This window comes from Chiloscyllium punctatum, chromosome 19 (genome assembly GCF_047496795.1).
Source record: "Chiloscyllium punctatum isolate Juve2018m chromosome 19, sChiPun1.3, whole genome shotgun sequence".
NCBI lineage: Eukaryota > Metazoa > Chordata > Chondrichthyes > Orectolobiformes > Hemiscylliidae > Chiloscyllium > Chiloscyllium punctatum.
The window spans coordinates 22,471,491-22,543,579 of NC_092757.1; positions in this window are offsets into that span (position 1 = coordinate 22,471,491).

Sequence of the window (72,089 nt, forward strand, 5' to 3'; positions counted from 1 at the left end):
AATCTTATCAGCCAATGATACAATCCAATGGTTTGGCAGTACAAGACCATGGAAAATTGAACAGTTGAGAGGAGAACTGCCAAACTACGAGCATGCAAAGACTGCCTGAAAAATAGGTCTCCTATAGATACCTTTATTGATTAGTAACTGGTGAAGCAGAGTCCCCAAGAAGAAAAGAAGACAGGAATATGGAGAAGAACCGACAGCTTCCTGGTTTTGAGATAAGAATTTTTTTTTTCGTAAAGCTTAATTCGGAGTCTTATCAGGCTAGTATTGTGGAGAGGGAAGGTAAAAGACAGATCAGAGGAAGAAGTTGCAATAGTCGTTCATTTATGATTCTGTTACAATTTAAGAAATAAAGTTGTTATTTTTTACTTTATTTAGAATTGGACTCTAGAATTATCACAGATTACTGCATTGGATAAATCTTTTCTCTGTAACTGGTTTTAATTAAGTAGGTAGATTTATCCTGTGTTGTAACACTATAAAAACACAGCTATGCGTTTCACTCTTTATGGTCCTGTGGAACCTCTGAACCAGTCACTCAGTTCAAGATCTGCATAACATGCTACCCTGACCAGGGCTGCATACATCCTGTGAGAGAAGAACAAAGGTAAAGATAGCTCCCTTTCTCTGCCTGGTTTCTGTATTGCTACATCTCATTTCCATTCAGGTACGTGACCATCCCCTATTTTAGGTGTATTCAATCTCATTGAAATTCTCCCCGAGAGTGATGCACATCTCTGGTGCTGGCTTTACTGATGCTGACGTACAGACATAAGGGACTTATACATTCCATGTCAGTCGTAGTGAAGAGAGTAGGAATGGCTTTTTGTGGCACAGGAAAGAAATGGCGATTTCTAATTGAGAGAAAAGATGTTTTTTTGACAATCCCTGAGAGTGCTGTTGAGGCAGTATTTGGGGTAGTGTGGATAGACATTCTCCCAAGTTTCACTAGACTAATCACTTGGATGATGGCACCTTGAGCAGTGAGTGAAGCTCAGTGAGAGAATAAGAGGTGATTGCATTGAACCTTCAGGGGGATGGACAATCACTCATGATGTTCTAAACAGTCACTGATATGGAGATGAATTCCATGGCATTTTTTCACTCTTGTTCTATGATTCTCGATAGTTTAAGACCCTCTGCGAACGTTCCACGCAACCGGACGCACTCCTTATTTTGATTGACACACAGCGAGAGAAAGAGAGAGATTCAGGCTTTTGAATAAACTCTCCAAACATTAGTACAGTTCAATTGGTGTGTGATCCTGCAACGAACGTCGTGTTATCCGTAATCCCGACAGCAGCCACAAGACCTTCATTATAAAAGAGTTAACTCTTCCCAGCAACATCTGTCTCATGGGACTGAATAGCTTCCTCCTGGTCTCATGGAACAGGTTTAAGGGTCTGACTAGGCTCTGCCTGTTCCTGTTTAACAGCTCGATGAACTGACAGACCCCTTCACTTTCTGTGCAATAGGCAGGAGGATTGATTGGGCTGTCCCTCTTCTTGTTCAGTAGTTTGCTGAATGGCTTCCACATATGCGTTTATAAGCAGCTTGAGATGGTGACAGACCTCCTCCTTTAACTGTAGCAATGTGCAGTGTCTGGCCGTGCTGTTACATTAATGTTACCGACGCTTTAACAGCACAACCCGGAATGCTGTCTGGTTCTTGCTGCACATGGACACAGAATGGTTCAGGAGCTGATGAGGACAAAAAGTTCTGAACATTGTCTGATCTTCAATAATCAGACCCACTTCAGATCTTATGATGGGGAAAGACGTTGATGGAGCAGCTGAAGATGTTTATGCTGAGGACGTTAACCAGAGGATCTCCTGCAGAGATGTCCCGGAACTGACAGGACTGTTGGCCACTGACCACAAGCATCTTTCTTTGTGCTCTGAAAGACCCAGATAATTGGGAGGTTACACCTGATTCCCATTCAGCTCAAGTAAGTTGGTGGTTCCGATGCCATCCTCAGTCAAATACTGCCTTGATTTCAAAGCCATTCACTCTTTACTGAGCCCCTGTGTTCACCTCTTGTTCATATCAATAGGTGACTGTGTATGTGTGGGGAGTGCTTTCCTCTCACAGAGGGTAATCACTGTCAGAAATTATCTAGGCTAGAGAGTTATTGGAGCTACATCACGGAGGATGTACATTAAGGAGGATGTGGAGGGATTTTTGACAACAGAGAGATAAGTGGTGTGACGAATTCGGCATGAAAGAGGAGTTAATGTCAACAGTAGATCAGCCATAATTGTATACAATGTCTTGATCATCCGAATTACCGATCCTGTTCCTTATGTCCTCATATTCTGTTAATACAAAGTTAATGGTTGTAATATTCCTGAACGTTCTGTTATTGAATGTTACAATTGGAGAGAGTAACGTATTTTGTGAGTCATCTCTGGGTGAGGTATGGGGACTGTATTCACAGGGAATTTGGGCCTAGAACATGACCAACAAATAAAGCACAATTTGCAGAGAGGGGACACTGTGTAAAGGGACCAGCAGCGTCTTTCGAACTGAACCTCTATTTCCCAATAACATTTTCCAACCCACACCAAACCGTACGTGATAGTCTGGAGGGAACGAATGATATCCTGTATTACTGTGGATCAGGTATTTGGAGGAAGTGGCCTCGATCTGCTCCTTGCAGGAACGGTGAGGGGTTAAATGTAACATAGGAACATAGGTCTGAGCAGCAGGAGTGGGCCATGAGACAGTTTGTCATTGTTCCACCACGTACAAAGGTCATGGGTGATGTGATTGTGGTATCAGCAGCACGCTTCTGTCTGTATACCATTTTCTTAAATTGACTTGTCTGTCAAGTTTCACCAAATACAACTTTGAATAAATGTAAACATCCAGGCACCACAAACGTCTGGGGAAGGGAATTACACTTGAATAGCCCTTTGAGAATTTCTCATTTGTGTTCCAGCCAAAGTTGGAGGGCCACTGTTTCCTTTTTCAGTCCCACTCCTCCACTGGTTACACTAATCTTAAATGTAACCAGTTTAGTGATGTGGCAAATGATATAGGTCTCAGAGTAGTTCATTTTTGAGAGAAATGTGAGACACAGAAAGTTGAACTCATAACAAATGTTAAGATGATAGAGTGCCCCTCATGTTATTCTGCATTTGAAGTTATCCTGCACTCACAATGTACTGGTAGTGGGATGTCTTTCTAGAACAGTTTGATTTGGCTGAATTCCCCTTTGTTTCAGTCAGTGGAGAGATTCCAATGAATCCTCACCGTGAATCCTTTACAAGTGGTAAAGATAACTCAGGGATTTTCTGGTCTCACACTTTGCTATTGGTTGGAACAATTCTCAGACAGGGAACATTTTTCTCCCTCTCTGTGTTGGAACATTCAATAATGTGAACTAAATACCAAACTGGACCATGTGTGAACTACTGTAAAATTATTTGGAAAACTTGATTATAGATTATATGCAAGTGCGTCATTACTTTCAATTGCAAAAAAGTGTCCCCACTTTTTAATTTAAAGATATGTGTGGGTGTAAGTTTTAAATATTGGAAGGTGTCGTCATAGTATGTGTGTTAATATCAATACATCTTTTTCTTAAAATTTATTCAGGAGATATTATGCATCCAGCTGATACACTTATCAGAAAGTCATGGATGATTCAATACCAATTCTCAGCTAAGATCGAAACTGATCACCTCCTACAACAAAAGGCCGGCATTCCAGGAATGAGTAAAGGGAAACCTCTTTGAAATGAATTATATCCTTTCATTTTCTTTCAGTGGATCAAAACTGACACAGTACATCAGGTGTGGTCTCTGCAATGTCCTGTACAGATGCAGTTAAATATTCCTGCGATTGAAACTGATACCTTTTGCCAAAAACAGCATCATTTCATTTACCTCCCAAATCACTTGCTGCATCTGCAGATAGACTTCATATGATTCATGAACCAAGAACATGGAAACCGCTTGTATCACAGATTCTGCAATCTGTCTGCATTTAAATTGATTACCATCCTTCATCCTTCATGGCAACATTGATAACTTACCTTATGTTATTTCTGCTGAAGGTTTGCTCACTAACCTTCCCTGTCTAAATCACATTGCAGACTCACTAACTCCATTTGACGAAACATTGAATGGCCATCTTGGTGTACAAGCTAACTAAGCTCCAAGCCATTCCCTCCTCTTCCTCCAGATCTTTGATACAGATTATTTTCATTAGTGATCTCTGAGGTATTCCATCAGTTACAGCTTTGCAGCCTGAAAATAAATGTTTACGTCTATTCTCTATTCCCTGTTCCTGTGTACCCATTCAGGCAGTTTGAATGGCCTCCTCCTGGGCTGTGTAATGCACGAAACGAGCTGAATTATTTCATTCAATATTCCTGTGCAATTCCTTAGAGGGGCAGAATGGTCTCCTCAAGTCACATTGTAACGATCCTGTCTGATTGAATGGGGTGGTCCCCAACCCTGTAACAGCATCGAGGGCTGGAATGAGGGAACAACACATTGGGTAGGGGCAGCAGTGTATCACTATAACAGCCTCGGGGGGGGGGGGGGTGGATTGAGGGAGCAAGACATGGGGTCGGGGCAGAATTTGTCCATTTGGCTGCACCATTCAGAATGCTCATTGCTGATTCGATTGTGTCTGACCATCCATTTCCTGTCTGTTCCCTATAAACACTGACCCTTCTGTCCAGCAAAGATCAGTCGAGCTGAGCCTTGAAAATTCTTTAATAACCAATGCTTCACTGCTCCCTGAGGATGAGGACACCACAGGTAGCACAACACTAAAGTGAAAGGGACGTCCTTATTTCATTGTGGGACTGTTATTTTAAAACTGTCTTAACTGAACAACAAATCACCACCTCTTTTCAGACAGAAGGACAGAATAATTAGGAATAAAGATTAACCATTCCGGACACCAAACCTGTCCCACATTCCCACTGACCCTTTCCAATCAAATATGTATCACACCAGCCTCTGCTGATGGATCAGGAAGAGAATGCCTGATAGCATAATACGGCATGTGCATTAAAGAAATAAGCAGATTGAGGCCATTCAGCCTATCGAGTCTAAAATTCCGTTGAATAATTTCTTATATATGCCTCGACCTCATTTTTCTGCCTTCTCCCTAGAATCCTTGATCCCCTTACAAATGAAAAACATATCGATTTGTGTCTTAACGTGCTTCTGTGTCTCTATGTGTGTGCGTGCGTGTGTGCCTGCATGTGAGTGTATATATATATATATATATATATATATATATATGTGTGTGTGTGTGTGTCCATTGCTTATTATCTGCGTATTTGCGTGTCTTCATCAGTCTGTCTGTGTTTCAGTCTGTGCTTCTATCTATGTTTGTGTCTATTTGTATGTAACTGTATATGTCTCTGTGTGTTTCTACGTGTGTCTATGCCTATCTCCTTGGAAGTATTGTGTGTGTTCGTATATTGGGATGTTTAGCAAAACCTCTGTGTAATTCTGTGTCTGCATCTCTGTGCAGTGAGGAATCTGTGGGTTTTTTTGGAAGTGAATGGACTGTTGTTGGAGCTGCCAGTGGGTTTAAAGTGAGAATTGCCCTTCACTGAACATTGCTCCTTACTCAGTCGGTGGGACGTGGATGTTTCAGAATCTCCACACGAGACGTCCAGGTCCTGTCCAGCTCGTACCAGGTTCCTCCCCACATGGCAGGGGGAAGGGGTGAGGGAATGGATATTCGGCACTCCACCACCCGGCTTGGCCCTTTCTGTCCTATTCCAGGCTGTTTCTCCTGGAACGGGAGAAAGGAAGGGTGGGAGGGAGAGTGGGAATGGGTGACCCTGTTGTTAGTGCTGGTGTAGTTGTGGGGAATTGTGTGTTGTCTGGAATGAGTCAGTCGACAGTTTTGAATCCATATAGTATTATTCGTGTGGGGGGTAATGCGTAGGTGACAGAGAAAGTGAGGAAGAAAGTTGCTGAATTCAATAGTGAGTGTGGTCGTGCCTGAGCCTTATCTGGAGATAGAGCATGGACCATGTTCGGGGTTCGGTGCTATAACAGATATACAGTGATTGTGAGCGAGCAGAGAGTATACGGTAACTCTTATCCTGACAGAGCAAGGAGGATGTTGTTGCTTGTGCTGTATTGCAGGACATTTCTTCAGATCATCTCAGCGTCGAGGTGCGCCTCCTCGAATGTCCTGTCCAGGTCTATCACTAATAACGACACAGACCTGTCCCTCAGCTTCCACAGAATCAGTTTAGGTAGAGCTTACAAATAGCAAGGAGAAGAAAATATTGGCGTGTTATTTATCAAAACTAAAACGCTAGCAAAAAATCTGAGCATCATATGCTGGAAATTAGATAGGCAAGTATTGTGGATACCGGAGTCATATTGTTTGGTCTCAGTGTTGTGAAACTTGAAAGGGTTCAGAAAAGATTTGCAAGGATGTTGCCAGAGTTGGAGGATCTGAGCTACAGGGATAGGCTGAACAGGCTGGAGCTGTTTTCCCTGGAGCGTCAGAGGCTGAGGTGTGATGTTATAGAGGTTAACAAAATTTTGAGGGGCATAGATAGAATAAATAGGCTAAGACGTTTCCCTGCGTTCGGGGAGTCCAGAACTGGAGGGCATAGGTTTACGGTGAGAGGGGAAAGATATAAAAGAGACATAAGGGGCAACTTTTTCACGCAGTGTAAGTGTATGGAATGAGCTGCCAGAGAATGTGGTGGAGGCTGGTACAATTGCAACACTTAAGAGGAATTTGGATGGGTATATGAATAGGAAGGGTTTGGAGGGATATGGGCCGGGTGCTGGCAGGTGGGACTAGATTGGGATGGGATACCTGGTCCTCATGGACGGGTTGGACCGACGGGTCTGCTTCCATGCTAACATCCCTATGACTCTATGACTCTAAGTTGCATCTAAACTGCATTAACTAAGTGACTGCTCAAGCTGTCAAAAGTAAGTTCTGTAAGTGGTGATGAGGTAGGTTGAAGAGTATGTTGTGAAGCAAACTAGAGAGCAGATTATTTCGGATTTGATGCTGTGTGGTCAGAAGGACGAATTATTAACCTTGGTCTGAAACAGCTTTTAACGAACAATGATATTACTAAGGTGCATTTTACATGGTGTCTACATACAATACAGAATGCTTGACAATTCTGGTCAAACATCATGGAAGACGATAGGCTCGAGTGGCAAGATACCTTCAGTGAATTTGGAAAGTACAATATAACATTCAGTGGGAGACAAGCAAGTTAGAGTCATAGAGTCTGATAGCACAGTGACAGGCCCTCCATTCCGAACAAAATGTCCATCCACGCTAACCCCATTTCCTTGCCATTGTCCCGTATTCTTCTAATCCTTTCCTATCCATGTATTTGTCCAATGCCTTTTAAATGTTGGTAATGTATCCGCCTCAACCACTTCCCCTGTTATCTCATTCCATATGCATACCATCCCCTGTGTTAAAAAGTTGTTCCTCAGGATTTCTTTTATTCTTTCCCCTCTGCCCTCTAGTCTGTGATTGCTGAACCCTGGGAAAAAAGACTGGGTACATTCATTCTGTCCATGCCTGTCATGTTCTTATCGACTTCAATATGATCCTCCCTCAGTCTCATACACGCAAAAGTAAAAGGTCCTAGCTTGTCGGAACTCTCCCTATAACCCAGATAATTGAGACCTTGGCAACAGCCTTGTAAATTTCTTCTGCACTCTTTCCAGTTTAATAACATCCTTTCGAAAGCAACGTGAACAGAACTGAACTTTATGCTACCAGTATGGCATCACCAGCATCCTGTATAACTGCAACGTAACTCCCTAATTTCGATACTCAGTGAAATGCACTGATTAAGGCCAGTATGCCGAAAGCTTTCTTCACTGCCCTGTCTACCTCTGAATCAACTTTCAGAGAAACATGCACCTGAATTCCAACGTCCCTCTGTTCCACTACAATCCTTAGGACCCAACCATTCACCATGAAACTCCAAACTTGATTTGACTTTCTAAAATGCAAAACTTACACTGATCTATATTAAAAACCATTTGTCATTTCTCAGTCCATTTCCCCAGCTGATCAAAATACTGCTGTAATTTCTGAAATTTCTGAATCACTTCCCCACTCGCCATGATGCCGCCTATTTTAATGTCGTCTTCAAACTTAAAAATCATGCCTGTACATTCTCATCTAAATCATAGATAAATGCAAAATGTAGTGGTCCCAGAACCAATCCCTAAGGCATTCCACTAGTCATATGCCTCCAATCTGAACAGCATTTTTTCTCTGCTTCCGACCATCAAGACAATTTTGTACCTAATTTGCCAGCTCCCCCTAATGTCCATGCAACCTAAACTTCCAGACCAGCATACAATGTGGAATCTTATTGAAGGTTTTACTGGAATCCATCTGAACTATGTATAGCACACGGACCTCCTCAAAGTTGCTGGTCACTTCATCAAAGAACTCCAACAAAATTGTGAGTCATGATCTCCCTTTCACAAACTCCCGTGCTGACTTTGATGAAGGGCTTTTGCCCGAAACATCGATTTTCTGCTCCTCGGATGCTGCATGCCCTGCTCTGCTTTTCCAGAACCATTCTTATCTTACTCCGAATCACACCCTGTCTTTCCAATTGCAGGTATACCCAATCTCTCTGAATCTTCTCAGGTAACCTACCCACTGGATTTTAGGTTTGCTGGTCTTTAGATCCCAGGTTTATCTTTGTAGCCTTTCCTGAATATGGGCTCAGCATGTTGGCCAGTGATGATGAAAAAGAGCCAAGCAGGGCTCCCGCAATTTCTCTTCTATCCTCCTATTCTCCTGCAGTGATCCTGAACATATGTGGTCAGGACCAGGCGGTTTTAGAAATACTACAACGCCTGAAAAATATGTCTATTTATTTCAGGTACAAACACCAAAGAGTGAGAAAGTGACTCAATGGTGGTTAACATAACAAATTAGAAAATTTATTAATCATAGGAAATGACTTCGGAAGAATTCCAGATATTGAGGAAACATGAGAATTCTGAGAAATTAACGACCCAGAAAAGGAAGGCCATGAAGCAGATTAGGAAATCAAAAAGCGAACATGCATGCTAACAAACAGGAACACGAAGACTGCATAAGTCTACGATCTATATTCCAAAGGAAACAAAATAAAAACAAGATCAAATGTGGACATGTGTAATCGGGAGAGGAGAGGTCATTGTGGAGAATTGGGAAATGGTCAAGAAAATAACCAATAACTTTGCATCTGTCTTCATGGTGGAAGATCCAGAAAATCCCCCAGTAATACCAAGTGATCATATCGGACTTCTGCAGCTAAAGACATAAAGTCAATTCATATCAGTAACAAGGTAGTACTTGAACATGTAGCTGGATTGAACATTGCTAAGTCTGACGAAACAGATGTACTTCCTATCAGAATGTCAGAAATAAATCACCAATAGTAGTATTGATTGCACTGTCGATGACTTTGTTTTATTTTCCTGTACATTCTGCAGAGACCGGAAACTATTGTCGATAAACGTGATCCAAGCACAATCGATGAATAGAAGGGATCCAAACACCTACAAAGGGAAAACTGCAGACATAGTGTGGAGAACTGCAGACCAATTAACTTGACATCTGTAGGAAAACTGTTAGAATCTATTTCACAGGATGACATTTTTGATATTTAAAAATTAACAGCAACTATGGAGAGAATCTGCAAGAATTTCTGATAGAGAAATCATACTTGATTGTTCGAAGTTGTTTCTCTCAGCATAGTTACTGTACAACCAGTAAGAGTGGTATATATTAGATTTTCAGAAGGGTTTCTATAAGAACTCAGTGAGTTCGTAAATGCAATGAATGTGAAAGGTATTTGGAGGAATATATGTAAGTGGAAAGTTACAGTTTGGTTCGCCTTCATTTAAGAGAGTCAGAACATTGATGTAAAGACATGTTGAAGCAGTTTCACAGTGTGTTGGTGGGACTGTACCTGGAGTATTGAGTACAGTTTTGGTGACTGTAGGCAGTGCAATGGACATTCTCCGGATTAATCCCTCAGATGGTGAGATTGCCTGATGAGGAAATTCGGCCTGTGTTCTCGAGAGATTAAAAAATGAGAGGTGGGTCACAGTGAAATTTAGAAAATTCACAAAACATCTGACAAGTTGGGAATTAACAGACGCTTCCCTCACTGTCTATTCCACATTCAAGGCAAATAATGACATGATCTGGGACATGATAAGACTACAATAAGGAGGAAATTCATCACTTGGAAGGGACGAATTAACACAGGGGCATGGAAACCTACTGACAGGCAAAATTAGGGAGAACCTCCAGGTATTCTGCAAGTGTCTCCAGTGGAACTGAACAACCAGGAACAGGTAGGACTCATTAGTGACTTGCCAAGTTGCATCCAAATCGACTTTAGTCGTAGGAGACAGAGGGTGGTGATAAAAGGCCGTTTGTGTCATTGCAGGCTAGTGTCCAATGGTGTACCACAGGGATCAGTGCTGTGTCTCTTATTATTTATGATACAGAAGTGTTGGTGTTGGACTGGGGAGGACAAAGCTAAAAATTGCAGAACACCAGGTTATAGTCCAAAAGGTTTATTTGGCGTCACTAGCTTTCGAAGCGCTCCATCAAAGCGCACAACCATCTGATGAAAAAGCTTCGAAAGCTCGTGCTTCCGAATAAACCTGTTTGACTCTAAGCTGATGCTTTGTGATTTTAAACCTTACCATAGATGATGAAGCTGTGAATATTGACGAGGGGTGGGGGGTGTCATAGACAATAGACAATAGACAATAGGCGCAGGAGTAGGCCATTCTGCTTTTCGAGCCTGAACCACCATTCAATATGATCATGGCTGATCATCCTTAATCAGTATCCTGATCCTGCCTTATCTCCATAACCCTTGATTCCACTATCCTTGAGAGCTCTATCCAACTCTTTCTTAAATGAAACCAGAGACTGGGCCTCCACTGCCCACTGGTGCAGAGCATTCCACACAACCAGCAATCTCTGGGTGAAGACGTTTCTCCTCATCTCTGTCCTAAATGGTCTACCCCATATTTTTAAGCTGTGTCCTCTGGTTCGGCACTACCCATCAGCGGAAAGATGTTTCCTGCCTCCAGAGTGTCCAATCATTTAATAATCTGAAAAGTCTCAATCAGATCCCCTCTCAGTATTCCAAACTCAAGGGTACACAAGCCCAGTCGCTCCAGTCTTTCAGCGTAAGGTAGTCCTGCCATTCCAGGAATTGACCTCGTGAACCTATGCTGCACTCGCTCAATAGCCAGAATGCCTCTTCTCAAATTTGGAGACCGAAACTGCACAGAATACTCCAGGTGTGGTCTCACCAGGGCTCTGTACAGTTGCAGAAGTACCTCTTTGCTTCTCTACTCAATCCCTCTTGTTATGAATGCCAGCATGCTATTAGCCTATTTCACTACCTGCTGTACCTGCATGCTTACCTTCATTGACTGGTGTACAAGAACACCCAGATCTCTTTGTACTGCCTCTTTACCGAAATTGATTCCATTTATGTAGTAATCTGCCTTCCAGGTCTTGCCACCAAAGTGGATAACCATACATTTATCCACATTAAACTGCATCTGCCATGCATCTGACCACTCACTAACCTGTCAAGGTCACCCTTTAATCTCCTAACATCCTCCTCACATTTCACCCTGCCACTCAGCTTAGTATTATCAGCAAATTTGCTAATGTTATTCCTAATACCAGCTTCTATATCATTAATATATATTGTAAAAAGCTGCGCTCCCAGCACTGATCCCTGCGTTACCCCACTGGTCACTGCCTGCCATTCCGAAATTCAGCCATTTATCACTACTCTTTGTTTCCTGTCAGCCAACCAACTTTCAAACCAAGTCAGTACTTTGCCCCCAATGCCATGTGCCCTAATTTTGGTCACTATCCTCCTATGTGGGACTTCATCAAAAGATTTCTGAAAAACCAGTTACACCACATCTAGTGGATCTCCCTCGTCCATCTTCAGAGTTACATCCTCAAAAGGTTCCAGAAGACTAGTCAAGCATGATTTCCCCTTCATAAATCCATGCTGCCAGCATTTTCCCCACCACTGAGGTCAGACTAACTGTTCTATAATAGCCTGCTTTCTCTCTCCCACCTTTCGTAATGAATGGTACAATATTAGGCGCCCTCCAATCTGCAGCAATTGATCCCGAATGTATTGAACTCTGAAATACAATCACCAATGCATTCACCATTTCTCGAGCCACCTCCTTCAATATCCTGGGATGTAGACCATCAGGCTCCGGGGACTTATCAAACTTCAGAGCTAACAGTCTCTCCAACAGCAATTCCCGGAAAATATAAATTTCCATTAGTTCAAGTCCTTCAGCCACTGTTACCTCATGTCATAAGTAAGTTTGTGTTTGATACAAAGATTGGCTGGGTGGTTGACAGTGAGGAGGAAGGCCTTTTGTTTCATGAAGATACAGAGGAAATGGTAAGATGGGTGGATCAATGGCAGATGGAATGTAACCATAATAAATATGAGATGGAAGAAGGAACCAGACAGGGGAGGACTGAATGAATGACAGCACATTAGGAAGCTCAGAGGGTGATTCTCCACACATTCCTGATTGTGTCTGGACATGTTATTGCACAATTTGGGAAAGCATAGGGGAGTGCAAACACAGCCTTTACACATTGAAGCATAGATTATAAGAACTATGCGGAACATTGGTTAGGCCAGGTTGGAATACTATATATAGTTATGGGAGCCACATTACAGGAAGGTTGTGATTGTATTGGAGGGGTGCAGAGGAGATTCATCAGGCTGTTCCCTGGGATGGAGTATATCAGCTATGGAGAGAGGCTGGGTAAGCTAGGGTGGTTTACTTTGGAACATAGAAGGCTGAGCGGCATCGGAATCAAAAGGATAAGATTACGAGGGACATGGACATGGTGTATAGACAGCAGCTGTTCCTTTTAGTCAAAGGCCCACACCTTTAAAGTGAAGGGTTTGGGGTTTTATGAGGATTTGAGGAGTGTTTCTCACCCAGGACTTTGTTGGGATGTGGAATGCACTTCTTGAGAGGGGGGTTGTCATGGTAACCTCAAAACCATTAGAAAATACATGGTTGTGCACTTGAAATGCCATAAGATTCACAGCTACGGGCCTTGTGTCAGAAAATGGGCCTAATGTAGACCGTGCTGTATTTCTGATGGTACAGAAACTGTGATTCTGTTATTGAATGGATGCGAGAGGTCAATCATTGAGTAGCATAAGATCGGAATTGATGTGTTTCTGAAGTATATCTTATCAAAGTGTATAAGACAGAACTTGTAATATCTTCTGAAAACATGTCAATGGCAAAATTAACAGAAAAAGGTGCAGATTTCTTACAGTCCGTTGCCAGATAATTGAGGACAGGGAAACAGCAGAACTATGGAGAAAATTCTTCAGTTATGCCTTCACAGAAGAAGAAGAAAAAAGAACACTTCCTAGAAATACTATGGAACTTTAGTCTGGAGAGAAAAAGGGAATAGCAACTAAATTAGCAATTAAACAGTTTTAGAGAAAAATATTTGACTGAAATTAATGGACATAGTCAAAGTGAACAGAGATTTATGAATTGGGAAAAAGTGAGGACTGCAGATGCTGGAGATCTGAGCTGAAAATGTGTTGCTGGAAAAGCGCAGCAGGTCAGGCAGCATCCAAGGAACAGGAGAATCGAAGTACAGGCATAAGCCCGAAGAAGCCCGATTCCTGAAGAAGGACCTATGCCTGAAACATCGATTCTTCTGTTCCTTGGATGCTGCCTGACCTGCTGCGCTTTTCCAGCAACACATTTTCAGCATTTATGAAATTGGAATCATGTTGGGGAAAGTGGCTTTTAGCAAAATTATGGAGAAGTTATCAATGCAATACGATTGGAATCTCAGAAAGATTTTTGATAAAGTCTTTTGTGCAAATTCGAATCCTGTGGGACTGGGGCTAATATATGGTCATGGTTTTAGAATGGGAGAGTTGGCAGGAAACAGTGAGTAGGAATAAAACTATGTTTTGTTTTGAATGGAAAGCTTGGAGGATATAACAAGGATCGAGATTTGGCATTCAACTATTCCCAATACACATCATATCTTTGGTTGAGGGGCTCAAAAACATTCTTCCCAACTCTGCTGACGGTACTAAACAATGTCAGCTTGTGAGTGGATGAGAAGGATGCAAAGAAGGCTCCAAAGTGATTGAGACAAGCAGAGAGACTGGGCAAATACATGGTAGATAGAGAGCAATGGGAGAGATGAGATGTTGTGCACTTTGATGGGAACAATAGAATGTCAGACTGTAATTTGAAAAGGGAGTGGTTGAAAATTGTTGCTGTCTAAATTAACTTAAGCTGAATTTTTGGTTTATTTCTGCACACCCCTCCGAGTCCATGTAGGGCAGTGAGTTCTGAAGCCAGAAGTCAACACTGGGAATGGCATTGGCACAATGACCAGTGTATATCGACACAGCAAGTGGGGACTTGTAACATTGAAAATAATCTGGATCTCCCAGTGCATCAGTCACTGAAAGCAACACTGCAGGAGCAGAAAGCAGGTAGGCTGGTAAATCGTGTATTAACCTTCATTTCATGGTTATTTGAATACAGAAATAAGGGTCATTTACTGCAGCTGTACAGGGCCTGAGTGGAACCCCATCTCGGACATTGTGTAGTATTGTGTGCAGTTTTGGTCTCCTTGCCTAGCAAAGGACAAATCTGACATTGAGGGAGAGCAGTGAAGATGACCAGACTGATCCTTGGGATTACAGGCTTGTTTTGGGAGCAGGGTCTGGGCCTATATTTCATGTGGATTAGGAAAATGAGTGGAGATCTCATTGAAACATATCAAACTCTGACAGTGTGAGACAGACTGGAAGCAGGGATGATAGTTCACTTTATAGAAAACAGTCAAATCGTATTGAATAAACAAACGTTATCGGAGAACCTCAAGTATATTGAATAGAGGAGCAAACTTGATGTGCCGAAAGCATTACATCAGTTCTCGTTTTCTATTTCACAATGTTTAAACATATTTTGGGATATGAACATTGTATGGGGGAAACTGTATTGAGGAGATATTCGACCTTGAACTAGCATGGGGAAAGCTCAATGGGTTGAATGACCTCCTCCTTTCCCAATGTTTCTGTGCAGTCTGTGGGAATGCTCTGTAAATGTTGTCACAAGCTCTCAAATGTCCGAAAGGATGTCTCTGCAGGGTCAACAGGACTGTGTTTCCCGTTCCCTTTTCTGATAATGAGGCTGGTGCCAGGTGTTCTGTCTGGTTTTATTCTTTAAGACCTCAGAGCAGTGTGATACAATTGAGTGTTTTATTTGGCCGATTCAGAGACCATCTGTGCATTTAGAGTCACTTTAAGGCCATACCAGGAAAGCACAGGAGATTCACTTCCTGAAAGTACATTGGGGAAGGAGATCGATGTTAACAATCAACATTGGACGCAATATCACGATTAAATACACCAGATTTTGGTCTTGATATTTTATTAATTATTTTTAACTTCCACCTGCTGCCAGAGCATTATCCTGGTCTGGATTAGTAATCCAATGATATTTCAACAACAGCACCATCTCCACATGTGGACCTATCGGAAACCACACTGACCTGATTATTTCGGTGCTATTGACAGCTCTGTCAAAAAGAATTCCCAATATATTGAATATCATGATGAGACTGAGGGGGTGGTAATTCGTCAGATTGTAATTATTCATGTTTTTGGGGACTGGAGAAAGCTGAGTAATTTTCCACATTGCCAGGGAGGTGTCAGAGTTGGAGCTGGAATGAAGCAGCTTCCCCAGCGATCGGCTTGCTGTGCAGCAGAAGTGTTCAGTCCTATTGCATGAATGATGTCAGGGCCCACTGCCTTTGTCGTATCTACTATGTTCAGGTATTTCTTCATATCATGTACACCAAATCAAATTGCTGGAAGACTGGCATCTGTGATTCTGTGGGCATCATGATGAGTGTGAATTGGATCATCCACTCAACACTTATGGCTGAGGATAGTGCAGACACCACAACCTTGACTTTTTCTCACTGATGTACAGAGTTGTTCCGATATTTAGGAGTAGGATATTTAAGAAACAGTTGGATAGAGCTCTCAAGGATTGTGGAATCAAGGGTTATGGAGATAAGGCAGGAACAGGATACGGATTAAGGATGATCAGCCATGATCATATTGAATGGTGGTGCAGGTTCGAAGGGCAGAATGGCCTACTACTGCACCCATTGTCTATTTGTGGAGTCCTCTCCTCCATTAAATTGTTTAATAGTCCATCGACATTTATGCTTGGATTTAGCAGGATGACAGATCTTAGATCCGATCTGTCTTGGGATCATTGCTCCCTCTCCACTGAAAGTTAATTCTGCTATTTGGAATGCAACCAGTCGCATGTGGCAGCTTTAATGAGTTGTCAACAGGTTTAGCTGCACGTGATTCCGACCTTAGCATCCGCCCTGTATTCAGTGACCTAACCTGGTTTCTGATGCGATAACACTTCCAATTTCATATTCTCATTCTGCAGAGAGCATCTCCCTGGTGTCACACCTCCAATTTGTTACTTTAACTGAATCCATTTAAGGTAATAATCTAAATCTTTTCTTTTCCACAATGTCATCTTCTGTATTTGAATTGAATGTGTTTCACTCTGTTTTTCTCCCTGACCATGACTAAAAGCTCTGTAGTGTCAGTGATGCCAGACTTATGCACTTTCATAGTCAAGGCACTTGTGCACCATGCATTACTGTTCAGTTCCCAGTGTCCGGCACTCCATGTTGGACAGGATGTTTGAGCATCTTTGACATCCTTCTTTGGAAATTGTCCAAAACAGAAATTGCTGAAGAAATTACTGAAAATGTTGCAACATCTTCTGGAGTGAATGCACATTTAAGCTTTCAGGTCCAGAGACCCTTTACAAAGCTCACAGTTTCTCCAGCATTTTTTGTATTTTTGTTTCCAGTATCCACAGTTTTTGTTTTAGTAAAAATTTGTTCTGTGCCTCTTCATTTCTGGAGAAACTCAACATGTCTGAGAGCATCTGCAGAGACAGAGGAACAGAGTTAGCATTTCAAGCCCCGTGTGATACTTCTTCAGAACTGAAAACGATTGGAAAACTGTTTTTTTAATCCCTTGTCAAAGGTGGGGGATGGGTGACAGGGAAAAGAGGGTGTGGCAAAGATAAACGGGCTTTTAGCACTGGTGAACGAGTAGATGATGCAAAATGGGTTTAAATTAAAGTGTGAATGGGGAAAAGGGGTTCTCTGTATTGAGTGCAAGATAAAGAAGACACAACCACACAATGTCATAGGAGGCCAGGAGGGAGAATGTTTACTATGTGGCAGTATATAGATCTGTCCATAGATACGTTTTTACTGTTGAGATCATCGCCCCATTTAGACAAAGCAAACCATGTGCTTGACTTCTTATTGGCACTAGTAAGCATTTCATGCTGCCTAAGTATTGTAATATGGAGAAAAAAAATCACCTTATGAAGTTTGGGCTGAGTATTGTATACCTGTCATGTTTAATATTGTTTCAAGTTTACAGTGCTTATCTTTAAGTGTTTGTACTTGAAATTAGTATCAGATGGAGTGTAGGACGTTGGGTGGTGACATTGTAAAAGTTTCTAAAATCATGAGAGATATGGACAGAGTGAATAGCCAAGATCTTTCGAACGGCATGGGGGAGTTCAGCCATAGAGGTTTAAGGTGAAAGAGGGAAGATTTAAAAGGAACAGAGGGTGGTTGGGTTTGGAATGAGTGACAGAGGAAGAGTGGTAGATGCCAGTACAGCTGCAACATTTAAAACTCATTTGGATAAACGTATGAATGGGAAACATTTCGAGGCATACGGGCCAAATGAAAGCAGGTGGGATGAGCTTAATTTGGAAAACTTGACCAGCATGGACATTTAGAAAAGCTTCACGCAGGGTCAGAGTGGTATTGTGAAAGGGAAATTATACTTTGCCCTGTAAAATTATGCAAAGTATTTCTGGAGATGCCTGAGATTGTAACAAGTGGATTTGATAAAGTGTATCTGGTAGACATGAGGCTTTCCCGAGATTTTCCACAAGATATTACAAAATAATAGTTCTTACACAAGACAGAAGTTCATAGAATGATGGATAATGTATTAACATGGGATGATGATTGGTTATGACATAGAAACCGGAGAGTCAGGATTAATGAATCTTCATGATAAAGGTGTACCTGCTGGAGTACCACAGGTATGAGTCCAATGGCATCAGTTATTTACAATCAATACTGATAGCCGGATGGCGGCTTCTGAGTGCAATATACATCCGAATACGTGGATGACACTGAGAACCAAAAGGTAGGCTGTTATTTAATGGAAAAGACTTTCAGAAAAGGAGCAGTACAAAGGGATTGGAGTCTTCTTGTGCATGAAGCATAAAGTCAGCATGCTGGTGCAGCAAGTAACTGAGTTGGTTCATTAGACGGGTTCCTGGGATGAAAGGTTTGATTTATTGAGAGTCTCTAAAATGGTGAGGCGATTATTCATTGGGGCTTAAATGAATGAGGAGTGATACTGCTGAAAAATACAAGACACAGAGAGGGGTTGACACGGTAGATGTTGAGAAGTTGTTACCATTCCTGGGTGGAGTCTCGAACTCGTGGACATAGACACCGAATATGGAACATGAATTTCAGTCTGAGATGCAAAGTGATGTCTTCTCTCAGAAGGTAGTGAATGTCTGGAATTCCCTAACCCGGAGAGGTTTGGAGGGACAATACATTTGGACTATACAAACACCCAGTGGGTATATACCTAATCCACTCTCTTCAAGGAGTCGGCAAGAAAGTGGAGTCGAGCCCTGGAGTAGATCAGCAATGCTCGTATTAAATGACAGGGCAAGCTTCAGGGGCCAAATAGCCTACTGTTGTTCCTATTTATTAATTTCACATGTTATGCTTTTGGAAAGTAACTGGTTATTTTCCTGGAAGTTGTGTTGTGTAATGTGACATTCACATGAGCAGTGGGTTTCTTTGAGTTAACCCAGGGTGGGGTATTGGGGATGTAATCACAGCGAATCTGGGTCTGGGACATGACTTACATCTGGAGCGGAAGTTACAGAGAGGAGAAGCCTTGAAACAGGGATTGGGGGTGAGGGTCACTTCCTGATCCAGCCTGGATTTTCCAAGTACATTTCCAAAACTACAACTAACCATCAGAGTGGCCTTGATCTGCCCCTGTGTCGCAGGTCCGAAGGGCTGAATGGAACAAGAGAACGGAGGGCTGCGGAACACGAGGAGGCCATTCGGACCTTTGACTCTTCCCAATCAGTAAATAAAGTTGTAGCTCATCTCATTGTGGTCCCAGCTGCACTTTTCCCTCCATGCACCATTATCCCCGATTCACCTGTCTATGGAAAATCAGACGAAGCCAGCCTTGATATAATATAAAGATTCAGCCATCCCAAACTTCTGGGAAAGAGGATTTCCACTTGACTAAATTCCCACTTTGTGAATTTCTTCTCACTCCATTTGTGACTGAGGATGGAGGGTGTCACTATTTCCTTTTCTCGTCCCACTCCTCCACTACTCACAACAAATTTTAATTGTAACCAAGTTGGTGATATCGCCGATGATAAAGGTCTCAGACTGGGTCAGGCTCAGTGATAAGAACAAGTCAGGCAGATTTCTTTAGTCAGCCACAAGTTACTAACAGACCTAACGGAGGAGTATGGCGTATCTGTGGGTGGCACTGCTTCCTCACATCACCAAGGAGCTGAGTTCAATTACAACCTCAGGCGACCCTCTATGTGGAGTTTGAACATTCTCCCCATGCCTGTGTGGGTTTCCTCCCAGTGATCCCGTTTCCTGCCACAGTCCAAAGATGTGCAGTTTAAAGTGGATTGCCAAGAGTGCCCAGCGATGCGTAGGTTAGGTTGGTTTGTTAAGGGAAATGCAGGGTTTCATGGATACGATTGAGGTGGCATGTCCGGGAGGGATGCTGTTTGGTGGATCAGGGTGGACTTAATGGATGGACTATCCTGCCTCCACACTGTAGATTTTCTATGACAATGACAACAAACTTGGAATATACAAACAACCAGCAGGTACATACCTAATCCACTCTTATCAAGGACTTTTATGTTTCATTCTCATTCCAAGAGTAACCTGTTAAAGTCTTCATAATATAAGCCCTTCACTCCAGGAATACGTAAAATGAAACATCCTTGAATTGCTTTCAATGTAAGTATATCCTTTCTCAGATAAGGAGACACACACAAAAAAAAACAAAATCTCACACTCAGATCATAAGGTTTATATTTGTTTTCTCAATGTGCTGTGAGTCTTTGGAACACTCTTCCCCACACACCATTGGAGGCAGAAATATTGAATATTTTTGAGACAACGACAGAGGGTTCATGAATAACAACAGAGTCGAGGATTATGGAGGAATGGGCAGCAATTTGCAGCGTAGGGGAAAAGTGGTATCAAATTACACGGGTCCAGAATATCCAGGAATATGATGCAAAATGAAATGATAATATCGATAAAACATTAAGGAGAATCCAAGATGGCAGCGTTTCGGAAGGTCTGCTTTGCTGGGCTCTGCCTCACAGCACGGGCAAAGTGGTTCTCTAACCCATCCCATCCCACCCATTTACGTAAAAGTCAACACTAAAAGAGCGATAGAGTCTTTACCAATCCCATTTTATCAAGTGGAAATGACAAAACATGGGAAAGGATCGAGTAAGTCCCAACATACGGTGCACCCATCAGAAGCATCAGGCATGCCTGAGGCTGTAGCTGCAACCCACTCTGCTCGTTCCACGGACCCAGTTACTCACCTGGCTTTGGTCACCGAGTTCACCAAGTTATGTGAAATGATTGAAGCCATGATTGAATAAGGGTTCAGCAGTGGCTAGAGCCGCTCTCAGCCGTGCTCCAAAAACATGAGCAGCAAATTGACAGCCTTGGAAACAGAACAGACGATGTCAAGCGCTGAACTGCAGTGGCAGAGACCGCGATCAATTCCTTTCAGGAGAGGATCCTCGCCTTCAAGCAAACAGGCCCATACCTTAACTGAATATGACGACAACCTCGAGAACAGGGGTAGGAGGAAGAATGTTCACATCGTCGGTTTGCTGGACCAGACGGAAGGTGGTCAGCCAGTGAGTTTATTGAGAACTGGCAGCAGTGATTCCTTCACTTCAAAACAGAAAAGGGACCAATGAAGACTGAGACACTTCATCGGGTTACGGTGCGGAGGTCAGACTCAGACCAACGTCTTCGCCCTGTCCTTGTGCGGTTACATAATTATGGGGACAAACAAAGACTGATGGAATCTTCCAGAACCCAGGGGAAAGATCCAATGGCTTTAATTCATGAGGGCTCCATTATTATGTGCTTTCAGGATTTTCAACGGCGGTGATTCAGGAAAGAAAATCTTCAGATGATATCAAGAGAAGAGTAAGGGAATTCGGGATTCAGTATTCCTTACGGTTCCCAGCGATGCTCCATATTGCTTTCAATGGATCCATATACTCTTCTGACTCTCCAGAGAAAGCGAAACCTTTGTGGACATTTTAAAGTAAGATTGATGTTTAAATAATCATGTTTCACTCTTAAAGAAATTTTCTTGGATTTATCTGGTATTAACCAGTGTTAAATTATAGTCGGGGCTGGGTAGAGTACTCACTTCCACCTTCTTCATTATTATTACTATTCTTTTTCTCTTTCCTTGCTTGTGTCTGTGGTTCGGCTTAAGCTGGAATGGGTTACAAAGGTAGTTGTGATGACTAAAAACCGACCAAAGGGCAGTTGAGGCCTGATTTTTGTTGTTAATTGCCCTGGATGTCATATGGGTAGCAGGCAGAAGATAAGGTTTTGGGATATATAACCGTCCCCACTGAGTGGGCGCGTGGTAAATTCCCTATGGACTGTCATTGGCACTTTGGATTTTGCTTCGTTTTTGGTTTTTTATTATGTATTTAGGTTTTGGAAAGTTTTGAGACCTTGTTAGATCTAGTAGTCTTAGTTTGTGTTGTTTTGAAGCTGTATGAGTCTTGTCATTCCCGATCAGTGATGTGTAATTCGAGTTCTTCCTCTCTAGAGCTCAAATGTTGCTACAGTGCTTGATGGATAATGATGTGCTTAAATGGTGTACCTGGAACAATAAGCTGAGCCATCGTCCAGTCAAGAAGAAAAATGTATTTCTAGTCTTAGAAAGGAGAGGGTTGGTGTTGTCCTATTGCAGAAGATGCACCTTGATGATAAGGAACATTTGACATTACAGCAGGGCGGGTTTGATTGGACTGATTTCTCGTTTTTTTAATAGTAGGAGAAGGGGAGAAGCCATACTGGATAGGAAGAACTTTCCAGTTAAATTATTTGATTACATTAGACACTCACAGGAGGATCATAATCCCCAAACGTTTGAACTATGGGAAAAGATACAGTATTTTGAATGGTTATTGCCTCCTTGGCTCACACTCTTAAAACCGTGGTAGTTGCATTTTCCAAATTAAGTTATCTTGCCTCGTAGCACATTAGTGTAGAAGATTTCAACTGTTTTATGGACCCCACAGTGGACAGAATGTCCAAAGGTCCCTCAATACCCTCGTCAGAATGTCAGCAATTAGTTGATTCTTGTGAAGAACTAGAGCTGGTGGATGTCTAGAGACAGATCTTCTCACAAGTAGGGATTTTATTTTCTCCTTTAACCCGCAGAAAGGCCACACGAATGTTGATCATTTCCACATCCCCGCAACAATCTACGATTCGGTGGCATCCTGCACAATTGGGAAAATTTCCATTTCTGACCATGAAGCAGTATTACAGTTTCAAGATGCTGGCGAATGGATCCCTGTTTTCTTAATGCTAGTTAGTTCATTGAGTGTTTCTGTAATGATTTCAGATCTTTCTTAGCCATTAATTCAGATTCAACCAGTAACCCATCGATTCTTTGGGAAACTGCGAACGCTCGTGCCAAGGGAGTAATTATTCCTCAGGAAGAGACAGAAGGGGGAGCAGCAATACTTGCTTGAAATACGGCTGAGGACAGCCGAGAGGGCATACTGTGATAGAACCTCAGTGACTAAGCTGCAGAGGATCACAACGCTTCGGTCTACAGTGAATTCCACGCTCACATTGACTGCCAAGAAGGAACTTATTTTTGCAAAACAAATGCCGTTGGAACATCGTGATAAGCTAGGCAAGTATTTAGCCTAACTTGCCAGGATGACGAGCGGCCCCTCAAGCCATTACCTCAATTAGGGAAGGTACTAGGATCCTTCCCTCCGATTCCAAAAATATTAATGCAGCCTGTCTGAGATTTTTCACCGAATTATTTCAGACTGAACATTTTGAGGATAGATGGATTAAGGTGGAGTCATTTTTCAAGAACCTGGGTTTTCCAGGAGTAACCCCTGCATAAATGCTGTACCTTACTGCACCATTGCCAGCACGGGAGGGTGGGGAGCAGCTTCAGAATGTAAACGTGCACGTTCCTCAGAGATTTCAGAGTGAATTTTATAAATAATTTATAAACCTATTGTCAGGGCTGATGTTTAACATGTTCTGTCACTCATTCAGTCAGGAACCCATCACTCCATCCTTAAGAGAGGTTCATATCTCTCTGATGCTTAAGAAAGGAAGACCCTAGTGGACTCCGCTTCTTTCACGCCAAGCTCAATTTTAAATGTTGGTTTCAAAATCCCGTATGAAACACGTGTATTAAGGTTGGAAACTTTGCGGTCTTCCGTTGCCAAAGAGGACCAAACAGGTTTTATAAAGGGCCACAGATCATCCTACAATGTTATGTGGTTACTCAATATGATCCAAGAGTGTCAATAACAGTCTGTCCAGGGATTATTGATCTCTTTGATGAGAGAAGGCATTTGACTGGGTTGAGTGGCCAGATCTCTTCTGTACATTAGAACGGTTTGGTATACGGAAAGTTTTTATCAAGTGGGTGAGAGTCCTTTGCCACGATCCTCTAGCTGGGGTTCTTACTAATGGTGTGCCAACCAGTAATATTAATATTTCTCCAGGCAGCCGATAAGGCTGACACCTTTTACCATTGTTGTTTACGTTGGGGATTGAGCAACCGTAGGAGGCCATCCGTAGAGATGCCAACACATCTGGCCCAGAAGTGGGATAGAAGTAAAGTAAGATTACATTGTATGAAGATGAGGGTCTTATGTTTTTTGCCAATTCCCGCAATTTTGGTCGTTCATGTGATGCAATGCATGAATTCACTTATTGCCTTTCCGGGCGATAAGATTTATTTTACAAAGTTGGAGGCCATGCCGATGGGAGGTCTTAGGGAAATACCCGATACTGAGTGCAAATCCTAGTTTCCTTTTAAATGGTCACTGGGGTGGTTTCCCTATTTCAGTATATTCATTACATCTGTCTTTGATCATTTATTTAACGTGAACTGTGTCCATTTGTTTGACAAAATTAAACAAGACCTTCAAAGATGGGAGGCATTTCCAATATCCTGGCTAGGTCGGATAGCTGTTATTAAAATGAATGTCCTTCCTCATTTCCTACACTCCGTGCGAATGCTTTCTTTGATGTTTCCCAGACAGATATTTCGGAAACATAATGACTGGTTTAGCTCTTTAATTTGGCACCATAATCGATTCTTTATCAAGCTAACAAAATTGCAACTGCCACACAGATTGTGGGGAGGACATCTCCCCCATTAAAAGCAATCAATTAAGTTATTTTATCATCCTATGTTACTGACTAGACTGCGGAGGAATCGGCGTCAATACAGCTAGACATTCAGCCCTTTCAGACAAAGTGAACCCTTTTGAGTCTGTTGTTCTGAGATAAAATGACAACATGTATGGAGTATGGTCAAAAACTAATGATGATCAGTACTGTTAAAACTTGAAGGACAACCTGTTAGATTGAGGGCAATACAGCCAAAACCATGTTTCTTTCCCTTATAATTGGTATACCGGGTTGTCAACCCGGTTGACCTGTAATAAAGGATTCCAGGTTAAAACTGTGGGCAGCGAGGGGGGTACCTTTTTTGGGTGATTTAGAATTAGTAGAATCCCTACAGTGTGGAAACAGGTCCTTGGGCCGAACAAGTCAACTTCGACCCTCTGAAGACCCACCCACACCCATTCCCCTCCCATCCTATATTTATCCTGACTAATGTCTGAACTTACAGAACCTGGAGCAATTTAGCAATGGCAAATTCATCTTTGTGACTGTGGGAGGAAATCTACGCAGACACAGTTGAGACCATACTAACACCTCACAGCCAGTCACCCAACACTGGAACCAAACCCGTGACCCTGGTGCAGTGAGTCAGCAGTACAAACCATTGAGTCACGAAGTGTTACTTGAGGGGGAAACAATGATATCATTTAATCAAATAACTCGTACATATGGACGACCTAGTAGAGACTTTTTCTGTTTTTTTTCCCAGATTAGAGATTTAATTTTTAAAACACACATTTTTAAAGTACTCTTACAGATCCGATACAGAGAAGTGGGTGCTTATTGCTAAGGATACACTCTTTGTCAGTACCCTTTATCATTTATTGGAGAGTGTCCACTCAGACAAGACTGTGCAGCTTTTTAATGTCTGTGCGAGAGAGTTGGGGCGGGGCGGATTGATCTCTTCGGAGACATGGGAGGATATTTGTGAAAATGCTCGAAGGATTTTGATATTTAATAGGATTCATTCCATGCAGTCGAACATTCTTCATAGAGTCTATCTGACATCAGATTTTCTCTCAAAATTCAGTGTGGGATTATCTTCAGCGTGTCCTAAATGCAGAATGACTACAGGCACTATTGCTCATTGCATGTGGTCCTGCTGCAGGCTTTGGAGATATTGGATCATTGTGTTAGGTGTGGGAGAGTGGGTCTTGGGGACCGAATTGAGATGGACTCTGTTTCTCTTTTCCTGGGCCTGCCTAGAGTATCTTACGCAGATGCACATGAGGAAAAAAAAATCCTTATTTTCTGTGCTAGGAAAAACATGTTCTGTTGTGTTGGATGTCTGAAATTCTCCGGGCCTGTTGGGTCTTTGTAAGCTCATCATGGAGAATATCCCTTTGGACTTTCTCACCAGTATGGTTACATCAAAAAACAGAGATTAATATAAGTAATAGAGTCATAGAGAAGTACAGAATGGAAACAGACCCTTTAGTCCAACCCATCCATGCTGATCATATATCCCAAACCAATCTAGTCCCACCTGCCAGCTCCCGGCCCATAACCCTCCAAGCCTTCCTATTCATATACCCATCCAAATGCCTCTTAAATGTTGCACTTGGACCAGGCTCCCCCACTTCACATGGCAGCTCATTCCATAAACGTGCCACCCTCTGTGTGAAATAGTTGCCCCGTAGATCTCTTTCATCTTTCCCCTCTCACCCTAAAACTATGCCCTCCACTTCCAGACTCCCTGACCCCAGGGAAAAGACTTTACCTGTTTGCCCTATCCATGCCCCTTATAATTTTGAAAACATCTATAATGTCACCCCTCAGCTTCCGATGCTTCAGCAAAAACAGCCCCAGCCTATGGCTGGGGGATTTCAATGTCCACCACAAAGAGTGGCTCTGCAGCACCGTTACTGATCGAGCTGGTCGGATCCTAAAGGATACAAAAGCTAGACTGGGTCTGTGGCAGGTGGTGAAGTAACGAACTGGAGGAAAATACATACTTGACCACATCCTTACTATTTTTCCAATTGCAGAAGTATCTGCCCATGACTATACTGGTAAGAATTACAACTGCATTGTCATTGTGGAGACAAAGTCACACCTTCACATTGAGAATAACCTCGATCATTTTGAGTGTCACTCTCCATGTGCTAAATAAGATAGACTTCGAACAGATCTAGCAGCTCAAGTCTGGGTTTCCATAAGGTATTATGGGTCAGCAATAGCAGCAGAATTGTACTCCCGCAAAAATTCATGACCTGGCATATCTCCCTCGCAACAATTTCCATCAAGACAGAGGATCGTCCTTGGTTCAATGGATTGTGCAGGAGGGCAGGAGCAGTAGATGGCACACTTGACATTGAGATGTCAGCCTGGTAAAGCCACTAAACCGGACTACGTGTATGCCAAACAGCAGAAGCAGGAAGTGATAGACAGAGCTAAGTGATCCCACAAGAAGTGGATCAAATCTAAGCTCTGCAGTCCTTCCACGTCGAGTCGAAAAAAGCTGATGACAATTTAACAATTCACTGGAGGAAGAGGTTCCACATATATCCCCATCTTTAATGATGGAAAAGCCCAGCACTTTAGTTTAAATGATAAGGCTATGCATTCGCAACAATCTTCAGACAGAAATGCTGAGTGGATGATCCATCTCGACCTCCTTCAGTGGTCCACAGCAATTCAGTTACCAGTGATCAAACAATTTGATTCACTCCACGTGATATCCAGATTCAGTTGGAGAAACTGAATACTCCAAAGGGTACACAAGTTGACAACATTCTGACAGTAGCACTGAAAACTTGTGCTCCAGAACTTGTCACTGCCTTGGCCAAGCTGTTCCAATACCGTTGCAACAACAACATCTAACCGATTACGTGGAAAGTTACCCAAGTATCTCCTGTATATAAAAAGCAGAACAAATCCAATCTGGTCAATTACCACCCCATCAGTCTACTCTCGATTATCAGTAGTGTGATGGAAGGTGTCAATGCTTTCAAGCAGCACCTGCTCAGCAATAACCTGGTTAATGTCGCCCAGTTTGGGCTCCACCAGAGTCATTACCTTGGTTCAGACATGGACAAAAGAGCTGAATTCCAGAGGTGCGGTGAGAATGACAGCCCTTTAAATCAAGGTTGTCTTAGACCAAGTGTGCTATCAAGGGGCTTTAACAAAACTGGAACCATTAGGTATCGGGGCAAACTCCCTGCTGGTTACAATCTTACCTGACACGTGGGAAGATAGTCATGGTTGATGAAGGTCAGTCAACTCAGCTCCAGGACAAGTGTGTAGGAGTCCATCGGGTAGTGGCCTACGCCCAAACATCTTCAGGGCCGCTTCATCAATAAATTTCCATCTATTACAATGTCAGAAGTGGGAATGTTCGCCAATGATGGAACAACGTTCAGCAACATTTGTGGCTCCACAGATACTGAAGCAGTCCATGTCCAAATGCGACAAGATCTGGACAGGATCCAGGCTGACAAGTGGCAAGTAATATTCAGGCCACACAAATGCCAGACCGTGACTATCACCAATAAAATACAATCTAAACACTGCTCCTTAGCATTCAATGGTGTAACCATGACTAACTGAATACCCCAGTATCAAAATCCTGGGGGGAGGGGCGTGGGGGGTGGTGGTAATCATTGCTCAGAACCTCATTGGACTCAGCACATAAATACAGTAAGTACAAAAGCAGGTCGGAAGCTAGGAATACTGCAGTGAGTATTTCACATCCGGACTTCCAAGAGCCTGTCCATCATCTACAATGTCAGAAGTGTGATAGAGTACTCCCTATTTGCCTGGATGAGTCCAGCCCCAACAAGACACAAGAAGCTTGATACCATCCAGGACACAGCAGTCAGTTTGGGTGTCGTTTCATCCACAATGCTCCACCATCAACACTCAGCAGCAGCAGTGTTTTACTATCTACAAGCTGCACTGCTTTGATTCACCACAGATCCTCAGACTCCATCTTCCCGACTCACGATCACGTCTATCAAGAAGGACAAGGGCAGCAGATGTTTGGGAACACCACCATGTTCAAGTTCCCCTCCAAACCATTCACCATCCTGACTTGGAATTATATCACCGTTCCTTCATTGTCACTGAGTCAGAATCCTGGGATTCCCTACCTAATGGCATTGTGGGTCAACCACAGCGGGTGGACGAGAGCGGTACAAAAAGATAGCTCAGCGCCATCATCTCAAGGGCAACTAGGGACAGACAATGAATGCTGGCCCAGCGCGTGACACCCAGATTCACGAAATGAATAACTTGAAAAATAATATTTTTTAACAGAGGAAGGTTGCTGAGATATCACAGGGATCAGTGCTCGGGCCCCAGCTGTTCACAATACCCATTAAACATTTGGTTGCGGGAATCAAATACAATATATCCCAGCCTGCTGACAGAACTAAAGGATGTTGGATTGTGAGTGGGTGAGAAGGTGGCAAAAAAGCTTCAAGTTGACTCAGACAAGTTGAGTGAGTGGGCAAATACGTGGCAGATGGAGAGCAATGTGGGTCGAGGTGATGGTGTGTCCTTTGGTGGGAACAATAGATTGGCAGCCTATAGTTTGAAAAGGGATTGTTTGAAACATGTTGATCGACAAAGGAATGTATGCTCCTTTTTGTTGTTTCCTTCTGCGCAGCCCTCCGAGGTCCCTGCAGCACAGTGAGGTATGAACCCAGGAGTCAACACTAGGAATGGCAATGGCACACTGCCCAGTGTACATAGACCCACCAAGTGGGGAGCTATATCATTGAAAAGGATCTGTATCTCTTTGTACACCAGTCACTGAAAGCAATATTGCAGGAACAGAAGGCAGTTAGGAAGATAAATGCTGTGTTGACCTTCATTTCGGGGACTTGAGTCCAGGAGTAAGGGAGTCTTACTGCAGCTGTACAGGGCATTGGTGACACCCCATCTCGAACACTGTGCAGTATTGTGTGCAGTTTTGGTCTCCTTACCGAATAAAGGATAAACCTGACATTGAGAGAGTGCAGTGAAGGATGACCAGATTGATCTCTGGAAATGACAGGCTTGTTGTGGGAGCATAGTTCGGGGCGACTGGGCCTGTATTCCATGGGTTTTTGGAAAATGAGCGGTGATCTCATTAACATATGTAAAACACTGACAGGGCGAGACAGGTTCGAAACAGGGATGATAATGGCCCTGGCTGGGACGTCTAAAAAAAATGCACCACAGTAGTAGGAAAAGGCAGGCCACTCTGCATTGAGATGAGAATAAATGTCTGCACTCAGAGACTGGTAACCCAGGGGAATTCTCTCACACCTGGAAGCCAGGACACTGAATATAAATAAGCATTTACAGACATGTAATGAGGGATGAGGGGAGAGCAGGACAAAGGTGTGGAAATAAAAGGGCCAGCCATCATGATATTGAATTGCGTTTGCATCAGGATTAGGTTCTCGTGGTTCTGACCCAGTCATGTTCCCCCAAGTCATTGCTAAAACATAGAATCGTATTGATGGACCAAAGGGACTACTGCACTTCCTATGTTATAGCTTCCCAAGGTAACTCACATTAAATGATATTTTCATTGTGAGGGATACGTGTTTGAGGAGATGTTTGAACATGAACTAGAATGGGGGAGGCGCAATGTGTTGTATGACCTACTCCTTTCCCGGTGTTTCAGTGTAGTTTGTGGGAAAGTTGTCACAAGCTCTCAGAAGTTAGGACGGATGTCTCTGGAGGATCGACAGGACTGTGTCTCCCATTTCGTTTTCCGATACCGAAGCTGGTGCCGGGTGTTCTGTCTGGTTTTATCCTTTAAGACCTTGAAACAGTTTGATACAATTGAGTGTCTTGCTTGGCCGATTCAGAGACCATTGAAGAGTTTATGACATGTCTGTGTGTCTGGAGTCACAGTTAGGCCAGAACAGGAAAGCATTGGAGATTCACTTTCTGAACGGAAATTGGGGAAGCAAATTGGTGTTTACAATCGACATTGGCTTCAAGGTCTCTGTTACTCCCACCAGATTTTGCATCTTAACATTTTATTAATTATTTTTAACTTCCACTGGCTGCCAGAGAATTAGCCTGGTCTGGATTAGTAATCCAGTGACATTTCCACAACAGCACCATCTCCACATGGGGACCTATCTGAAACCACACTGAGCTGGTTATTTCTGTGCTGTTTGACAGCTCTGACAAACAGAACTCCCAAAAATTGAAGGTCGTGGTGGGACTGAGTGGGAGGCAATTGGTTAGATTTTAATTATTCTCCTCTTAGGGGACCGGACAAGGCTGAGATATTTTCCAGATTGCCGGGGGATGTCAGAGTTGGAGCTGGAATGAAACAGCTTCCTCAGGTACACGGCTTGTTGTGCAGCACAAGTCTTCAGTCCTCTTGCAGAAATGGTGTCAGGACCCATTGCCTTTGTCGTATCTGCTGTGTCTAGCTGTTTCTTCATGTCACGTGGAGCGAATCGAATTGATTAAAGACCGGCATCTTGGCGATGGTGAGGTGAATCACCAACTCAACACTTCTGGCTGAGGATGGTGCAGACACCACATCCTTGTCTTTTACTCTGATGAGCAGAGCTGTTCGATTATATAGGATGGGAATATTAGTGGACCCCTTTCCTCCAGTCATTTGTTTAATTGTCCATCACCATTTTGACAGAATGTGGCAGGACTGCAGAGCTTCGAGCAGATCTGTTGGTCAAGTGTGGTAGCTATAATGTGTTCACGTCAGGATTAGGTTCACGTGGTTCTGACCCAGTCATGTTCACCCATAGTCATTACTGAAACATAATTTCATGTTGATGGCAATTGCAGACTGAGAAGATTATATCTGGGCAAACATGTTACAGGTTGTGGTTAATGCTGTTCTGTTTCACCTGCTGCTGTCGTCTATAGCACGTCATGAATACGCAGATTTGAGCTGGAATATCTGCAATGCAATTCTGCTGCCTGTCCCTTAGTTCACATCGAGACCCATTCACCCATTAGCCATGTACGCAGTGGCCTACTCTGGTTAATAATGTAGAAATACTTTCATTTTCATAATCTCATTCTGCTGAGGGTCTCTCTCGGGTCATTCTTCTAATCTGACACATTCTGCAAAACCAAATAACTGATTTTAATCAATTGTTTAATTCATCTGAATCTTTTTTCATTGAGTAATACCATCTTCTGTGTTTAAAATGAATGTCTTTCCCTCTGTTTCTCTCCCTGACCATGATTAAGAGCTCTGCAGTGTCTGTGGTGCCAGCCGTATGTACTTTAAGAGCCAATGAATTCCCTGGATTCCCAGTCATCTTCACCACATTCTATGTTTCCTCTTTTGGTTTTATGCCTTATCACTCATGGCTGCCTTGTCCTCCCATGAGTATGTTTCATCTCCTTTGGGATAAATTTCTGATATCCTCCGGATTATCCACAGAAATTCCCGCCTTTGCAGCTCCATGGTCTTTTTTGCTCAGCTCCCCTTCCAATTAACTCTGACAAGCTCCTCCCGCTTGTCTTTGTAGTTACATTGTTCAATTATAATCATATTACACCGAGAAGAGAGCAATAGATATAAAGCGAAAGAAGGAGTTTTGAGAGAAGGCATGTGAAGAATAATTGGTAAATTCCTTAACGAGCTACAAAGACAGAAAGAGAGAGCGAATATAGATGAGGAAATATGAAAAATGAAAAAACTATATTATTGAAAGAAGTAGATGTACATTCCTCAATATTTTGTTAATTGCAGTGTGCTGCGGTCTTTTGTACAGTGCATGGACAACAGAGTAATATGTTCAAATGCTGGATCTGATGCCAAAATATTTATCTCCAATCATATGACAGACACTAGCTTTGGAAAGAACCCAGCAGGCCAATATATTGAATTCCTGGCAGAAAAGGGATTAACTGAAATAAGTTGAGACACCAGAAGCAAGAATGCATACACACATCCTGATAAGAATGAGAAATTCCAGAAATTTAAGGGAACTTGAGAGAAAGGAGCATATCACTTTAGAGGAGCATTAAATAATGTTTTAATGTTTTATAAATTTTATACATCATATGTATCATTTTTCATTAACTGTGTCCGTTGTTCATTTCGAATGTTGGGCAGATATGAAAAATGTTACTTATCTGCACACACACACATTGATTAAACAATGCACATGAAGCCATTTATCCACCATTGTAATGGCGCTGTTGCCGCTGTTGAACACCAACTGGCCCCCAAAAACACGACCCACTATCACTGTGTTACTTATATACAGAGAAAGATGGGCACCACATTGACTGGGGCAACACACACACATGCGAAGACACATAAGGGCCTTCTTTGATGAATGGCATTCGAACCAGAAGTCCATCAATAAACACATCAATTCAGATCCTATCTATATTCTCTTGCAAAAAAAAAACCCAGAAATTACATCACTCACTTTTAGAAACCAAGAGCTATATATAGAGCGGCGGGACATACCACCAGCGCTCCAGCGAGCCAACTTGCAAACATATAAATTGTCATTTTTCGTTTATTAATGGAATTTAGGAGTTCTCTGTCACTCACGTTTTAACAGATTACGAGGTGTGTGGTTTTAATTAACAGAGGGATTCGATATTGATGTCATAACAGTTTGGTGACTTGCCGTGTGGAATTTGGACAGATTTGAACAGATTTAGGGTACAAAAGGTCCCAGCAAATTTCACCACGTGGCAATTAGTGACCTAGATCTTCAAATAAAACCGGTGGGAAAATTCGTTTTAATTTTATTAACTTGTAGATGGTCAAATTAAACGTGAGGGAAATGGTTTTTAACATCACTAAAGAGGTTCCCAAATTTGCCAAGGAAGTTTAGAAAGGCAAAAGAATGAATATCTTTCGAATTAGCAAATAGTTTGGAGTTGGGGTTAACCAGAGAGAAAAGGAAAGCTGAAATTGTAAATGAGTTAGTCAAGCACTTTGGAGTATCAGAGAAACAGACAAGTGCAGTTGGGTTAGAAAAAAAACTTAAATTGCAAATATGGCAACTGGAGTTAGAAGGTGAAAAAAGGGACAGAAACAGAGAGAGAACAAAGAGAAAGGGAAAGAGGAAAAAGAGAGAGAGAATTTGAAATTCAGAAGATTAGATTACTTACAGTGTGGAAACAGGCCCTGCGGCCCAACAAGTCCATACCGCCCCACCGAAGCGTAACCCACCCATACCCCTACATTTACTCCTTACCTAACACTATGGGCAATTTAGCATAGCCAATTCACCTGGCCTGCACATCTTTGAACTGTGGGAGGAAACCGAAGAACCCGGAGGAAACCCACGCAGATACGGGGAGAACGTGCAAACTCCACACAGTCAGTCACCTGAGGCGGGAATTGAACCCGGGTCTCAGGCGCTGTGAGGCAGCAGTGCTAACCACTGTGCCACCGTGCCGCCCGAAGTTGCGAATTAGACAAGAAAGTTAAATTAACAGGATAGAGAAGAAAGGAGAACATAGGGATGTATTCAGCTATGTTAATACATTGCCATATTTCGGTGAGAAAAATGTCAAAATCTGATATGATTTCATTTGTAAAAAAATGGCTCGGCCGATGGTGGAAACAGTGAACTTGTGGGTAATGCTCCTTCACAGCTATTAAGGTATGTGCAGCGCTGTCAGATGAGGGATCAAGAGGTAATGCAGATTTTAAACTGGCTATTTTGAGTGGTTGAGCATTGGCACTTGAAGCGTATAGACAGAGGTTCAGAAATATAGAGAGGGAACCAGGTCAGACAAATGTTGCTTTTGAAAGAATTAAACACAGTCATTTTGATAGATGGGTGCTGCCTTAAAAATGGATAAGACCTGAGGGGCTCAAACGGAGATTATTCTGCTGGCGGAGTTTAAAGACTCACTTCCAGAGATCGTAGGAATTCATGTGAATGAACAGAAAGTTCAAGAAGTGAGATGTGCGGCAGAAATGGGAGGTAAATACGCATTGGTGCATGAGATGAAATTTAGCTTTTGGGAATATTTTCATCCTGTAAGGGATAGAAATTGGGAGAAGGGGACATCCTACACTACAAAACAAACAGAAAGTCCACTGGCAATAGGTACACTAGAAGGATGATAGGAAGTTGTAAGTGGGACTGATAGTGATATGTCGGAGGGGAGGGTGGAGTGCATAGGCGGGAAGCTGGACAATTAAGACAGTTCAAGAGGGCGGTGCAAAATTCAAAGGTTGGATCTGGGATGAGGCTGGGGAGGGGAGATTTGGAAATTGGTGAAGCTGATGTTAATGCTGTATATTTTTAGGGTTTCAGCTGTCCGACCACCTACCCACTTCACCCTCCTCTTCGAACTATCGCCATCACTCCACACCTGAATCTATCCATCGCCTTCCTAGCTACCTTGCACACAGCTCCACACCCACCCTCCTATTTGTTTCTTAGCCCCCTTTCATCTCCCTTGCCACTACTTTTATGGTGAAGGACTTGTGCCTGAAACGTCATCTCTCCCATCTCTCGGGTGCTGCCTGACCTGCTGTGCTTTTCCATCCCTACATTTTCAAACTCAGATCTCCAGCATCTGCTGTCCTCACTTTCTCACGGCCTCTAATAGTAATGGATGGAAGTATTTTCGCTCTTTCTGATATGGTGCTCAACAGTGTTATAATTTGTGGAATGGGGACAGAAATTAAGCTGTTCAGTCTCTCCCTGTAGCTCAAATCCTCCAACCCTGGCAACATCCTTGTAAATCTTTTCTGAACCCTTTCATGTTTCACAACATCTTTCCGATAGGAAGGAGACCAGAATTGCATGCAATATTCCAAGAGTGACCTAACCAATGTCCTGTTCAGCCGCAACATGACCTCCTAACTCCTGTACTCAGTACTCTGACCAATAAAGGAAAGCATACCAAACACCTTCTTCACTATCCTATCTACCTGCGACTCCACTTTCAAGGAGCTTTGAACCTGCACTCCAAGTCTCTTTGTTCAGCAACACACCCTCAGACATGACCATTACATGTTGAAGTCCTGCTAAGATTTGCTTTCCCGAAATGCAGCACCTCGCATTTATCTGAATTAAACTCCATCTGCCAATTCTCAGCCCATTGGCCCATCTGGTCCAGATCCTATTGTAATCTGAGGTATCCCTCTTCGCTGTCCACTACACCTGCAATTTTGGTGTCATCTGCAAACTTACTAAAAGTACCTCTTATGCTCGTCTCCAAATCATTTACGTAAATGACAAAAAGTAGAGAGCCCAGCACCAATCCTTGTGGCACTCCACTGGTCACAGGCCTCCAGTCTGAAAAACAACCCTCCACCACCACCCTCTGTCTTCTACCTTTGAGCCAAATCTGTATCCAAATGGCTACTTGTCCCTGTATTCCATGAAATCTAACCTTGCGAATCATTCTCCCATGGGGAACCTTGTCGAACGCTTTATTGAAGTTCATATGGATCACATCTACTGCTCTGCCCTCATCAATCTTCTTTGTTACTTCTTCAAAAAACTCAATCAAGTTTGTGAGACATGATTTCCCGCCCACAAACACATGTTGACTATCCCGAATCAATCCTTGCCTTTCCAAATACATGTATATCCTGTCCCTCAGGATTCCCTCCAACAACTTGCCCACCACCGAGGTCAGGCTCACCGGAGTGTAGTTACCTGGCTTGTCTTTACCGCCCTTCTTAAACAGTGGCACCACGTTTGTCAACCTCCAATCTTCGGCCACCGCACCTGTGACTATCGATGATACAAATATCTCAACAAGAGGCCCAGTAATCACTTCTCTAGCTTCCCACAGAGTTCTCATTTACACCTGATCAGGTCCTGGGGATTTATCCACATTTAACCGTTTTACGACATCCAGCACTTCGCCCTCTGTATGTCTGGACATTTTGCAAGACGTCACCATCTATTTCCTTACAGTCTACATCTTCCATATCCTTTTCCACAGTAAATACTGTTGCAAAATATTAATTTAATATCTCCCCCATTTTCTGTGGCTTCACACAAAGGCCGCCTTGCTGATGTTGGAGGATCCCTATTCTCTCCCTAGTTACCCTTTGTCCTTAATATATTTGTAAAAACACTTTGGATTCTCCTTAATTCTATTTGCCAAAGCTATCTCATGTTCGTGTTTTGGCTTCGCGATTTCCCTCTAAAGTATACTCCAACTTCCTTTATACTCTTCTGAGGATTCACTCGATCTATCCTGTATATACCTGACATATGCTTCCTTGATTTTCTGAACCAAACCCTCAATTTCTTTAGTCAGCCAGTATTCCCTATAACTACCAGCCTTCCCTTTCAACCCTGACAGGATGTTCCAGCCAGGAATGTAATCGCGGGGTTCGGGGTGGTTTATATACAGAAGAACAGATATCCCGGGGTGTGTTACCGACTGGAATCTAATTAACGGTACAGGGTGGTTTATATACAGAATAACAGCTACGCTGGACTGAGTTGCAGCCTGGAATGTAATTGAGGGGTTCAGGGTTAATTACGTACAGAAGAACAGATACCCCAGAGTGAGGTACAGCCTGGAATCTAATCGAGGCTTTCAGGATGATTCGGGTGTTGAATAACAATTAGCTCGGAGTGAGTTACAGACTTCAGTGTAATCGAGTGGTTCGGGATTGTTTATATAAAGAATAACAGATACCCTGGAGTGAGTTACAGCCTAGAATCTAATCAAGGGTTCAGTCCTGCTTAGGTACAGAATAGCAGATGCTCCGTATTGGGTTACATTCTGGAATTTAATGAAGGGATATGTGAAGCTTTTTATGTGGAATAACCTGTAAGTGGGAGCGAGTTACAAATTGTTCAAATAGGCCAAGTGGTTACAAATCTTGTCTCACCTTAAACGTAATGCTGTATAAAACTACACGACTTTACTCACTCCCCACTGTCCTAGTTTGAAGACTATCCTCCTCTGTTTTCCCCTTTCACTGAAGATATTAATATACCTTTTATAATGCAATGCCATTCTGGTTACAGTGCTGCCTATCTCTCACTGTCTCATTTATCTGCAATATTGTTTGAAGACACTGAAACCAACAGACACTCATAGTTCGAGAAAGAGCATTGTTTAATTGTAGATGCATTATTTTCTATTATTTGTAGACAACACACAATTTGAACCCACAGAAGTTCAGTGTGGGATTTGAGAAAACCTTCAATTTGGGATGAGGCCTAGCCAGGCAGGCTTCTGCTCCAATGCTGCAAATCTATAATTCAGTGGCTGAGCTCTTTCAGGTTATGTATATTATGTTTCTCTCATATATTAGGAGCTTGAAAAGTAAGGCAGACCTTACTGGAATATCACATTGTCTCTCCATATTCACTGCAAATAGGTTCCATGATTTGCATTCTAATCACCTTCAAAGAGCTGTCTCCATTTCCTATTTCTGGTAGCATCAATGAATGGAAATGGCTTTTGACACATTGCCCCCACTCCTTTGCTAAACGTATTCCTAACACAAATCAATCAGGCAGACATCTTAGATTTGTCCACAGCCACCATTTTATATCAGCACAGCGATGACATTGAGTTTCTAAATAAGGAAAAGCAAGGCAGACGGGCAACATCAATACAGATTGAAAATATTTAACATTGAACTCGCATACAGAATCACACACGAACAGACATACACAGACACACAGAGTCTCTCTCTCTCACACACACACACACACAGATACAGACATCTTCCAGGAATCGTCTACATTTCCTGTCCTGCAAGGGAATTCATGTCTCAAACATCTTTTGAGACATTCCCCATTGTGACAGAATTTCAGCCCCAATCTGTAACTTGGAGATATGTAACAGAACAGAAATGTACCAGCAGCTTTCTGTGTTCCTGCTCCCAATGTAACATTTGACCCTTTAGTTTATCTTGTCTTCAGTCTAATGTCCAACGAGGATCACTTCACAGATCCATTAACAGATACCCAGGACTGAGTTACAGAATACCAGATGCCCCGGAGTGAGTTGCAGCCTGGAATCGAATCGAGTGGTTCAGGGTGGTTTATGTACAGAATAACAGATACCCCAGAGAGAGCTACAGACTGGAATCTAATCAACAGGTTCTGGGTGGTTTATATACAGAATATCAGATACCCAGTAGTGCGGGACAGACTGGAATCTAATAGAGGTGTTTAGGGTTTATGTACAGCATATCAGATAGCCAGGAGTGAGGGACAGACTGGAATATAATCAAGGAGCTGTGGTGGCAGATCCATGGAGGTTATGTCCCTGACCCAGGGCAGGTTTCTGACTGGATATTTTTACATTACAACATGAAGGTACTGAGTGTAGAAGTTAGGTACATCCCATCATGTCATCTACTTTGCTGTCAGTGTTTTGTGAGTTATATTGAAAACATTGGTAGATTGCAAGAGAATATTCAGGAACGTGATTTGCAGTAAGAATAGAAAAAGCTGAATGTTTCTGTGTAAAATGATGAGAAATTCTGAAACAGTATTGTTCAGAGGCTATAGCTGATCATGTACAAAAACATCAGAAAGTTGGCATAGTGGGAGTGCCAGCAGATAGGAGGACTAGTGATACATTGATCATACTGATATTACATGTGTTGGGTACATAAGCTTAACATGACAGGAAGTGGAATCAAACCAATGGGTTCAGGGATGGTTTATTCACGGAATAACAGCTAGCCTGAAGTGAGTTACAGCCTGGAATCTAATTGAGGGGTTCAGGGTGGTTTATATACAGAATATCAGATACCCAGGAGTGAGGGACAGACTGGAATCTAATCGAGGGGTTTAGGGTTTATGTACAACACATCAGATACCCAGGAGTGAGGGAAAGATCGGAATATAATCAAGGGGTCGGGGTGGTTTATATACAGCAGACCAGATACCCAGGAGTGTGTTACAGATTGGAATGTAATCGAGCGCTTTAGGGTTGATATACAGAATAACAAATATCCAGCTGTGAGGGCCAGACTGGAATCTAATTGAGGGGTTTATCGTTTACATACTGCAAAACAGATACCCAGTTGAGAGGGACAGACTGGAATCTAATCGAGGGGTTTAGGATTTATATAAAGCATATCAGATACTAGGAGCAAGGAGCAGACTGGAATCTAATCGAGGGGTTCGGGTGGTTTATGTACAGCATACCAGATATCCAAGAGTGAGTTTCAGATTGGAATCTAACAGAGGGATTTGGGGAAGTTTATATTCAACATAATTGATAACCGGGAGTAAATGGGCGGCACGGTGGCACAGTGGTTAGCACTGCTGCCTCACAGCGCCAGAGACCCGGGTTCAATTCCCGCCTCAGGCGACTCTCTGTGTGGAGTTTGCACATTCTCCCCGTGTCTGCGTGGGTTTCCTCCGGGTGCTCCGGTTTCCTCCCACACTCCAAAGATGTGCAGGTCAGGTGAATTGGCCATACTAAATTGCCCATAGTGTTAGGTAAGGGGTAGATGTAGGGGTATGGGTGGGTTGCGCTTCGGCGGGGCGGTGTGGACTTGTTGGGCCGAAGGGCCTGTTTCCACACTGTAAGTAATCTAATCTAATCTAATCTAATCTAAATCACAAAATCGCGGAGTCAGACAGTTATAGAAATGTACAGAATGGAAACAGATCCTTTGGTCCAACCCGGCCATGCCAACCAGATATCCGAAGCGACTCTAGTCTCTTTTGTCAACACTTGGCTAATGTCCCTCCAAACCTTCCCATTCACATTACCATTGAGCTGCAGTTTAACTGTTGCAATTGTACCAGCCTCTACCAATTGCTTTGAAAGCTCATTCCATTTATGTAGCACCATCTGAGTGAACAAGTTGCCCCTATGTTTCTTTCATATCTTTCCCCTCTCACACTAATATATGCCCTCTAGTTCTGGACTCCCCCAACTCAAGGAAAATACTTTGACTATTCATCCTATCCATGATCCTCATGATTTTACAAACCTCGATAAGGTCACCCCTCAGCCACTGATGCTCCAGGAAAAACCAGCCCCAGCCGATTCAGCCTCTCTCTGTAGCTCAAATCATCTAACGCTGGCAACCTCCTTGTAAATCTTTTCTGAACCCTTTCAGGTTTCACAACATCCTCCCTAAAGGAAGGAGACCAGAATTGCATACAATATTCCAACAGTGGCCTCACCCATGTCCTGTCCAAGACCTCTCAATGTCTATACTCAAAACACTGACCAATAAAGGAAAGCATACCAAACGCTGCATTCATTATCTTACCCACCTGCCACTCTACTTTCACAGAGCTATTAACCTGCACTTCAAAGTCACTTTGATCAGCAACTCACCCTTGGACCTGACCATAAATTGCATAAGACACACTCAAATTTGCTTTTTCAAAATGTAGCACCTCGTGTTTATCTAAGTGGAAGAGAATTGAAGGTTTTGGGGTGTTGTTGAAACATGCGAGATTCACATACAAGGAAATGAGTTACACATTGGAATCTCATCGAGAGAGATCTGGCTGATTCATATAATCCCGACAGTGGGGAAACAAGACCACACTGACCTTCAGAGGAATAGCCCATCCAGACCTATTTCCACACATTTACCCCTGACTAATGCACCTCACCTACACTTCCCTGAACACTGTGGGCAATTTTAACCGGGATTGGATTGGATGGTTAATATATAGAACAACAGATACTCAGTAGTGTGATACAGACTGGAATCTAATCAAAGGATTGGGGTTGCTAATGTACAGATTCCCATAAAAATGCAAGTCAGACACACATTGGAATTTTACCAAGGGGATTCAGGATGATGATGTGCAGAATAACAGAAACCCAGGAGTGCACTGCAGTCAAATTGAGGGGATTGGTTGATTTATAGACAGAGCAATGGAATACGAGAGGGGGGAAAGCAGAGGAGAAAGTACCCAGCAAGGACCAACTCAACAATAAGCTGAGCCAGACAGGATTCAACTGCTGTATGTGGAGTTTTCCATGTGTTCTGAAAGATGGGAGAGAAACAGGCAGATACTCTCACTTTCTATGATGCTGCAGTCAAATAGCTGAAGTACAGGGAATCCCTAAGCAGAGACGCAGAGTTAAACTCAGTTTAAACTCTCTCCATCACACACACACACCCACACATAGAAACTGAATATAATGTGGAGAAATATCCATGAGCAGCACAGATTTCTAAACTAACTCAGAGACAGACGAAAACCCCGTTCTCTGCCCAGTCCCCACTTCCGGACCCAGGGAGGTTTTGTCCCTGACCCAGGGCAGGTTTATGACTGGATATTATTACATTGCAACGTGAAGGTACTGAGTGTAACAGTTTGCTACATCCCATCATAACATCTACTTTGCTCCCAGTGTTTTGTGAATTACGTTGAAAGCATTGGCAGGTGCAAGAGAATATTCTGGAACATGATTTGCAGTAAGAATATATAAAGCTGAATGTTTCTGTGTAAAATGATGAGAAATTCTGAAACGGTATTGTTCAGAGGCTATGGCAGATCATATACAAAAACATCAGAAAGTTAACATGATGGTAGTGCCAGCAGATAGGAGGGCCCGTGATACATTGATCATTACTGAGATTACATGTGTTGGGAACATGAGTTTAACATGACAGGAAGTGGAAACAAATCAAAGGGTTCAGGGATGGTTTGTACACAGAATAAGTGATGCCACAGAGTGAGATACAGCCTGGAATTTAATCGCGGGTTTCAGGGTGGTTTATATGCACAATAACAGATAGCCCGGAGTGAGTTACATCCTGGAATCCATTCAATACTGAGTATCTGTTGTTCTATATATTAACCATCCAATCCAATCCCTCTTAAAATTGCCCACAGCGTTCAGGGATGTGTCGGTGAGGTGTATTAGTTACGGGTAAATGTGGGGAAGTGTGTCTGGATGGGTTATTCTTCTGAGTGTCAGTGTGGTCTTGTTGGGCTGAAGGGCTTGTTTCCCCACTGACGGGATTATATGAATCACCTGGAGCCCTCTCGATTAGATTCCAATGTGTAACTCAATTCCATGTATGTGTGTGTCGCACCTTTCAAAAACACCCAAAACCTTCAGTTCTATTCCACTTGAAGGAGATCAATTTAGAAAAATGTGAGGTGCTGCATTTCGGGAAAGCAAATTTGAGCAGTACTTATGCACTTTATGGTCAGGTCCAAGGTGAGCTGCTGAACAAAGAGACTTTGAAGTGCAGGTTCATAGCTCCTTGAAAGTTGAGTGGCAGGTGGATAAGATATTGAAAGCAGCGTACCCTGAACCCCTCGATTAGATTCCAGGCTGTAAATCACTCCGGGCTATCTGTTATTCTGTATGTAAACCACCCTGAACCCCTTGAATGGATTCCAGGCTGTAACTCACTCCGGGCTATCTGTTATTCCCTGAAACTATTGATTTGATCCCACTTCTGTCATGTTAAGCTCATCTTCCCACACAATCTAATCTCAGCATTGATCAATGTTTCTCTGGTCCTCCTATCTGCTGGCACTTCCATCATGTTAACTTTCTGATATTTTAGTACATGATCAGCTGTAACCTCTGAACATTACTGTTTCAGAATTTCTCATCATTTTACACAGAAACATTCAGCTCTTTCTATTCTTACAGTAAATCATGTTCCAGAATATTCTCTTGCACCTGCCAATGTTTTCAATGTAATTCACAAAACACTGACAGCAAAGTAGCTGACATGATGGGATGTAACAAACTGTTACACACCGTACCTTCATGTTGTAATGTAATAATATCCAGTCAGAAACCTTTATGGAAGTGGGGATTGGGCAGAGATTCGGGAGTTTCGTCTGTCACTGAGTTAGTTTGAAAATCCGTGCTGCACATGGATATTTCTCCACATTATATTCAGTTTCTATGTGTGTGATGGAGAGAGTTTAAACTGAGTATAGCTCTGCGTCTCTGCTTAGGGATTCCCTGTCCTTCAGCTATTTGACTGCAGCATCATAGAATGTGAGAGTATCTGCCTGTTTCTCTTCCCTGTTTAGGAACACATGGAAAACTCCACATACATCAGTTGAATCATGTCTGGCCCAGCTCATTGTTGAATTTGTCACTGGTGGGTACTTTCTCCTCTGCTTTCCCCCCTCTCGTATCCCGTTGCTCTGTCTTATATCACCCAATCCCCTAAACTTGATTTCAGCCTGCAGCTCACTCCTGGGTATCTCTTATTCTACATGTAATTTTCCCAAATCCCCTTTGTAAAATTCCAATGTGTGACTTACTTGTATTTTTAAGCGACTCTGTACATTAGCAACCCCAATCCTTTGAATAGATTCCAGTCTGTATAGATGGAATCGAGGGGTTCAGGGTGGTTTATATACATAATAACAGATAGACCGGGGTGGGTTACATCTGGAATCTAATCGAGGGTTTCAGGGTGGTTCATATTATAGAATAACAGATACTCCAGAATGAGTTACAGCCTGGCATCTAATCTAGGTGTTCAGTCCTGCTTACTGACAGAATAGCACATGCTCTGCATTGAGTTACATTCTGGATCAAATGTAGTGATATTTGAAGCTTTTTGTATGGAATAACCTGTAAGTGGGAGGGAGTCACAAAGTGGACTATAGGTCAAGAGGTTTCAGATCTTGTCTCACCTTAAACGTAGTGCAGTCACAAACTACACGAATTTACTGACTCCCCACGGTCCTAGTTTAAAGACTATCCTCCTCTGTTTTCCCCTTTCACTGAAGATCTTAATATGCCTTTTATAATGCAATGCCATTCTGGTTACAGTGCTGCCTATCTCTCACTGTCTCATTTATCTGCAATATTGTTTGAAGACACTGAAACCAACAGACACTCATAGTTCTAGAAAGATCATTGTTTACTTGTAGATGCATTATTTTCTATTATTTGTAGACAACACACAATTTGAACCCACAGAAGTTCAGTGTAGGATTTGAGAAAACCTTCAATTTGGGATAACCCTTCAATTCCAGTCGGTCCCTCACAACTGGGTATCTGATCAACCACCTAGAACCCACTGATTAGATTCCAGGCTGGATTCTGATCCAATGCTGCAAATCTACAATTCAGTGGCAGAGCTCGTTCAGGTTTTGTATATTATGTTTCTCTCATATATTAGGAGCTTGAAAAGTAAGGCAGTCCTCACTGGAGTATCACATTGTCTCTCCGCATTCACTGCAATTAGGTTCCATGATTTGCATTCTGATCACCTTCAAAGAGCTGTCTCCATTTCCTATTTCTGGTAGCATCAATGAATGGAAATGGCTTTTGACACATTGCCCCCACCCCCTTGCTAAAAGTATTCCTAACACAAATCAATCAGGCAGACATCTTAGATTTGTCCACAGCCACCATTTTATATTAGCACAGCGATGACATTGCGTTTCTAAAGAAGGAAAAGAAAGAAAGACTGGCAACATCAATACAGATTGAAAATATTTAACGTTGAACACACACATTGAATCACACACAAACAGACATACACAGACACACAGAATCACACACACAGAGATACAGACACCTTTAAAGAGCTATCTCCATTTCCTATCTTGCAAGGGAATTCATGTTTTGATGATGCATTCATGCAGGAAAATAAAATGCTTTTGAGATTTTATCTGTTTTGACAGAAATTCAAGATCAATCTGAAACTTGTAGATATGGAACATTACAGAAATGAACCAGCAGCTTTCTGTGTTCCTGCTCCCAATGTAACATTTGACCGTTTAGTTTATCTTGTCTTCAGTCTAATATCCAAAGAGGATCACTTCACAGATCCATTAACAGATACCCAGGACTGAGTTACATAATACCAGATGCCCCTGATTGAGTTATAGCCTGGAGTCTAATCGAGGGGTTCAGTGTGTGGGTGGTTTATATACAGAATAACAGATACCATGGAGTGAGTTACAGATTGGGATGTAATCGAGCGCTTCTGGGTGATTTGTATGCAGAATAACAAATACCCCAGAGAGAGGTAAAGACTGGAATCTAATCAATGGGTTCTGGGTGATTGATCCGATACCCAGGAGTGAGGAACTGACTAGAATCTAATCGAGGGTGTTAGGGTTAAGGATACAGCATATCATTACCCAGGAGCGAGGGAAAGACCAGAATATAATCGAGAGGTTCGGGGTGGTTTAGATACAGCATACCAGATAGCCAGGAGTGAGGTGAACACTGGAATGTAATCGAGGTTTTTAGGGTTTATATACAGCATATCAGATACCCAGGAGTGAGGCACAGACTTGAATCTAATCGAGGGTTTTGGTTGGTTTAAATACAGAATAACAGATAACAAGGAGTGAACCACAAAATCGCGGAGTCATACAGTCATAGAGATGTACAGCATGGAAACAGATCCTTTGATCCAACTCGTCCATGCCGACCAGATATCCTAACCTACTCTTGTCTCTTTTTAATGGACTTTGCCCATCTCGCTCCAAACCTTCCCATTCATACACACATCGAGTTGCATTTTAAATGTTGCAATTGTACCAGCCAGTACCACTTCCTCTGACAGCTCATTCCATTTATGTACCACCCGCTGAGTGAACACGCTGCCCCTTAGGTCTGTTTCATAACTTTCCCCTCTTACACTGAACCTATGCCGTCTAGTTCAGTACTCCCCCACACCAAGGAAAACACTTTGTCTATTTATCCTATTGATGTCCCTCATGATTTTATTAACCTCGATAAGGTCACCCCGCAGCCTCTGATGCTCCAGGGAAAACAGCCCCAGCCTATTCAGCCTCTCTCTGTAGCTCAAATCGTGAAACCCTGGCAACCTCCTTGACTGAACCCTTTCTGAACCCTTTCAAGTTTCACAACATCCTTCCCATAGGAAGTAGACCAGAATTGCAAGCTATATTCCAACAGTGGCCTGACCAATGTCCTGACCAGCCGTGACAAGACTTTTCAATGCCTATACTCAAAACTCTGACCAATAAAGGAAAGCATACCAAATGCGGCCTTCATTAATCTTATCCACCTGCCACTCTACATTCAAGGAGCTATGAACCTGCACTTCAAAGTCTCTTTGTTCAGCAACTCACACTTGGACCTGATCATAAAGTGCATAACTCCCGCTCAAATTTGCTTTCCAAAAATGCAGCACCCCGCGTTTATCTAAACTAAACTCCTTCAAGTGGAATAGAATTGAAGGTTTGGGGTGTTTTTGAAACATGCGAGTCACACATACGTGGAAGCGAGTTACACGTTGGAATCTAATCGAGAGGATTCTGGGTGATGCAGAAAACCCCGACAGTGTGGAAACAAGCCCTTCAGCCCAACAAGACCACACTGACCCTCAGAAGAATAACCCATTCAGACCCATTTCCCCACATTCACCCCTGACTAATGCACCTCCCCTACACATCTCTGAACGCTGTAGGCAATTTTAACAGGGATTGGATTGGATGGTTAATATATACAACAACAGATACCCAGTCGTGAGATACAGACTGGAATCTAAAAGGATTGGGATTGCTGATGTATTTTACAAAGTAGATTCGGTATGGTATAAACTGAAGGAAGGAGTTTTGGGACATGGGACACGAAGAATAATTGGTGGATTTCTTAACTAGATACAAAGAGAGAACGAGAGAAAGGATGGAGATGTGAAGATAAGAAAAAATGAAAACTAGACTATCGGGAATAACACTGTCTCTGTCGTCGCCACAGCCACTTCCGGCCCCAGTGACATCACTAACCTGCATGACCACAACGCCGCATGAGTCTCCACCCCCGTGCCGATCTCCGTACCCGCTCCCGCGCCCACCCCGCCCCATCTCCAGCTCCAGCCCCACACCAGGTCCTGGCTCCCAGCCCTGCAATGTTTTCACCATCCCTCCAGAACTACACACCTCTGAGGATGAAAGGCCAGTCCTCAGCAGAGGCCTCACCTTCATTCCCATACGCTTTCGGATTAACGAGTTCAACACCCGGCGTGACATCGAACAATTCTTCGACCGCCTTCGCCTCTGCATCTACTTCTTCAAACAAGATTCTCGCCCACCCTCTGACGACCCCTTCTCCTGCCTCCAATAGACCCCATCCACCTGGACACCCCGTGCTGGCCTCTTACCCGCCCTGCATCTCTTCATAGCCAACTGCCGCCGCGACATTAACCACCTCAACCTCTCCACCCCTATCACCCAATCCAAACTCCCATCCTCGGAACGTGCAGCCTTCCACTCCCTCCATTCCAACCCAACCTCACTATCAAACTATCAACCTCACTAGCAGACAAGCGAGGCACAGTAGTAGTTTGGCGCACCAACCTTTACACTGCTGAGGCTAAACGCCAGCTCGCGTACACGTCCTCCTACTGCGCCCTTGACCATGACCCCACCTCCCACCACCAAACCATCATCTCCCAGACCATCCATAACCTCATCACCTAAGGGGATGTCCCATCCACCGCCTCCAACCTCAGTCCCCCGCACCGCCCGTTTCTACCTCCTGCCCAAAATCGACAAACCTGACTGCCCCGGCTGATCCATTGTCTCAGCCTGCTCCTGCCCCACCGAACTCATCTCTGCATACCTCGAAACGGTCCTGTCCACCTTAGTCCAAGAACTCCCCGCCAACATTCGGGACACCACCCACGCACTCCACCTCCTCCATGATTATCGCTTCCCCGGTCCCGAATGCCTTATCTTCACCATGGACATCCAGTCCCTATACACCTCCATCCCCCATCACGAAGGACTTAAAGCCCTCCGCTTCTTCCTTTCCCGCCGTACCAACCAGTATCCTTCCACTGACACCTTACTTTCACTGACTGAACTGGTCCTCACCATGAACAACTTCTCTTTCCAATCCTCCCACTTCCTCCAAACCAAAGCAGTAGCCATTGGCACCCGCATGGACCCCAGCTATGCCTGCCTCTTCGTAGGATATGTGGAACAGTCCATCTTCCACAGCTACACTGGCACCACCCCTCAACTTTTCCTCCGCTAAATTGATGACTGTATTGGCGCTGCCTATTGCTCCCACGAGAATGTTGAACAGTTCATCCACTTTACCAACACCTTCCACCCCGACCTCAAATTCACCTGGACCATCTCAGACTCCTCCCACCCCTTTCTAGACCTTTCCATTTCTATCTCGGGCGACCGAATCAACACCGACATTTACTATAAACTGATCCACTCCCACAGATACCTAGACTACACCTCCTCCCACTCTGCCCTCTGTAAAAATGCCATCCCATGCTCCCAATTCCTTGTCTCGGCCGCATCTGCTCCCAAGAGGACCAGTTCCAAAACTGTACAACCCAGATGACCTCCTTCCTCAAGGAGCGCTATTTCCTCCCAGACGTGGTCGACGATGCCTACCACTGCATCTCTTCCACTTCCCGCTCCTCCGCCCTTGAGCCACAACCTCCACCAGGACAGAACCCCACTGGTCCTGAACTCCCACCCCACCAACCTCCATGTACAGGATATCATCCGCCGTCATTTCTGCCACCTCCAAACGGACCCCACCACCAGGGATATATTTCCCTTCCCTCCCCTATCAGCGTTCCGAAAAGACCACTCCCTCCGTGACTCCCTCGTCAGGTCCACACACCCCACCAACCCAACCTCCACTCCTGGCACCTTCCCCTGCAACCACAAGAAATGCAAAACTTGCGCTCACACCTCCCCCCTTACTTCCCTCCAAGGCCACTAGGCATACTTCCATATCCGCTACAAATTCACCTGCACCTCCACACAGATCATCTATTACATCCGCTGCACCCGATATGGCCTCCTCTATATTGGGGAGACAGGCCGCCTACTTGCTGAAAATTTCAGGGAACACCTCTGGGACACCCGGACCAACCAACCCAACCACCCCGTAGCTCAACACTTCAACTCCCCCTCCCACTCCACCAAGGACATGCAGGTCCTTGGACTCCTCCATCGCCAGACCATAGCAACACGACGGTTGGAGGAAGAGCGCCTCATCTTCCGCCTAGGAACCCTCCAACCACAAGGGATGAACTCAGATTTCTCCAGTTTCCTCATTTCCCCTCCCCCACCTTGTCTCAGTCAAATCCCTCGAACTCAGCACCGCCTTTCTAACTTGCAATCATCTTCCTGACCTCTCCGCTCCCACCCACTACGGCCTGTCACCCTCACCTTGACCTCCTTTCATATATCGCATTTGCAACGCCCCTCCCCCAAGTCCCTCCTCCCTACCTTTTATTTTAGCCTGGTGGACACACTTTCCTCATTCATGAAGAAGGGCTTATGCCCGAAAAATCAATTCTCCTGTTCCTTGGATGCTGCCTGACCTGCTGCGCTTTTCCAGCAACACGTTGTATTAAAAGAATTATATAGATATCCCTCAATGTTTTGGCAATTACTGTGTGCTTTGGTCCATTTTACAGTGCATTTGTAACAAAGTAATATGTTCAAATGCTGAGACTGATGCCAGAAATTCTCTCTCCATTAATATGACAAACACTAGCTTTGGAAAGAACCCAGCAGGCCAATATATTGAATTCCTGGTAGATAGGGGATTACACGAAATAAGTTGGGATACCATAAGCGAGATTTATAACAGACATCCTGATAAGAATGAAAGACAACAATAAGGAATCCCAGAAAATTGGGATCGTTGAGAGAAGGGGAACATATCACTTCAGATGAGGATCAAATAATGTTGTAATGCTTTGTAAATGTTATACATCATGTGCTCCATTTTTTGTTAACTGTGTCTCCGTTGTTTATTCAGAATATGAAGAATCTTCCTTATCTGAACACACACTGATTAAACAGTGTATATAAAATCATTTTTCCTCCATTTCAAACTATCCTGTCGTCGTGCTACCACGATACATGAACACCAGCTGGCCACTAAAAGACATGCCCCACTATCACGAATTTCCATACATACAAACAAAAAAGGGCACCACTTTGACTGGGGCTACACACCCACCCTAGGACAGGCGAAACAAAGACACGCATGAAAGTTCTGAGAGGCATGGAATTCTAACCAGAAGTACATTAATAAACACATCAACTTAGATCCTATGTACCTTCCCTTGCAAAAAAGAAGTGGAAATGAAATCATCCAACTTAAGAAACGAAAACCTACAAATAGAGAGACGGGACATACTACCAGTCAGTAACCGGAGACTCTAACTGATGATGTTACCTAGTCATGGTGACGAAATATCTGAATTCAAACCTTCCAACTCAGTGAGCTAACTTACATACTTATAAATTGTTATTTTTCTTTTAATAGTTGAATTTGGGACTTCTTTGTCACTCATGTTTTAACTGATTACGAGGGGAGTTGAGCTTTTCTGGGTGTGTGGTTTTAATTAGCAGATGGGTTCGACATCGACATCATAACGGTTTGAGAGCTTGTCGTATGGGACTTGGATAGTTTTGGGGTACAAAAAGTCATGGCAGATTCCATCACGTGGCAATTCGTGACCTAGGACTTCAAATAAAACAGGTAAGAAAATTCATTTAATTTTGTTTCATTCTGGTTGGTTAAATTAAAAGAAATGGCTTTGAACATTATTAAAGAGATTCTGGGGTTTGAAGGTGATTCCCAAATTTGCCAAGTAAGTTTAGAAAGACAAGTTTAAAATTAACAAATAGATTAGAATTGGGTTTTACCAGGGATTAAAGAAAAGCTGAAATTGTAACGGAGTTGGTCAAGCACTTTGGTGTATCAGAGAAACAGGCAACTGCAGTCAAGTGAGAAGAAACTTAGATTGCAAATGTGGCAACTGTACTTTGAAGATGAAGAAAGAGACAAAAAGAAAGAGAGCGAAAAAAGAGAAAGAGAAAGAGAAGAAAGAGAGAGAGAATTTGAAATTCAGAATGTGGAAATTAGATAAGAAAGTTAAATTAACAGGATGGAGATAAAGGGAGGATGTATAGACGTATAAAACTATGTTAATTTATTGCCATATTTCGGTGAGAAAAATGTCAAAACAGTTTTTATTTCATTCGAAAAATTGACTCGGCAGATGGTATGTCCAGTGATTTTGTGGGTAATGCTAGTTCAGACTAAGCTGGCGGGCACAGCTGGCGAGACATGTGCAGCGCTATCAGATGAGGGATCAAGAGATTAAGCAGATGCTAAACACGCTGTTTGGATTGCTTATGAATTGGTACTAGAAGCATATAGATGGAAGTTCAGAAATATAGAGATGGAACCAGACCAGACTTATGTTGAGTTTCAATGAATTTAACATAGTCATTCTGATAGATGGGTGCAGGTTTTAAATATGGATAAGCCCTGTGAGGCACGAAGCGAGATTATTCTGCTAGAGGTGTTTAAGAACTCACTTCCAGAGATGGTAAGAATTCATGTGAATGAATAGAAAGCTCAAGAAGCGAGAAGCGCAGCAGAAATGGCAGGTAATTCCACATTGGTGCATGAGATGAAATTTAGCTTCAGGGAGGATTTTCATCCTGTGAGGGATAGAAATTGAGAGAAGAGGAGCTCCTACACTGCAAAACATAGAGTAAAGCACACTGGCAATTCTTTTCCACTGGTGAAAAATTAAGTCCAAGGGGGTTGAAAGGTGGTGAAAGGTCTCAGGTGTTCTCACTGTAAGTGAGTGGAACACATAAAATACGGTGCTGATAGTTTAAGAAGGGCACTGGGAAAAGGTGTTTTCACTGCAGTTAGCTGGGACACACAGTGCTGGGCATTGAAGGGAGGCACTTTGGGAAAAGGTGTGGAAAAAGAAGCTAAGCCAGTGTCATTAGTGAAACTGGTAAAGGAGAACCAAAGTGGAGGTGACTAGCTGCAGGAGAGTGCACAGCCGAGGCAGTGGCTTGGTATGGAGGCAGTGCCTGATCTCTATAAAGAATTCGCCTCTGTGGATAAAGCTTATTCAGAACGAACATAGTGGGGGTTGGTGGGGAGGGCAAGAGTTTACAATTTGCGAGATACGGGATCTACTCATTCTCTAATAGTAGAGAAGTGAGGCGTAAGAAAAGCACAGCAGTTCAGGCAGCATCCGAAGAGCAGGACAATCGACACATCAGACATAAACCCATCATCAGGAATGTTGTGGGGGGACAAGGGGGCAGAAAAATAAATAGGAGGGTAGGAGCTAGGTTGGCAGGAGGGTCGCCGGGAAGGCGATGGGAAGTTGTAGGTGGGAGTGACAGTGATATGTCGGAGGGGAGGGTCTAATGGATAGGTGGGAAGATGGACAATTAAGATAGTTAAAGAGTGTGGGGCTGATTTGAAAGTTTGTATCTGGGATGAGGTTGGGGCAGGGGAGATTTGGAAGTTGGTGAAGTCAACGTTGATGTAGTATAGTTTGAGGGTTCCAGCTGTCTTACCACCTATCCACTTCACCCTCCTCTCCGACTTATCACCATCAGACCCACCTGCATCTACCTGTCGCCTTTCAAGCTACCTCCCCCCCCCCCAGCTCCACCTCCATCCTCCTATTTATTTCTTCGCCCATTTCCCCCTCCCTTACCCGCACTTTCCTGATGAAGGCCCTGTGCCTGAAATGTCGATTCTCCTACCTTTCTAATGCTGCCTGACCTGCTGTGCTTTCCCAGCCCCACACTTTCCAACTCTGATCTCCAGCATCTGAAGTCCTCACATTCTCGCAGCCTCTAATAGTAGGTGATAGAAGCATTTTCACTCTTCCTGACATGGTACTCAAGAGCGTGATAATTTGTGGAATGGGTACAGAAATTAAGTGTTCCCTTGTGAAAATTCAGGTTGGAATGTCAAATCAAGTTTGGGGAAGTAACAGCGACAGTGAGTAACAGAGTGTCATTTTCAGGAATTCAGTTTTTTCTTGGGAACGACTTTGCAGGATTCAAGGTGGGAGAGGCATCCCTTGTAGTGGAGAAGCCAATGGAAGTCTCGGAAACTGGGCAGTTAAAATAAAAATACCGATGATTTTTTCCAGACTGTGTAGTAACAAGATCCCACTGTCATAAGTTACAGCAGTAAAGGTAAACAAATGAAAAAGACAAAGGAGTTGATGTTCAGTTAACTGACACCCTGTTTGATGTAACGGTGCATGAAAAACATGAACAGGAAGACGGACAGGCAGCGATGTTTAGCCCTGGGGGACTTACAACACACACACACACACACACACACAAGCACTGAGAAAATGAATCAGAATATATTGTCGAACATTATCAACATAAAGATAGAATCCTAAAATTAAAATGGAGACCACAACAGCTTATTTCAGAAATGGGCCAAAGTGCACCAGATTGTGTTAGCGGTAGCATACAGTGTTACCGGTTGCACATGAACTAATCGTAGGCGGTCACCTAGGTGTACGGAAGACTCAGCTAAGGTAAAGAAGCATTTCTAATGGCCTGGAATGCACAAGGACGTGGTTATTTTTTGTTGTATATGTCATACATGCCGAGTGGTAGGTATGATACAGTCAAATATGAAATCAGCACCTTTGTTGAAAATTAGTGCATTCGAAGAACCTTTCTCGTGGGTTATGATTAATGGTGTAGCTCCCCTTTTTAAATAAAAGTGTAAACCAATATTTGCTTACCAAAATGGATGTGTCTACCAGATTTCCAGAGGCAATTCCATTATGAAGTGTTAAGGCAAAAAGTGAGGTTGAGGAGTTGGTAGCTTTCTTTACTCACTGTGGGGTGCCCAAAGAGATTTAGTCAGACCAAGGGTCTCATTTTACCGCTCAGCTGTTTAAGGAAGTCATGGATAGCTTAGGCATACAGCACTTTAAATCAGGTGCATCCCATCCGGAATCCAAGGGACCCTTGGAAAATTAGCATCAAACACTGAAGTATGTTAACAGCATACTGCCAGGATTGGCCAAATGTTTGGGATAAAGGTGTCCCATTAAATTGTTTGCCATTAGATCTCCCAAATAAATCTACTCAGTTTACTTCCATTGAGTTAATATTCATACATGAAGTGAGAGGTCCTTTGAAATTAATTAAATATTAAGCGACAAGACCAAAGTCTGCGATCTCACACTTGGATTATGTATGTGAGGTGAGGGAGAGAGGAGATGTAGTAGGTGAGTTAGCTAAACAGCACCTGAAGAGGGCACAGCATAGAGTGAAGCAGGTGGCAGATACAAATTCTGAAACTTTGACAACTTCCCATGGGGATGACGTATTAGTATTGCCGTGGGGATGACGTATTAGTAGGAAATCCCTTCAAAGCCAAGTTTAGTGGGCCCTTTCAAACTTAAAAATGTTGAGACAGTAAACTATCTGGTAGAGATAGCGGATATGACAAAAACGTTATCGAGTATGTCATGTGAATGAATAATGCACCACCACATTTAAGACTCAGGAACAGAATTGTGACCAGATGAACAAATTGTGCATTTTGTCTGTATGATGTAGTCATCTTTAGCAAGTGATTGAAAGCTCACATGTTACAGCTGGTTGAGCATGTTGAACGATTACAAGAAGCAAGCTTGGTAATAAAATTAAAGAAAACAGAATCCACGAAGGCAGAGGGGACGTTCTTGGCACATTACATGGGCCATGGAAGGTTGACCCCATGGAACACAAAGACAAAGGGCTTTGAGGAATTTCCACCACCATCCTCAAAGAACGAGGTGCTTCAATTTTTGGAACTGAGTGGTTTCTATCGGAAATTTGTAGCAACCTTCAGCAGCGTATTAGCACCACTGCTGAATTTATTAAAGAATAACACAGAATTGTGGTTGACAGAACAATGCCAGCAGGCATTTTGAGAATTTTAAAGCAGGATTAATCTCTGCACCAGTTTTAGCTGCACCAAATATTTTGAATCCCTTTGAAAATTGTGTTTGATGCTCGGGATATAGGACTCGGAGATGTACTGATACACAAAAGATGATGATGGAATTGAATGGCCAATTAGCTACTTGTCGAAAAAACTCAACATCCACCAGAATAAAAATAAAATCTCCATTATTGAAAAAGAATGATTGAGTATGGTAATGGCCTGACAACATCTTAATGTTTATATGACAAGCAAACTGTCGTCGACAATTTGTGGACAATAACGACAATCCTCTCGCATTTGTTGGAATATGTAAAGACCAGAATATGAGATTATTTCATTGGAGTCTTATGTTAACAACTTTAAACTTACAAAATATACATGCTGTGGGTCCTAAAATGTGATAACAGATGTGTTATCGCTGATTTAACGGAAATAATGTAGATAAGATTTGACTTATTCCAGTGTTATATATGTGTGCAGAATTCATTTGAATGGAATAACTGAGATTAATACTTTTGTATTTCATAATAATGGGATTAAGAATTAGAGGAAAAGAAATGATGCCATCTTTTCATTCTGATGTTTTTTTTTGAAGGGGAGAGGTGTTATGAAGCCGAAAGCATGTCTGGTCACTATAAGACAGAACGGGTTTTGCTGAATAGAAAGTACACCCACAGATGCCAGCTAAAGGTCAGGCTGTTCCACATGTCACTATTAGCTGGGAAATTGATACCTGAATTTTGGTTGATGTTTTGACACCATTCAAAAATAAGCAAAGAGTTTAAATAACGCTCAGGATACCAGATGCCAACGGGATTTGAATATTATTGTTTGGGACACCTGGAAAGCAATCAAATTATGAGAATCTTTGTATCATGGGAGTATATAAAACCAGCATTTTGAACACTGGTAGGAGAGGTACTGCCATCAAACAGCAGAGTAAATGCTGCAGTGCAGGAGTGCTAACTGGCCATCTCAAACACTCTCTATCAAAGATACATGTTCATGCCAAACTTACTTGCTGTAAAAAAATACATGACCCAGAGAGATCAGCAGCTTGAAGAGTGAACAGAGCGGGGAAGATGGAGACTGTGTGGTCTTGAGATTGTAATTTTTAATATGTGGATTGTTGGAACAGAATAGTTTTACAGAGTTGTAGTCAGTTAGTAAGTAGCTAAGACCAGGGTCTTGTATTTGTGAATAGTTGTTGTTTAGAGTTCACTATTAAAGTTAAGAAACTAACTTTTTTTTTAAAATAGTGGAATGTAGGAGATTTGTGTCATTCATATTTTAACAGATTTCAAGGTGAGGTGAGCTTTTCTGGGGATTTGGTTTTAATTAACAGAGAGGTTTGACTCCACCTTGTAAATGTCCATCCACGCTAAACCCTTTGCCCTGCAGTTGGCCGATTTCCTTCCAGTCCTTTCTTATCCACACATTTATCCAAATGCTTTTGAAATGTTGTTAATGTACCACATTCAACCACATCTGCTGACAGCTCATCCACGAACCATCCTCTGTGTAAAGAAATGGCCCCACAGGTTCCCTCTTATTCCTTCCCCTTTAACGTTAAACTGATCCCATCTAATCCTCAATTATCTACACCTTGGAAAAGGAATGAGAGCATTAATCCTATACATACCCCTCGTGATCTTATACAGCTCGATAAGGACTCCCTCAGTCTCCTACACGCTGAAGAAAATGTCCTAGCTTGTTCAACCTTTCCCTGTAACTCAGACTTTGGGTCCTGGCAACGTCTTTTTAAATTTCTTCGGCATTCTTTCTAATTTAATAACACGCTCCCTGTAACAGGGTGACAAAACTGAACACAATTCTCCAAGTGCGGCCTTACCAGAGTCCTGTGTAACTGCAACATAAATTCTCAACTTCTCCACTCAATATCCTGCCTGATGAAGGCCAACGTGCCAAAAGTCTTCTTCACTGCCCTGTCTACCTGTGACTACACCCTTAGACAACCGTGCACCTGAACATCAAGGTCTTTCTGCGCACTGCACCCCTTAAGACCCTCCCATTCACGATGAAATTCCTACCTGGATTTGAGTTTCCAAACTTCAAGACCTCACACTTCTATATTAAATTCCATTTGCCATTTCTCGGCCCACTTCCCCGCCTGACTAAGGTCCTGCTGCTGTTTCTGATAAACTTACTCACTGATCAAGATAAAACTTATTTTAGTATCAGCTGCAAACTTACAAACCATGCCTTGTAGATACTCAACCAAATCATTGATAACAAAGAGCAATGGACCCAGCCTCCAGTCTGCAAGCATCCTTCCACTAAACCCTCTGCTTCCTACCATCAAACCAACTGTGTATCCAATTGACCATTTTCCCCAGTATTCCATGCGATGCAACCTCCCAGAGCAGCCTGCCATGTGGAACCTTATCAAAGGCCTTACTGAAATCCATGGAGACTATGTCTACCACTCTGTCCTCATCAACCTTACTGGTCACTTCATCAAAGAAACCGAACAAATTTGGGAAGCATGATCTCCCACTCACAAGTCTATGCTGACTGCTCCGAATCAAACCTTGTGTAAGTAATGGGTGCAGTCAATGGTATGCTGTCCTTTATTGTATGATGATTCGAGTACATAAGTGTAGCCATCTTCCTGCTGTTGTAGAGTCTTGCTGATAGAGCATTTGGGGCACTCTGTACAGATTTGATCACCATTGTAAGGAATGATCTCCTTACCACAGACATGGGTGATGGTAACATGAGGATAGAGTGAATAAGCTGAGGGTTTAATCTAGAGAAGAAGAAATGGTGATGCTGAAACACGAGGAGTGGCAGCGATCACTTATTTCCAAAAGAGACATTGATAGGGTGAGAAGTTCCATACTACACCAGGATTGATTGGTTTGATTTATTGTCACGTGCACCTCAGTACAGGGAAAAATCTTTATTAATGAGCAGTGGAAGCAAATCATAATAAGCATGGCCAGTCAGATTATAGGGTGGAAATAGACTTGGGCAGAGCAATGCATACAGGTTGCACTGCACTAGACAAGATCAACATGAACAAGATCAGCATTATTTGAACATAAGAGAGTCCATTCCTCAGACTCGTACGGCTTTTCTCATACTTTATATGCCTTAATTAATTCTACCCATGTTATTGTGCAATCGGTGTGAGAACCCGGGCGGACGACATGTTGTTCACAGTCCTCAACAGCAGCCACAATACCTTTCATCAGAAACAGGTAGCCATTCCCACCAGCATCCGCTCTACATAGAGAACACCAGGCTGGCTTCTCGGAGGTAGCAGATGCCTTCTTGAAACTTCACACAAGACATATGGCTTCCCTCCTCACCACTAGAAAACCACGTTAAAGTCCCACGTGTGTGTCATGAGCAATGGAGCCACGAGTAACAACGTGGAGCAGTCTGTCTGTCCGAACTCTGCTCCACTTGTTCATCATGTTAGAGCATCAGTTCGGAGACAGTGAAGACTGCCGATGCTGGAGATCAGAGTCGGGAGTGTGGTGCTGGAAAAGCACATCAGGTCAGGTAGCTTCCGAGAAGCAGGTGATTCGACGTTTTGGGCATCTACCATTCATCAGGAATCAACATCAATTACTTCATTCAGTCCCTGTGTAAGTATATTGGCAGGAATGGCCTCCTACTGTTGCAGTGTAAGTGACTCACGGGACTGACTTTTTTCTTCCTCGTCCGATTGGACAGGGCCAAGGGCCTGATTGGGTTACCCCTGGTTCCTGTTTCAAAGTTCGATGTGCTCACAAGTGTGATGACGCTGCTGCTTTAAGAAGTTATTTTGTTGTGGTTTCTTTTAAGAAAGAGATTGAATGATCGTTACCCAGCTGTCTAATTAAGACCACTTGAGTTATGAGCGAGGGAGGCCTTGCGTTTATTTCAATGCAGCCTGAATGCGTGTGGCCACCTCTCACTGATTAGGATCTCTGGGTTTTGCTTTCTCAGTAACATCAGAAACTATTGGGGTCTCCACAGAGTTGGAAGCCTACAGTGAACGTCTCCTTGCTGCTACTCTCTCTGAATTTTCTCTTGATGCTGTTTTTAATTCCTGGATTGGAGAAATGATTGTGACAATCTTTTTCTGAATATTCCTTTTTGTCAAGGGCTCTGTTTATGGGTTTTCCTACATTGGAACAGTTCACTAGTAATAGCTCCACGGTCTATTGTTCTGTTAACTTAACCAACAGAAATACGTTATTCTAAATTCCTCTTTCTTTGGTTTAATTTTATCTTTCTTGTTTAAATAAATGGTGTTTTGCTTCACACCGAGTAGTTTGACCAGTCACATTGTATCTGGAACAGACTCTTTACATATCCATTAAAATAAGAAAGCATTAGAATCCAGGCTACCTCCTTCAAATATTTTCGAGGGGCTCTGATGTGGTCCATCACACTAGACTCCCTCTCTCCCTGAGTACTAGGCTGGAGGCACTGAATAGTCTGTCCCTGATTTTCTCCCATAGTGTCAATGGGCTGAATGACTTCCTCATATTTCTGTGAAACAAGCGTGAGGTGCTTAATGAACTCTTGTTTTGCTGTGGCAATGTGCAGTGTCAGGCAGTGCTGTTGCATGAATGTTACGGACACTTTAACAGCACAAGTCTCAATGGAGTCTGCGTCTTACTGCACATGGACAGGCTGATTCAGGAGCTGATGGGGACAAAACATTCTGAAAATTGTGAAATCTTCAGTGACCATTCCCAATTCTGATCTTATGGTGGGGAGGGAAAGTGTGAGGAGACATTGATGAAGCAGCTGAAGATGTTTGTGAAGAGGAAGCTACCCTGAGGACCTCCCAAAAAGGTGACCTATGACGGAGATGATGAACATCATCCTTTGTGCCATGTTTGATACCAAACACTGGAGAGGTTACTCTGATTCCCATTAAGACCAGTTTTGTTCAGTTCCTTGATGTCAACAGAAGTTAACGCCTGCCTTGATATCAGGGCCAGTCATTTTTACCTGAACCCTTGCGTCAACCTCTTTTGTTCACATCAATAAGCCATGATATAGGAGCAGCGAGTGCTTTCCTCAAACAGGTGGGATTGAATGTCAGGATTTCTCTTCTCAAGAGTGTTCGGGGAGCTCGATGACAGAAAGTTCCATTTGTCAGCATTTGTCCAATATCCCTCCTCTTTCAAATACTTTTTAAGTGTGCGATTGCAGACGCCTTCAGCGCTTCCTCTGACAGCACTTTCTGGATAAACACCACTCCCTGTATGAAACATTTATCTTCAGGATCCTTCTAAGTCATTCACCCCCTCCCCTTCAACCTATGCCTTCTTGTTCTAGACTCCCCTACCCTGGGGAACAGAACGTGGCTGTTCAAAATATCCATGCCCCTGATAGTTTTATAAACCTCTATAATGTCACCCCTCGGCCTCTGACACTCCAAGGGAAAACACCTAATCCTAATCAACCTTTCCCTAAAGCTCAAATCCTCCAGTCCTAGAACATCCGTGTAAATCTTTTCTGCAGACAACCGAATTGCATGCAATCTTCTTAAAATGGCCTTACCAACATCCTGTACAGGTGCAACATGCCACCCCAACTCCTATACACAATGCTCTGACTGATAAAGGCAAATGTGCCAAATGAGTTCTGCACCACTCTGTCTACCTACCACTCCACTTTCAAGGAACAATGTACCTGCAGCCCTAGATCCCTTTGTTCCACAACACTTTCCAGAACCTTACCATTAATTGTATAATTTCAGCCCTGATTTGCCTACCCTAAATGCAAAACCTCGCATTTATCAAAATTAATCTTCATCTTTCACTCCTTGCCCCTTTGTCCCATCTCATTGTGTTCTCGTTGTATTCTGAGATAATCCACAATACCACTGTCATCTGTAAACTTACTTACTATGTCTCCGATATTCATATCCAAACCCTTGATATAAATGATGAAATGCAGTGAACACAGCCCTGATTCTTGCAGTCCACTGCTGCTCACAAGCCTCCAGGCTGAAAAATACCTCCCTTACGTCAAGCCAATTGTAACTAACTTCCTCTGTTTCTCATGTGACCGGACCTTATTAATCTGTTACCAATCGGAATGTTATGAACACCATGCTGAGGTCTATGTAGACAATGTTTACGATACTGCTTTCATCAATCTCCTCTGTAAACTCTTCATAAAACTCAACTAAATTAATGAGACATGAGTTCCCATGCAGAAAGCCACATTGACTACCCCGAATAGCCCTTGCCTTCCCAAATGTGTGTAAATCCTGTTCTTCTGGATCCCCTCCAACTTACCAATCACTGACATCAGGCTCACCAGTCTATAGTTCCCCGGCTTTTTGAGCCTCTGCTTCCTTTTCTAGTCCCACTCCTCCACTGCTCACAACAAATGTTAAATGTGACCAGGTTGGTGATATGGCCGATGATATCAGTCTCAGACTGGGTCCGGGTCATTTTAGGAACAAGTCAGGCTAGCTTCTTTAATCTGCTGAAACAACACGCTTATGATCCAGAGCAATGTTACTCAAACTATGATGGAAAGATGAATGGCAAACTGTTTGGGTATTGCACACGCATAATATGGAATGAGTGGCAAAGTGGTTAGCACTGCTGCCTTCCAGCGCTAGTAGACCCGAGTTCAATTCCAGCCTCCACTAACTGATTGCAGTAATTTGGAGGGGATCCTGAAGAACGGGATTGACACGCATTTGGGAACGCAAGCGCTGTTCTGGGTAGTCAATGTGGCTTTCTGCATGGGAAATCAGTCTCATTAATTTAATTGAGTTTTATGTGGAGTTTGTACATTCTCCCCGTGTCTGCATGGGATCCCTCCCACAGTCCAAAGATGTGCAGGTTAGGTGAATTGGCCATGCTAAATTGCCCGTAGTGTTAGGTGTAGGGGTACATGTAGGGGAATGGTTCTGGGTGGGTTGCTCTTCGGATGATCGTTATAGACTTGCTGTGCTGAAGGGCCTGTTCCACACTGTAAGTAATTTAATCAATATTTCCCTTCCTAAAAACACTGGCGCGTGCACACACACACAATCTGTGAACAAAATCTCTGCAATTTCAAGATTAAAGAACTTTGTCCAGATATTAGTATAATTCATGACAAAGGGAAAAAATGAGAAATTCTGCTTCTGAAGATTTCCTACTCACACAAGCTGCTATGTATGGGATTTCATCCTGGAAAATTTGGATTTGGCTGAATTACCTTTGTATTAGGCAGTGAGGAGATTCAAATGATTTCTGGTCAGGGATCACCCAAAGCGTGATCACTCAATGGTTAGCACTGCTGCCTCACAGCACCAGGGACTTCGTTTCAATTGCAGACTCGGGTGACTATTTGTGTGGAGTTTCCATCCTCTCCCCTTGTCTGTGTGAGCTTCTAATGGGTGCTCCAGTTTGTTCCACAGTCCAAAGCTGCGCTGGTTAGGTGGATTGGTCATGCTAATTTTCCGTAGTGTTCAGATTAGGTGAATTGGTCAAGGTTAAATGCGAGGAAGCGGGCCTTTTTGGAAGGTTGGTATGGACTTTCTGGTCCGAAGGGCCTGTTTCAACACTGCAGGAATTCTATAAAAGTAAGAATGGAAACAATTACTGTATATTTTTTTTAAGCTCGCACACATTGCTGTGATGAGGAACAATGAAGGAGAGAGAGTGCAATAGGCCATTCCTTCTCTGGCAGATTACATGTTCTCCCATTCTGAGTTGAATCACACAGTAATGTCATCCTCTCTCAAAGTGGGCCATGTAAGGTTTCCTTGTACATTGTCCAAACTATGTCTCCATCACATTCCCTGCTCCATGTGGATACATCATTGCTACTGTCATACACAGAGCCATATCCTCATCAGAAAATGGTCTCGATCGATTTGAATATATGTCCCTGCGTCATTAAAAAAAATGTTTAAGACACTACTTGTTTCAAAATGGATACCTTTTTTAAAACAAATGCAGAAATTGCTAGAGAATGTCGGCAGGCCTATCAGTACCCAGATGCCTTTTAAATGTTGCAGTTGTACCAGCCCCCACCATTTCCTCTGGCAGCTCATCCATACGCACAGCACCCTCTCATGAAATGGTGCCCCTTCAGGCCTCATCAAAACCTTTCATGCGAGGTATTGGATTTGGTAAATCAAAAAAGAGCAGGATCTACACAGTTAAAAGCAGGGCCTTTGGCAGTGTTGTAGAACAGAGACCAAGGCCGTCAGGTATAATTCTTTAAAGTTTGCATGTCATATAGATAGTGTGGTTAATAAAGTGTTTAACACATTTAACACATTGGACACACCTTTGAGTATCGGAATTGGGACGTCATGTTGAGATTGTACAGGACATTGGTGAGGCCTCTCCTGGCATCTGTGTCCATTCTGGTCACCCTGCCCGCTCATTCCATAGGCACACCACACTCTGGGTGAAAAAGCTGCCCCTTAAGTCACTTTTAAAATTTCCCCATCTCACCTTAAAGCTATGCCCTCTAGTTTTGGTCTCCCATACCCTCATAAAATATCTTGACTCTTCACTTTAATATTATTGACCTTGATATAATTAAGCTGAAGGGGGTGAGAACAGATTTACCTGCTTGTTGCTGGGAACGGAGGAAGTGAGCTATAAGGAGAGGCTGGATAGGCTCGGACCTTTTTCACTGGAGCGAAAGGGATTAAGGGGTATTTTACAGAAGTTTATAAAATAATGAGCGAAACAGAGAAGCTGAAGGGCTGATGTATTTTCCCACGAGTTGAGGGATTCAAATCTGAGGGATATTTTAAGGTGCAATGAAAAAGATTTAGAAAAGTCATGAGAGGTAATGATTTAAGACAGAAGCTGGCATGTGTGTGGAATGAACTTCCTGAGGAAGTGGTGAATGTAGGAACAGTTATAACGTTTAAAGGACATTTAGATCAGTACATGGATGATACATCAGTTTGGAAGGTGCTCTGATCACTGCCCTCTCCCTCTCCCTCTCCGAATGAATACCTGTTGGTTTTCACCTTCTGCCAATGTATGTGCAGTGGTGTGGGCAGGCCAGCAGAGGGTGGCATTGCATCACTTTAAGCACCACAGAGACTGCCAGACCTGCCCCACACAGAGACGCACAGATACACACACGGGAATGGTTAGTGCACGGCGTGAAGCTCATCTGGTAAATTAAATGAAACATAAAGAAATGCTCAATTCGCCTCACAAACTGTTAAAATGTGAGGGATAGAGAACTCCCAAATTCCACTGTTAAAAAAAAACATCAATTTATTTTTTGAACTCTGAAAGTGGCCATTTTACATTAACTCTGCACAACTCTGAGACCCTCCTTCTCTTAACTGCTATTACCCGACTCCAGCTCTATAACAATATACTGTTTCTGTGTCTGCCATCCTCTCATACCACAGGTGCTTGTAAGCTCTCGTTTCAGAACAGCATTCCCTCTCTCTTAAAGGTATAGTACACACTTTCAACTTCATCACGTTATACACTGATGAATATAGATAAGTGGAGCTTATCCAGATTCCTTTTGCTTTGTGGTTTGTCAATATTTCATTCGCTCCGTCTGGTGTGTGTCAGGACTTTTGTTGCTCCATTGACAGCACGTCATTATTCCACTCCGTCCGTGGGAATTTATCAGTATTTCACTTGCTCACACTCGTGAGTATGGCAGGATTTCAGTTGTTTCATGGGGACTCTGATGCTATGACAATCTCAGTGTTTGTAGATGGCACCAAACCTGGAAGAATTGTAATGTCAATAAGGACAGTGTGGAACTCTTAACAGTGACACATTGGTGTCGTGTTCAGGTGTAAGGCAGATGGGGATCATTGCAGAGCTGTGTGAGATGCTCCACTTTGGTATGAAAGACAATGAAAGACAATATAAAACAGGTCGTACCATTATAAAGGGGGTGCAGGAGCAGAGGGTCCTGGGTGCATATGAGCACAGATTGTTGAAGATATCAGGACAAGTGAGGAGAGCAGTAACTAGCACAGATTAGTTTCAGTGTCTGAGCTGTTTACAGGAGAAGGTGGAGGGGGGAGTCTCCGTGCTCCCTTCCTGGGAGGTGGTGGTGATGATGTGTTGTGAGCCCAGCCTCCTGCCCACCGAGACCATGGGGATTCCATTTGTACCAGCTGACACAAAAGGGAGATGGCATCAGGGCCACGTCTTCTTAGTTGTGCCGGGGGGAAATGGAGTTGCCAGTGGGTTTAAATTGAGAATTGCCTTTCACTGAACATTGCTCCTTACTCGGTCGGTGGGACGTGGATGTTTCAGAATCTCCACACGAGGCGTCCCGGCCCTCTCCTGCTCGTACCAGGGTCCTCCCCACATGGCAAGGGGAAGGGGGTGAGGGAATGGATATCCGACACTCCACCAACCAGCTTGATCCTTTCTGTCCTATTCAGGCTGTTTCTCCTGGAATGGGAGAAAGGGAGGGTGGGAGTGGGTGTCCCTGCTGCTAGTGCTGGTGCAGGTGGGGGTGACATCGTGACGGGTTCGGAGGGAGTCAGTCCACAGTGTTACATCAATGCAGTGTTATTAGTGTGGGGAGGTGGGGTAAAGTGGAGGAGAGAGAGAGAGAGAGAGGTGTGGGTGGAGAAGAAGTTGCTGCATGCAGTGAGAGTGGTTTGTGTAACTCCTTATGCTGGATGGATATTTGTTTCAGGTTTACACCATCCTGCTCTGCCATGGTCTGCACAGCTCCCCATGCAGGACAGATATCTAGTCCGTGTTTATAGACCAATGCACTTCTGTCGTCTGCACAGCTCCCGGAGCTGGACAGATATCTAGTCCGGGTTTATATATTAATGCACTGCTGTGGTCTGCACAGGTCACCGCGCTGTACAGATATATGGTCTGGGTTTATAGATCAATGCCCTGATCTGATCTGTGGAGTGTTTCACTCTGGACAGTTTGCTGGATTGCATTGAGCAGTGCAATGGATGAATCTGGACAGATTTCTGGGTTGTACTGAGCAGTGCACTGGCCTGGTCTGCACAGTGTTCCACGGTGAACAGATATCTCCGCTGGGTTTATGGTGTCTGATCTGGTTCTATGAGGTGGATTGCGAATGTGGTATATCTAACCATTTCAGCTGATCTGGCGATGCCTTTAGTTCCCATTCCTGTGATTGGAGACTCCGTCTCTCACCCCATTAATGTTACAGTGTGTCCAGGCACAGCACATCATGTTGGTGGGGTGGGTAGGGGGGGAAAGATGATCGACAGGTCAAGGAGCTCCCCGGAACGTTCTGTCCCCAAAATCCTATAACTAACTTTCCCCGGAATATTGTGTCCGCAACATTCTATAACTGCCATATCCCGAAACGTTCTGTCCGCAACATTCTATAACTGACATTTCCCGGAACGTTCTGTCCACAACATTCTATAACTGACAATCCCCGGAACGTTCTGTCGCCAACATTCTATAACTGCCATTCCCCGGAACATTCTGTCCCCAACATTCTATAACTGACATTGCTCAGAACGTTCTGAGCTGACATTCTATAATTGACATTCCCCGGAAAGTTCTCTCCCCAACATTCTATAACTGACATTCCCCGGAACGTTCTGACCCGACATTCTGTAACTTACATTCCCCGGAACGTTCTGTCCCCAACATTCTATAACTAACAGTTCCCGGAACGTTCTGGCCCAACATTCTATAACTGACATTCCCCGGAAAGTTCTGTCCCTGACATTCTTTGTGAACGGCCGGACGTCAGTGAATTGAACAAACGATAAGATCCCGAGGGAAGAAATCCCGTTCCAGGGAGAAGGAGACACTGTTCCAAAGGCCGCTCAGGCAGTTAAAGGGGTGAATACGTTTTCCCTGCATTTACATTTCTTCATGACACAGGATCGACCACAACTTAGACCAAAATACAGAAATTCCCAAACTCCGTGTGTCTTCAGGAAACTGTGAGAGAATCCTTCAGAACAGCAACGTTTCCACCCTCCGTATTAGGAACTGGGCAGGAGTGACCTGTGTCTGCTCTCGAGTGATCCAGTGTGTGGGAATGTTCTAGAAACATTGTGTCCTTATGGATGTGTCTCTGTGTGTTTGGGGAGGGAAGATTTCTTGTGGTTTATGTCACATTTTTGTCAGTAATTCCGACCTTCCCATTAGTTGTTCCGGCTCCAATTATGTTAATAAATCCCTGAATACAGGGACACATTTGAAAATCTTCCCGGGGTCCCCAATCAAATGGTTCCCTTTGCCTCCAGGCTGATGGATAATGGGTTTGTTTTCCTTTCTCACAGTTAACGTAGTGACCATCTATGTCCTGCTTTATAAAGATTGTGGATTGTCTCCATGTGTCAGACGTTACCTGGGGGCCATGGCAGCGGCGGATCTCTTGGTCATTATACTCGACCTGATCCTGAGACACATTCCCATTGTTTATTCGGAGCAGTTTTATTTCCTGAAGGACTCCGTCCCCGTGTGTAATATCCACGGCGTCCTGCTTTATGCAGCCACTGACGGCTCTGTCTGGTTCACCATCACTTTCACCTTTGATCGGTTTGTGGCCATTTGTTGCCAGAAGCTGAAAAGTAAATATTGCAGTGAGAAAACAGCGGCTGTGGGTCTGGGAGCAGTGACTGTGCTGAGCTGTTTAAAGAACATTTCCTGGTATTTTATGCTCACTGCTCGGTATATGCTGAGGAACCAGCACTGGTTTTGTGATGCAACACTCGCTGTTGCATTCTCCAGTGTCTGGGTCATAATCGAGTTCCTTCACCACATTGTAACCCCGTGTGTCCCACTTCTCCTGATTCTGCTGCTCAATGTTCTCACCGTCAGACACATTTTAGTGACCAGCAGAGCCCGCAGGAGACTCCGCGCTCACACCAATGGGGACACTCAGTCTGACACAGAAATGAGAAACCGAAAAAATCCATCATTTTACTGGTTGTGATCTCCGCCAATTTCATCCTGTTATGGTCAACGTTCATGCTGTTTTCTATATGGACCCGGATGTGGTATATTGGGTACCAGTCTGTGCATCTCCATCCCTTTGTGCTGGAATTGGGCTTCATGCTGCAGCTCCTCAGTTGCTGCACAAACACCACGATTTATGCCGTGACGCCTGGAGGCTTGTGAGCAGCAGTGGGCTGCAAGAATCAGTGCTGAGTTCAGTGCATTTCATCATTTATATCAAGGGTTTGGATATGAATATCGGAGGCATAGTTAGCAAGTTTACAGATGACGGTGGTATTGAGGATAATCTCAGAATACAACGAGACCACAATGAGATGGGACAAAGGTGCAAGGAGTGAAAGAAGAAATTTAATTTAGATAAACGCGAGGTTTTGCATTTTGGGAAGGCAAATCAGGGCTGAAATTATACACTTAATGGTAAGGTCCTGGGGGGTTTGGGAGAACAAAGGGACCTCGGGATGCAGGTACATTGTTCCTTGAAAGTGGAATGGTAGGTAGACAGAGTGGTGCAGAACACATTTGGCACATTTGCCTTAATCAGTCAGAGCATTGTGTATAGGAGTTTGGGTGGCATGTTGCACCTGTACAGGATGTTGGTAAGGCCACTTTAAGAAGACTGCATGCAATTCGGTTGTCTGCAGAAAAGATTTACATGGATGTTCTCGGACTGGAGGATTTGAGCATTAGGGAAAGGTTGATTTGGTTGAGGAGTTTCCCCCTGGAGTGCCAGAGGCTGAGGGGTGACATTATAGAGGTTTATAAAACTATCAGGGGCATGGGTATTTTGAACAGCCACGTTCTGTTCGCCAGGGTAGTGGAGTCCAGAACAAGAGGGCATAGGTTGAAGGGGAGGGGGTGAATGACTTAGAAGGGACCAGAAGATAAATGTTTCACACACGGAGTGGTGTGTGTACAGAAAGTGCTGTCAGAGGAAGCGCTGAAGGCGGTTACAATCTCACAGTTAAAAAGTATCTGAAAGAGGAGGGATATTGGACAAATGCTGACAAATGGATCTTTCAGTCATCGAGCTCCCCAAACACTCATGAGAAGAGAAATCCTGACATTCAATCCCACCTGTTTGAAGAAAGCACTCGCTGCTCCTATATCATGGCTTATTGATGTGAACAAAAGAGGTTGACACAAGGGTTCAGGTAAAAATGACTGGCCCTGATATCAAGGCAGGCGTTAACTTCTGTTGACATCAAGGAACTGAACAAAACTGGTCTTAATGGGAATCAGAGTAACCTCTCCAGTGTTTGGTATCAAACATGGCACAAAGGAAGATGTTCATCATCTCCGTCATAGGTCACCTTTTTGGGAGGTCCTCAGGGTAGCTTCCTCTTCACAAACATCTTCAGCTGCTTCATCAATGTCTCCTCACCCTCCCCCTCCCCACCATAAGATCAGATGTGGGAATGGTCACTGAAGATTCCACACTTTTCAGAATGTTTTGTCACCGTCAGCTCCTGAATCAGCCTGTGTCCATGTGCAGTAAGACGCAGACTCCATTGAGACTTGTGCTGTTAAAGTGTCCGTAACATTCATGCAACAGCACTGCCTGACACTGCACATTGCCACTGAAAAACACGAGTTCATTCAGCTCCTCAGTCTGGTTTCACACGAATATGAGGAAGTCATTCAGCCCATTGACACTATGGGAGAAGAACAGGGATAGCCTATTCAGTGCCTCCAGACTAGTACTCAGGGAGAGAGGGAGTCTAGTGTGATGGACCACACCAGATCCCCTCGAAAATATTTGAAGGCGGTAGCCTGGACTCTAATGCTTTCTTATTTTAATGGAAATGTAAAGAGTCTGTTCCAGATGCAATGTGACTGGTCAAACTCCTCAGTGTGAAGCAAAACAACGTTTTTTTAAACAAGAAAGATAAAATTAAACCAAAGAAAGAGGAATTTAGAATAACGTATTTCTATTGGACAAGTTAACAGAACAATAGACCGTGGAGCTATTACTAGTAAACTGTTCCAATGTAGGAAAACCCCATAAACACAGCCCTTGGCAAAAAGGAATATTCAGAAAAAGATCGTCACAATGATTTCTCCAATCCAGGAATTAAAAACAGCATCAAGAGAAAATTCAGAGAGAGTAGCAGCCAGGAGACATTCACTGAAGCTTTCAACTCTGTGGAGATCCCAATAGTTTCTGATGTTACTGAGAAAGCAAAACCCAGAGATCCTAATCAGTGAGAGCTGGCCACACCAATTCAGGCTGCATTTAAATAAACACAAGGCCTCCCTCGCTGTTTACTGAAGTGGTCTTAATTAACCAGCTTGGTAACAATCATTCAATCTCTTTCTTAAAAGAAACCACAACAAAATAACTTCTTAAAGCTGCAGCATCATCACACTTGTGAGCACATTGAACTTTGAAACAGGAACCAGGGGTAACCCAATCAGGCCCTTGACCCTGTCCAATCGGACGAGGAAGAAGCAAGTCAGTCCCGTAAGTCAGTTACACTGCAACAGTAGGAGGCCATTCCCTGTCAACATTCTTACACAGGGACTGAATGAGGTAATTGATGTTGATTCCTGATGAATGTTATATGCCCAAAACGTCGATTCACCTGCCTCTCGGAAGCTGCCTGACCTGCTGTGCTTTTCCAGCACCACACTCCCGACTCTGATCTCCAGCATTGGCAGTCTTCACTGTCTCCTAATTGATGCTCTAACATGATGAACAAGTGGAGCAGATTCGGACAGACAGACTGCTCCACGTTGTTACTCGTGGCTCCATTGCTCATGACACACACGTGGGACTTTAACGTGGTTTTCTAGTGGTGAGGAGGGAAGCCATATGTCTTGTGTGAAGTCTCAGGAAGGCATCTGCTATCTCCGAGAAGCCAGCCTGGTGTTCTCTATGGAGAGCGGATGCTGGTGGAAATGACTGTTTCTGATGGAAGGTATTGAGGCTGCTGTTGAGGATTGTGAACAACATGACGTCAGTCCGGGTTCTCACACCGATTGCACAAAAACATGGGTAGAATTAATTAAGGCATATAAAGTATGAGGAAAGCCGTACTAGTCTTATGGATAGACCATCTTATGTTCAAATAATGCTGATCTTGTTCATATTGATCTTGTCTAGTGCAGTGCAATCTGTATGCATTGCTCTGCCCAAGTCTATTTCCACCCTATAATCTGACTGGCCATGCTTACTATGATTTGCTTCCACTGCTCATTAATAAAGATTATTCCCTGTACTGAGGTGCACGTGACAATAAATCAAACCAATCAATCCTGGTGTAGTATGGAACTTCTCACTCTATCAATGTCTCTTTTGGAAATAAGTGATCGCTGCCACTCCTCGTGTTTCAGCATCACCATTTCTTCTTGTCCCACAGCTCTATAGATTAAACCCTCAGCGTATTCACTCTATCCTCATGTTACCATCACCCATGTCTGTGGTAAGGAGATCATTCATTACAAAGGTGTTCAAATCTGTACAGTGTGCCCCAAATGCTCTATCAGCAAGGCTCTACAACAGCAGGAAGATGGCTACACTTATGTACTCGAATCATCATACAATAAAGGACAGCATACCATTGACTGCACCCATTACTTACACAGGGTTTGTTTCGGAGCAGTCAGCATAGATTTGTGAGTGGGAGATCATGCTTCCCAAATTTGTTCGGTTTCTTTGATGAAGTGACCTGGAAGGTTGATGAGGACAGAGTGGTAGACATAGTCTCCATGGATTTCAGTAAGGCCTTTGATAAGGTTCCACATGGCAGGCTGCTCTGGGAGGTTACATCGCATGGAATACTGGGGAAAATGGTCAATTGGATACACAGTTGGTTTGATGGTAGGAAGCAGAGGGTTTAGTGGAAGGAT